Source organism: Cololabis saira, chromosome 18 (assembly GCF_033807715.1).
Source record: "Cololabis saira isolate AMF1-May2022 chromosome 18, fColSai1.1, whole genome shotgun sequence".
Lineage (NCBI taxonomy): Eukaryota > Metazoa > Chordata > Actinopteri > Beloniformes > Belonidae > Cololabis > Cololabis saira.
In genome coordinates this window covers 8,551,990-8,608,979 of record NC_084604.1, presented here as the reverse complement: position 1 = coordinate 8,608,979, position 56,990 = coordinate 8,551,990, and the positions used below count along the sequence as shown (strand labels likewise).

General features: G+C 44.5%; 1 protein-coding gene across 1 annotated transcript; it reads right to left on the bottom strand.

Annotated features, from left to right (window-relative positions):
• Positions 1-685: 685 nt before the first annotated feature.
• On the bottom strand, positions 686-32,569 carry LOC133418696 (C-1-tetrahydrofolate synthase, cytoplasmic-like). The gene is made up of 14 exons (XM_061707521.1): positions 32,511-32,569; positions 32,343-32,368; positions 30,393-30,551; positions 27,389-27,491; positions 25,571-25,655; positions 23,815-23,874; positions 19,885-19,938; positions 19,668-19,804; positions 19,057-19,157; positions 17,417-17,553; positions 15,178-15,289; positions 14,970-15,097; positions 4,111-4,181; positions 686-2,852 (listed from the first exon to the last, which is right to left on the bottom strand). Exons 1-13 carry the CDS (start codon positions 32,567-32,569, stop codon positions 4,128-4,130), a joined length of 1,215 nt encoding a protein of 404 aa, XP_061563505.1. The 3' UTR covers positions 686-2,852; positions 4,111-4,127.
• Positions 32,570-56,990: the final 24,421 nt, after the last annotated feature.

Below are 56,990 nucleotides of genomic sequence, written 5' to 3'. Positions count from 1 at the left end.
CCAACATCCATCATCCATCCATCCACCCCTCCAACATCCATCATCCATCCATCCATCCCTCCAACATCCATCATCCATCCATCCACCCCTCCAACATCCATCATTCATCCATCCACCCCTCCAACATCCATCATCCATCCATCCACCCCTCCAACATCCATCATCCATCCATCCACCCCTCCAACATCCATCATCCATCCACCCCTCCAACATCCATCATCCATCCATCCACCCCTCCAACATCCATCATCCATCCATCCCTCCAACATCCATCATTCATCCATCTGTCCCTCCATCCCTCCAAAATCCATCATTCATCCATCCATCCATCCATCCATCATTCATCCATCCATCCCTCCAACATCCATCATTCATCCATCCATCCATCCATCATCCATTCATCCATCCATCCATCCATCCATCATCCATCCATCCATCCATCCATCCACCCCTCCAACATCCATCATTCATCCATCCATCCATCCATCCATCCATCATCCATTCATCCATCCATCCATCCATCCATCATTCATCCATCCATCATCAATTTGATTTCTTTAAAACATCCCTGGAGAAATCTCCCTTTTCTTAGAAAAGTTCAGTTTCAAAGGTTTAAAAGTGACTTTGTAGGCAGAACCAGATGAGGAGTTTTGTTTTCAGGAACTTACACTTCGGAGCTTCTGCTTTGGTCCAAATAGACATCAAAACCATTTTTATTTGTTTCACATTTGATCAGGTTTTCAATCGATCATATCCAAGACTGAAAAATTGAAAATAAAGTGTTTTCAAAGTTGGAAACTTTCTCTGGGAGTTAATGGGAATAAACTGGAAAGTGTTAAAAGTCCAGGTTAGCTTATAAATGGAATTTAAATGATTGGTGGAACATTTGTTTGTTTGTTTTTTCTGTTTCAGAACTAAATTAGAAGTCGACTCTTCACTGCCCTCTGGTGTATGCAGACCTTTCCTGCTGTATGGAGGATAAATCCAGCTGAGGCTTGTGTAGATTTGAGATGGCAAAGCATCCCAGAATGCATTTCATGTCAACAAGAGAAAGTAATCCAAGTAATGCAAGTACGGACTTGTGTTCTAGGGAAGTCCATACTTGTAAGTACAAGTCGGGGGAAGGAACCTGTCAGTACGAGTCTGGGGAAGGGACTTGTAAGTACGACTAGGGACAAGGGATGTGTAAGTACGAGTCGGGGAACGGATTTGAGAGTACCAGTCGGGGGAACGTATGAATTGGGGGAAGGGATGTTTAAGTACAAAGGGGGGAAAGGATGTATAAGTACAAGTGGGTGGGAAGGGATTTGTCAGTTAATGTTGGGGGAAGGGACGTGTAAGTAAAAGTCGGGGGAAGGGGCTTTGCGGGACGGAGAACGCATGTTCCTGCTCAAGTCTTTATACAATATGGTTTTAATTGTTTCTACGCTTTTGTATACTAGCTGTACCATAAATAAAGTTCTGTAGAAGGGAAAAAAAAAACCTCTATATTTATAGCTTATGACCTATAACCACAAATATAAAGTTACATTAACTACCGTATTTTCCACACTATAAGGCGCACCGCATTATAAGGCGCACCTTCAATGAATGACGTATTTTAAAACTTTTTCCATATATAAGGCGCGTTGCATTATAAGGCGCACTAGATATATGGTAAGATACCGTACTATAGCGGCTGGGGTTGAGTTAAGTATCTACCTGATGGAGCTGCGCTACAGGAAATGCTACAAAATCCTAGAGCAAATGCAAAAAAAAAAAACAAGAAGAAAAGTAACTTTATTAACAAAATAAAAACCAGCTTTGCTCAGTCTCGTCAAAGTCGCCATTATGGGAGTCAGCGTTGCTGCTGTCGTCTTTAACGTATATGACGATTCCTGATGTTTTTAGCGCCATTACTTCGGCCACACCAACTACATTACCCACAATCCCCCTGACTACAGTAACAGAAATTACCGTAATGATCATATATAAGGCGCACTGCGTTATAAGGTGCACTGTCGGTTTTTGAGAAAATTAAAGGCTTTTAGGTGCGCCTTATAGTGCGGAAAATACGGTATATTCTTGCATTCTGGGATACTTTGCCATCTCAAGTCAACACAAATCCGCTTGATGCATTCTCGATAAAATGGGCAGAGCCATAACGCATCCGGGACTTCTTCCATCTCAGAAGAACACACAAGAACACAAGAACACACATGAACACACATGAACACACATGAACACACAAGAACACAAGAACACACATGAACACACAAGAACACACATGAACACAAGAACACACATGAACACAAGAACACACATGAACAGTGAAAGAATGTCCGACGTGGATGGACCTCGAGGTCCACAGAGGTTCTGAAGGGGTCGATCATCAAGTCCTGATGAACAGCTGGTGCATGATGCAGTAACAGATGTCAGGTGGCTCTGATCCGGACGTAAAAGCACCCGTGACCTACGATGTATGCAACGTCACGACATGTAAAAAAGAACTTCTTCCAGAAGTGAAACAACAAAGAAAATCTTAAACCTGAACCAGATTATTAATTTCAACCGAGGAAAATGTTTTTACAAAGTACTGAACCGGACAAGAACTTTGAGTTTAGATGAATGTCTTCTTATGAGCGAAGACAAACCTCCCGTAACCTCCTGTTAATACTGATGAGTTTCCACATTTCCCATCTAAACTTCCCACTGAAAGTTCCTGAAGTTCCCAGATTTCCCTGGAAACGTTCCAAGTCTTTGCAACAAGGATGAAGAAAGAAGCAGAAACCGCTAGTAGGTCCGGAGCGCCAAGCAGGAAGTGATCGTTCTGAAGACGCCGGCTGGTTGTTGAGCTGCGGACCGCCGACCGTCTGAAAAACAAGCATTTGGAGGAATTACAGACAAAAAAACATGCAAAAAAACAAATAATTCAATTCAATTCAATTCAATTAATAACCTTTCACACCTTGATAAAAAAAAAAGCTCAAAAGAGGTCACTTCATATATTCACTAATTTTGAAAAAAAAAAAACCCTCAGATTCTAATTTTAAAAACATAAATCTGTAAAGTCAAACAAAATTTGATGCACAAATATCTCTCGAAGTTTGTGGATGAAAATTCTGGATTTCCAACTCTGGAAGTCTTGACACAAGACAACTGAACATCCTTTTCATGGTTCTTGAAGATGTTTCTACCGCCATCTAGAAGCTTCCTCAGCTCACACTGACTCGCAGGGACTTCTAAACTGTTGACATGGACCTGAATCTGGACCTGAATCGGGACTTTAATCTGATCTCAACGATCATCTCATCTTGAACATGAAGACAAGGAGAGGATTGTGGATTTAAGGAGAGCCAGGACTAGCTTCGATGGTTCTTTCCCCACGAGAGAAGAAGTGGAGGAGTATAAATACCTCTGTGTTCACCTGGAGAACAGATATCTTCAGTTCCGCTGCAACACAGACTGTTACTGTAGATCTCTACAGGAGATCGACATGGTAAAACTGTATAAGTGAAACCGGGCAGCATGTTGGCTTAGTGGTTGGCTTAGTGGTTGGCTTAGTGGTTGCCTAAGAGAAGGTCCCCGGTTCAACTCCCAGGCCCGGCGGGGTCTTTCTGTGTGGAGTTTGCATGTTCTCCCCGACCCCGTGTTTGTGTGGGTTCCCTCCGACAGTCCAAAAACATGCAGGTTAGGTTAACTCAGTGTTTCTCAATCCTGGTCCTCGAGTACCACTGTCCTGCATGTTTTAGATGCTACCCTGCTTCAGCACACCGTGATAAAAGTACCTGTGTCATCAACAGAGCTGTGCAGACCTTGATGACAAGCTAGTGAGGACCTTTAATTAGAATCATGTGTGTTGGTGCAGGGAAACATCTAAAACATGCAGGACAGGGGCCCACGAGGACCAGGATTGAGAAGCACTGGGTTAACTGATGGTTCTAAATTGACCGTAGGTGTGAGTGAGTATGCCTAGTTGTCTGTCTGTATGTGTGGCCCTGTGATGGACTGGTGACCTGTCCAGGGTGAACCCCTGCCTCTCGCCTGAAAATAGCTGGGATAGACTCCAGCAGACCCCTGTGACCCTGCACAGGTATAGAAATGGATGGATGGATGGAGCTTCACACCTACCAGCTGGTGTCCTTTTTTCATCTGCATGACTGACTCCTCTGGAGGAAACGGTGAGCGCTCTGCACCGTGTTCTGAAACACACACCAAGTAAAATCATCAGAATTAGAGAAGAAATCAACCTGGCCTACCCTGTGGCGACTGTGGGCGTTTCTTCAGCTTTAGCGCCTCCCTTTGGCTCTGATTTGACTCTAGACTGTTTTGATCCTATAAACCTCCCTGAGCTGACTTCACTCGTCAATAGAGCTAAGTCAACCACATGTATGTTAGACCCCATCCGACTCCACTATTCAAACATGTTCTTTCTCTTATTGGCACGACAATACTGGACCAAATCAACCTATCCCTAAACTTAGGATATGTACCACAGGTTTTCAAAGTTGCAGTAATAAAACCTTTACATAAAAACCTTCTCTTGACCCAGACACCTTAGCTAATTATAGACCAATTCCAACCTTCCATTTGTATCTAAAATTCTGGAAAAGGTAGTTGCAAGTCAGTTATGTGACATTTGTATAGAAATGATCTGTTTGAAGTTTTTCAGTCAGGGTTCAGAATGCATCATAGCACAGAGACAGCACTGGTTCGAGTCACGAATGACCTCCTTATGGCCTCAGATAAGGGATTAGTGTCCATACTGGTTCTACTGGACCTCAGATAAGGGATTAGTGTCCATACTGGTTCTACTGGACCTCAGATAAGGGATTAGTGTCCATATTGGTTTTACTGGACCTCAGTGCTGCTTCTGACACTGTAGATCAGCATTTTACTGCACAGGTTAGAGCATGTTGTTGGGATTAAAGGGACAGCTCTACGTTGGTTTAAATCATATCTATCTGACAGGTTCCAGTTTGTTCATGTACATGAGGTTTCTTCAGAACAGTCGAGGGTCTGTTATGGTGTCCCGCAGGGTTCAGTGCTAGGGCCAATCTTGTTCAGTTTATACATGCAGTCATTGGGAAGTATAATCCAGAATCACGGCATACACTTTCATTGTTATGCTGATGATACGCAGCTCTATTTGTCTATGAAGACGAAACAGAACTGTTAGCTAAACTTCAGGCATGTCTTAGGGAAATCAAGGACTGGATGTCCACTCATTTTTTACTTTTAAATTCTGATAAAACAGAGGTTATTATTTGTGGTTCAGAGCCTCTCAGGAAGGGACTAGATGGTGTTGCGATGGCTTCCAGTGCAACTGTGAGAAGTCTCTGTTATTTTGATCAGGATTTGTTGTTTAAATTGTATATCAATCAGGTTTCTAAAACAGAGTTTTTCTATCTCTGTAATATCGCAAATATTAGGAACATCCTTTCCCATAGTGATGTGGAAAAACTAATTCGGGCATTTGTATCTTCTAGGCTAGATTACTGTAATTAATTATTAGCAGGATGTCCAAGTAATTCTCTGAATATCCTCCAGCTGATCCAAAATGCAGCAGCGCGAGTTCTGACTGGAATCAGCAGGAGAGACCACATCTCTCCAGTGTTAGCTTCGCTCCATTGGTCCCCGTAAAATTCAGAATCCAATTCAACATTTTATTTTTTTTTAACAATATTTTTTATTGAAGTTTAACAAGCATATCAGAACTTATGTCAAATTTACAAACTTTTTTTTCCACATATATATACACATATACCCCCTAAAAAGAAAAAAAAAAAAAAAAAAAAAAAAAAAAAAAAAAAAACTAATAAAGTGCTGTAAAATTAAAATTAAAAAGGCAGGATCGTACATTCACATCGCCAGTGTAAGTTTTGTTTTGTTATTCAGTGTTATCCATCTCGTTGGTCAAGAAAGACATAAATGAGTCCCAAACATCCATATATTCCTTCTGTTTACCCTTGACTATATAAGTCAACCTCTCCAGACCAAGACCCGTCATCAGCTCCTTCTTCCACAGTCCAAGTGATGGTGGTTCAACGTTTTTCCAGTGTAGTGCAATCACTCTCCTTGCATGGAGAAGTCCAAAGTCAGTCATTTTTGATTGCTTTGTTGTGTTGATCGTGTCTTTGGGGTATATCCCAAGTATGCAGACTTTTGGTATCAAAGGGATGTTACATTTGGTCATCAATGACAAGCAATTGACGACCTTTTTCCAGAATAGCAGAATCTTAGGGCATTCCCACAAGCAGTGCATCAAAGTTCCCTTTTCAGTGAGGCATTTAACACAAACATCCGGAATGTTAGGGGAAAAATGGTGAAGTTTAACAGGAGTTATGTAAACTCTCATTAACCATTTATATTGCAGTAATTTGAACCTTGTGTTTATTGAATTCTTTTGGGCCTTTAAACATGCCAATCCCCAATCTCTCTCACTTATCTCATCCTGTATGTCTGTTCTCCAGGCATTTAATCTGTCGGATGCTGATTCCAATGAGTGTTTTGCAAAAAGGTTATAAAATCTAGATATATGCTTCTTACCATCCAAATTATTAAGCACAGTCTCTTCAATAACTGACAGTGGGGGTGTGATCATAATTGTCTCATATTTTGATGCTATAAAACTTCTTATTTGTAAATATTTGAAAAAATGTTTTCGGGGAATTTGATACTTCTGACATAGTTGTATAAATGTGAGAAAGATACCTTCAAAATAAAGATCCGAGACCATTCCAATTCCCTTTTCGGCCCATAATTTAAATCCCCTATCCAATTTACCCGGTTTAAACTGTTCATTTCCCCATAAAGGAGTGAATTGTGACAAAGTTATTGTTTCATCAACATAATTATGTGTTGCATACCATACTGATATTGTGTTTTTCACAAAAGGGTTTTTTGTCTGCTTTTTCAGTGTCCTGATATCTGATGAATATAAGTACTGCTTCATGGGCAAATCTGACACTGACTTTTGTTCTATATCCACCCAAGTAGGTGGGGTAGATTCTGAAAAGTAGTACATAGCAGAACTTAGTTGAGCAGCCCAGTAATACCATTTAAGATTTGGGACCTGAAGTCCTCCCCTTTCATATGGTAAATATAATAACTGGAGCCGAAGCCTAGCCTTCCTGTTGTTCCAAATGAACTGGCTAAACACACTATCAATTTTATTAAGGAAGTTACTTGGTAGTGGGAGTGGGATTGCTTGAAAAAGATATATAAATTTAGGTAAAACAGACATTTTAATTAGGTTTATGCGTCCAATCATTGATATCGGCAATTTAGACCATCGATCCAACATTTCCGTGACTGTGTCCACCAGAGGGTCATAGTTTGTGGGAACAATGTCATCCAGTTTTGGGGTAATCATTACACCCAGGTATTTAAATCCATCCTGTGTCGTCAAAAATGGCGTATCTATTTTGGGGTTGAGTCTTTCCTCTTCACTTAGAAACAACAGCACTGACTTAGATTTATTAATTCTGTATCCGGAGAACTCGCCAAAGTTTTCAATTAAAGTGATCAGGTTTGGAATACTGTCCTTCAGGTTTGTTAAAAAGAAGATTATATCATCAGCATATAATGCTATATGGTGGTCTACACCCCGAATTCTAATGCCAGATATATTCTGATGTGTCCTTACTGCAATTGCGAGAGGCTCTAATGCCAGAGTAAAAAGCAGAGGAGACAGTGGGCAGCCTTGTCTGGTTGAGCGTTGTAAACTAAAGGATTTAGAGATTGTGCTATTAGTCAATATTTCTGCTGTTGGATTTGTATACAACAATGTAATCCATTTGAGGAATGTTTCGCCTAGTCCATATCTGGGAAGCAGATGAAAAAGGTATTGCCATTCTATCCTATCGAATGCTTGGCTAGCGTCAACTGACAACATTGCATTATCTTTTGCATTTCTTTTTTCAAACAGCACATTTAAAACTCTCCTAATGTTGTGAAAGCCTTGTCGATTTAATACAAAACCATTTTGATCATTACTGACCAGCTGAGGAAGATATTGTTCTAACCTTTTAGATAGAGCTTTGCACAAAATTTTCGTATCACATCCCATTAAACTGATGGGCCTATAAGATGAACAACTGGTTGGTGGTTTGTTAGGTTTTAAGATCACAGTTATCATAGCTAGTCTTAATGATGGTGGAAGACTTCCCGTTATGTATGATTCATTAAACATATCTAATAAAGGTTGTGCCAGTTTCTGTTTAAATTTTTTATAAAATTCTATAGGTATCCCATCAGTACCAGGTGCTTTCCCAGTGTTCATACTGTTCATAGCATCACAAAGATCTTCTACTGTTAGTGCACTATTCAGTACTTCCTTTTCATCTTCACACAGTTTCTGAAATTGTAATTGATCGAGAAATGCTTCTTGTTGTTGTGTGTCTCCTGCGTATTCCGACGTATACAATAATTCATAAAAGTTTCTGAAGGTTGCGTTAATTTCAATTGGATCTGTTGTTAAATCACCTGACGTTGTCGTTATACTGTTAATTGTTCTTTGGGCTTGCATTTTCTTAACCCGCCAGGCCAGTAATTTGCCTGGCTTTTCTCCCTGATCATAGTAGGTTTGCTTGGTCCACAAGCGGTTTTTAGCAATTTTATCAGTTGTTAGTTTATTGTATTTAGCTCTCAGTACCGTTATTTCCTCCTGTTTTTCCGTGCCGTTATTCTCATAAAGTTCTAATTCTAGTGTTTTAATCTGTTTTTCCAACGTTTGTATGTCCTTTTTGTATTTTTTAGTCTTGGAGCTTGTATACTTAATCATTTCTCCCCTTATGTAAGCTTTAAATGCTTCCCATCGTACACTGGCGGTTGTCTCGTCCGTGTTTAGTAGAAAGTAATTATCTATACAGTCTCCTATGAATTTAAGAAAGGATGGGTCTTGTAGCCAGTGCGCCTGAAACCTCCATCTTGGAGAATGTTGAGCAAACTGGCCAAGGCTAAATTCCATTGACACAGCTGCATGATCACTAATCACTATGCTGTCATACCAGCAATTTGAAACATTAGTCACCAATTCAACAGATATCAGGAAGTAATCAATTCGCGAGTATGTTTTATAAGTGGCGGAATGACAGGAGAATTCTTTTTTATTTGGATTTTGTTTCCTCCACACATCAACTAGCCTCAGATCCCTTATGAATTCTGTCAGTATTTTTCTCGTCCGTGTATGCGAGGTATCAACTCCAGTAAGTCGATCCATCACTGGGTCTAATGTACAATTAAAGTCCCCGCCACAGATATAGAGACCCTCTAAGGTGGACACAGTCAACAGCAATTTTTTAAAGAAAGAAGGTGTGTCCTCATTAGGACCATAAATATTAATAAGATTAACTTTACGTGATAGGATGTTTCCTTGTACAATTACATATCTGCCGGTTGGATCTTGAATAGATTTGATTATTTGGAACGGAACTGACTTGTGTATGAGGATGGCAACACCTCGGGCATAATTATTATGAGAGGCACAAATCACTTGACCTGGCCATCTTTTTTCTAAACTGATTATGTCAGAGGCCAACAGATGGGTTTCTTGTAGAAAAACAATTTTTGACTTGAGTTGTTTTAACCTGTTTATTATTTGTTTCAGTTTAGTTAGTTTCCTAAGCCCCCTAACATTCCAACAAGTAATCTTAATTTCAGAATTGTTCATTAACACAGTTTTCTACTTTGATGACATCTTTTGACATCTTGATAAGGGTATAAATGTGACTGACCCTGCCAAAACCATAAATATAATACACAATGGAGGGGAAAGGAGAAAAACAAACAAACAAACAAAAAAAAAACAAAAAAAAACACTAGAACAAAAAAAAATACCAATCTCACCCCCTAGCATTCCTGAACTGAAATGCTTTCCCACCCCCCTTGTTAAACCAACTTTGGAGGACGCTGATCCACTCACACTGAGGAGCAGCTAGTCTGCGTATCCCCGGCTCTGGCAGAACAGCCATGAGCCCACACAACCATAATATATCCTATTTTAATATAAACCCCTTTTTCTGTTCTCAGAAAAAAAACCCAAAAAAAACAACCTTATTCATAAAGTAAAAAAATAGAGAAAAATAAAGATTGCATTAATCATGCCGTACCACAAATAATGTTGGTTTGTATGTTGCACCACAAATAAGAATAAAATAAAATAGATTGTCTACCTGTTCTTAACTTTTATCGTGACTCTTTATCTTTTTAGTCCCTGGTTCCAACTCTAAATTCAAACAATTTGGCTCTTCAGTTAACAGTCTTCATCAGTTTCTGTACATCGCTTGTACCTGACGTGTTTGTTTACTTTCTTGATGCGTTCAAGTCCGTCGTAATTTCGAGTACTGTTTATAACGCAGCACAGTGGTCTGTACTCACTTCACGCAGGTCGTATGATGTCCCGGTGAAACTTTTCGGCTTCTTGTGGTGTTGAGAAGAGATGGATTTTGCCATTGTGGAGTACTCTCAATTTACAAGGATTATGTTGAAATCCTCGAAAGGCTCCCATGGACACGAACTGGTTCACCACCGGGGCAAATCCCCGCCGGATACGGACCGTCTCCGCAGACAAATCTTGGGAGAAAGACAGCTTGACTCCGTCATGCTTGATCTCCCGCTGTCTTGTTTCGCGGTACACAAATTCCTTATCCTGAAACTTCAGAAACCGAACCAGAACAACTCGGTTCTGGTTCGGTTTGGCCGGTGGTAGCGTGCGGTGCACTCGCTCCAGAGTGAAGCTTCTGTCTGGGCAGCCCAGCCATCGCGGCAGCATGTCGTTCACGAAGTCGAAGAGTGGTGTATTTCCTTCAGCTCGCTCTCGCAGACCCAGCAGCCGCAGATTCTTTCGCCTGCCTCGGTTTTCCAGGTCCTCCGTCTTCGATTCAAGAAAGGTAAGCCGTTTTGAAGCTGACGCCAGCAGATCCTGAGTGCGCCTCAGCTCATCTTCTGCTGTTGAAATGCGTGTTTCTGCCTCTCCGACACGAGTTGCGTTTGCAGACACGTCACGTTCCACTTCTGAAAGTTTGCCTTCCATTGTCACAATTGAGTTCACTACATCAGATAGACGGTGTTCAATGTTGTCCAGTTTTGACCCAAAGTCCGAGCGGAGAGACTTCAACTCGGCCAGTACGTCGGCTATGTTGGCCATGCTGCTGCTAGCTTCTGCAGCCGTCTCTGTCGGAGTCGTCGTCGTGGCTGAACTTGCCTTGCGTCTTCTAGTGAAAATTTCACACTGTTTTGTTGCAGGCGGGTTAGACATATCAAGAACCACCCGGTTTACTCAAAAGTTTTGGTGCGTTCGTGGGATTTTTACAAAGTTAGTGTTCGGTTGCGTGGAGGTCTAGGCTACGCTGCCATCCTGTCCAAGATCCCGCGAGACCCCCATTCAACATTTTATTACTTATAAACCCCAACGTATAAACCCCAAAACGTCCTAGCTCTGCGATATTTGCAAGACCTGATAGTTCCTTATGTTCCTAACAGAGCTGCAGGTGCAGAGTGCAGGTTTACTCATAGTTCCTAGAGTAAATGTAGATCTGGAGTAGGGCTGGGCGATTATACGATCTCGATTTGTGATCGCGATCAAATTAAGTTCGATCACGGTGATCAGCTGTGGGTCTACTTTCTCGATCACATGCAAAACATGCTGCAGCAAAGTGCATGACAACCAATCACAACCCACTTTCCTGGCACCGCGCTGTCTGCATTAATTGATCATGCGCATGACATGAGATGCCGCGGCAGTCGGTAAGGATCCAGACGGGAGACGTACGTAGCTCTGTGTTTTACGTTTATTCACCATTCCATGCATAATTCTGGTCCGTTCCTTAAAGCAGGGCTTTCCACAAGCGCCGGCCATATAGCCGACTACTCGATTAGGTCCAGCCGGCTACTTTAATGACGCTTATTTTTTTAGCCTATAAATATTATTTTTCGATTTTAATAAAATTAAATGTTTTTCTCATAGACTGACAATAATGTCAAACTGAACCGCACTCATTAAAGTTGTGATTCGCTCTGCTTGTACCACAAATTACTGATCACCTGGAGAAACTCCGCGGCCCCGACATGGGTGGGTGTGTGTGTGTGTGTGTGTGTGTGTGTGTGCGTGCATGTGTGTGTGTGTGTGCGTGTGTGTGTGCGCGCTCAGCGGAGTGAATGTGTCGGAGGCAACAAGCAGAGCTCAGCAGATAATAATAATAATAATAATAAACTTTATTTATATAGCACCTTTCCTGTCATAGAATGCAACTCAAAGTGCTTTACATGTCAAGAGAAGATAAGCAAGCAAGCAAAAATAAAAACAAAGCAGTTTTAAGACAGTGAAAAAAACAATATCGCAAACAGAATAAAACCAGCAATAAAAGCAATAGCAAAGAGCAAAAAGAGTAAAAGAGTAAAACAGGCACGGCAGTAAGCATAAATGGGGTCACACACAGGTAAGAACAAACCTTTAAAATTCAGCTAAAAGCAAGAGTAAAAAGGTGGGTCTTGAGCTGTGCTTTAAATATGTCAACTGAGGATGCCTGTCTAAGGTGTACTGGAAGTTTATTCCAGGCTGTCGGGCCGTAGAAGCAGAAAGCTGCCTCGCCATGTCTTTTAGTTGCCATCCTTTTAGGCACTTGGAGCAAGCCAGCGGTTGTGGACCTGAGATGGCGGCCTGGGACATATCTAGGTAGGCAGTCGAGGAGGTAGGAAGGTGCTAGTCCATTTAAGGCTTTATAAACCAGTAAGAGAATTTTAAAATCAATCCTAAAAACTACTGGAAGCCAATGTAGTGAGGCTAAAACAGGGGTAATGTGTTGTCTCATTTTGGTTCTGGTTAAAATTCTTGCTGCTGCATTCTGGACTATTTGAAGCCGGTCTGACGTTTTTTTTGGTAAGCCACAAAATAGTGCATTGCAGTAATCAATGCGGGAGAAAACAAATGCATGGACCAGTGTTTTTGCATCAACCAGAGACAGATATGATCTAATGCGTGCAATATTTCTAAGGTGAAAGAATGCGGTTTTGATAATGAAATTCATATGCGCATTGAAATTTAGGTCAGAGTCAATGATAACCCCCAGGTTCCTTACTGTATGGTTATTTGCTACAGTTAGGTTACCAAGTCTGTTTTTAATTAATTCTTTCTGCTCATTGGAGCCAACTATGAGAACTTCAGTTTTGTCCTCATTTAATTTGAGGAAATTTTCACTCATCCAGCATTTAATGGTAGAGAGACAGGTCAACAATGGATCAAGGGCAGAGGGGTCATCCGGAGCTACGGAGAGATATAGCTGAGTATCGTCAGCATAAAAATGAAAGTTCACTCCATGAGCACTAATAAGCTCTCCCAGGGGCAGTATATACAGAGAGAACAAAAGAGGGCCCAGAATTGAGCCCTGTGGAATACCAGAGCTAATTATGTGAGTGTCTGAGACAGAGTCAGCTAGATTGACAAAATGATGATTCTTTTGTCACCATAAAAACGGTACGTCCTTATTACTCAGGCTATCCACTACAGAATGTAATCAGTTTAATCAGTTTGTATAAAAAGAAAGCCTAACCGCGTTGCGACGCGCGCCGTACGGTGTGCGTCGCCGCGTACCCTACGCCGTTGGCTCTGCGTTGGTGCAACGCGGGACCATAAATCAGCCTTAAGTCCCTTTTAGGCTAATACTGTGAGAAATAACCTCTCATAATAGCGGTACTACAGTTAATAAATTTAATAAATGCTCCTACTGCAGTCCCCTAAGTGGCGAGTGAGTTTTAACTCCTTAATTACTAACCAGCGTCAGAGTCACGCACAGTACACAAACTGTGATGTTAAAGAGCCACCTTTTGGTCAATTTAAGCAACCGCATCGCCAGCTGCTTGACAGTGGCTCAACTCATGAGTTTACTGTTTTTGTTGTTAATAATGTCATTGCAATTTTATCTATGCAATTGTGAAAAAAAAGGCAAAATAAATGAAAAACTGTGAACAACCGCATTTTTTGGTTGGTTTACATTTTAAATGATCATGAAATTTTTTTTTGTCTGCTAAAACTACTTGAAACCTTTTTAAACTGCTTAAAACTACCTGTTTGTTGTGCCATTTTCTATATGGCTCTTGTTAAAACATGCTATTTGCTTTATTTGTTAATAGAAAAAAAAACAATCTCTGGTTTCTTTCTATTTTATTCCAGAAGGGAGGGGGGATCTTCTGATTTAAAAAATCGTGATTAAAAATCGAGATCGTTCAATATGGGAAAAAAAATCGTGATAACTTTTTTTGCCATATCGCCCAGCCCTAATCTGGAGGGCGGGTAGATTTCTCCGAAGATTTCTAAAACCATGGATCTGGTCAGCTGGTCTCTCAACGCAACTGACCAAATTTTCTCGACGAGAAGACAGAGCAAAGGGGAGCCCTCTTGATCCGACGGGACGTCTGCTGCTGGATACACAATGGACTCTTGGCAGACGTGGAGGATCGTGTGTCTGTCCATACTGCCAGTCGAGGATGTTGAAGATGCCTTTATCATTGGATTTCTGATAACAGGATTTCTGTTACCTGGCATATTCACAAATTCGGAAAACATCTACAGCTATTTTGGCCCTTTCAGAGCTGCCTGACGTGGCTGAAGAGATAAGCTGTGCAACAATCACTCTCACTGAAACAAGAGCAAAATCATGAGCAATTGACGCAATCGCATGATGCAATTCTTGAGCAGAATCGCAAGCTAGCTGCGGTTCTTGAACTCATTGGCAGGATGGAAAAGACCTTGGAGAAGTTGGAAGCTCGGCTTGGTCGGAATCGACCACAACTTCGACTGTTCGGAGTCGGCATGGAGATGAACCAGAGACTCAAGGCAGACGGAAAATTACTGGAGTTGGCTTGACCCAAGTACAATTGTTGATTCTACGATCTGACCTTGACAGAGTGGCTTGGCAAACAAACTGTTTTGGGAGGTTGGCTCAGTGAAAAATAAAGCTCTTATCTAATAATAATAATGATCATGATACAACCTCCATCAGCATGGCCACTGTCATCGGCCCCACCCCTCCTGGAACAGGTGTGATGAATCCTGCTCTCTGATTGGCTGAGGTGAAGTGAACATCTCCAACCACCCGTTTACCGCTTGGCTTTGTCTCGTCTGCAGGTCAGAAGTCAGAGATCAGAGGGATTGATGATGCAGACGTCTGATTTATCAATATATGTATTGATCAATTGAACCTGGGATGTGATTGATGCCACAGTCGATGACCACGGCCCCCTCCTTCACCCACTCTCCTCGCACCATCTCTGCTCTGCCTGCCCCCACCACCAGGATGTCCGCCCGGCCCACCTGCACACAGGAAATGGATTATCAATAGACAGGAAATTAATGATCACGGAAAAAAAATAATAATTTCAAAATAAACAGGTGTAATTATGCTTTTGCTTGTGTTCTACGACATTTAAACATGATTGCTTATGTGAAAAGATTGTCCTTTCGCTAAAGAATGCAGTCCCCGGGGGTCAGAGACCAGTGTGTTTTTGAGCAAACGTAAAACCTACACCAAACTAAACATGTGAAGACAAGACCAATGAACCCCATAGGGCATTGGTCGAGACATGTCCATCGACAAAGAGAAAAGAAGAATAGAGACTAGAACTGGAAACTGTCAGAGTTTGACACTTCCCCCAGTTTTTGAGTTTCAATTCTGTCCCTCCTGTTTCCCATCTGCCCTGATTGTCTGCACCTGTGTCTCGTTATCCCCTGTGTATATCTAGTCTTGACTTTCCCCTGCTCCCGGTCGGTCCGTACTGTTTGCTCCCTCCATGTCTCCTCTAGTTTTTTGGATTCCTGTTTTTGTTCAGCCTTTGATCCTGCTCTGCAGCGCTTTTGGTTTTTGTTTTGTTCAATAAATTCCTGCCTTTTTGCCGCCTCCTGCTCTCCTGCATTTGGGTCCTCAACAACCACACCTTGACAGAAACAGGGACTATGTATGTTGGGACTATGATAAAAAACTAGAGTTGGTTGATATGATGCAGAGGAGGAAGGTGGATGTTCTGCGTGTCTGCCCAGGAGACTGGGTGGACAGGTAGCGAGGCTAGAAGCTTAGGAGCAGGGTTCAAGCTGTTCTATCAGGGTGCTGATGGGAAGAGGAGTGGGGTAGGACTTATCTCGAAGGAAGGGCTTGTTAGGAATGTTATGGAGGTGCAAAGAGAGTCAGATAGAGCGATGAGCCTGAAGATAGAAACAGGTGTGATCTTCAATGGTGTTAATTGCTCCACAGGTGGGATGTGAGTTAAAAGAGAAGGATAAACCCTGGAGTGAGTTAGATGAAATGATGGAGAGCATCCTCAGAGATGAAAGAGTAGTGATTGGTGCAGACTTTAATTAGCATTTTGGAGAAGACAATGGAGGTGATGAAGAGGTGATGGACAGCTTTTTGTTGATGGAGAAGCACAGAGAAGGTCAGAAGGTGGGTGCCTTGCATCTTGTGGACCTAAGAAAGCATATGCCAGGGTGCCAGGAGAGGAAGACTGGAGTAGCAGAGAAGGGTGATGAGGGAAAGTCAGATAAACCTGAGATGGTTTGGACACGCCCAGAAGAGGTTAGTGAATAATTATGGTTGTAGTGGATGAGGACATGTAGTCAGTTGGTGAGAGAGAGGAGGATGCAGAGGATGGAGGTAGATGGAGGCAGATGATTGACTGTGGTGACACTTGAAGGAAACAGCTGAAAGGAAAAGAAGTTAAAAAAGTTATTAAAAAGTAGTTCATAAATATTCTCGTGGGACAGGGATTTATTGTAGTCAGCAGTAATGTAGGTGTGATTAAGAATGGGCACCCTGTGTTTTTCTCGTCTCAGACTAGCAGCGGATGTCACCCCTATTCCCAACCCCCCCTGACCCCCCCTCCCCTTCACATTTAAAAAAATAATAATATATTTATATATATATATGATATATTAAAATATATATGATATATTAAAATGCATGTGTATGCCTTAGGTTTTTATATTGAAGGCCCATGCAGGAGAAAAAATATTTGAGAAAGATTTTTTTTATTGCGCACTTCGAGAAAAAAGTCGAAATGTCTATATTAATGTTGAAATACAATTTCAAGAATAAAGTCGAAATTTCGTGAATAAAGTCGAAATTTCACCTTTTTGAGTTTTTTCTTGAAATTGTACCTCAACATTATTCTCAACATTTCGACTTTTTTCTCAACATTTCAGCTTTTTTCTCGAAATTGTACCTCAACATTAATCTCGAAATTTCGACTTTTTTCTCAACATTTCGACTTTTTTCTGAAAAAAAATCTTCCTCCTCTAAAATATTATTTTTATTTTTCTCCTGTCTGGCTCTAATACTCTTCTGTATTTTTACCAACTTGCTATTAACCATAAATATATATGCAGATAAAAAGAAAAAAAAAGAGAAAAAAATAAAGAAATAATAATGAAAAAAAAAAGAATGGGCACCTGTCCAGGTAGGTCAGCTGTCTTTGAGTGACAGGTGGTGACGGTGGCGTGGCTCCATAACAGCAAGTCATGCATCGGAGCTCCAACGATTTTACTGCGACCGATAACGACGGCATGTTTCCCCGCCACAGATACACCTGGACAGAAATGGTAAGTTCATATGTGTCAGCTCAGAGATGGAAGACATGTCAGCAGCTAAGAACTGGTTCTCAGTTCAGTAGCTCCAAAAATTATGGTTCCTACACTGGAGAAGTGCCAATCCTTTCGCTATGCGCAAACAACCCTGAAGGTTTTCTGTTCTGTCACACACAAACCAAAAAAATGAACACCAGAACATTTTAACATCTAAGACCCCAGAAAACGCACAATGTGATATAAAAAACCTTGTTGATGTCTTCGTTTTTTATAAAATTTGAAAATATAATTTAACTCGTAGGTCGCCATTGTTGTTTACATTCTGGGTAGTGACGTCAGACGGTGGCTCCTGCTAACCCCCGTCCACTGTTTTGACACCCAGAAACAGATGAAAACACAGCTAAACAGGTGACGGCGCACCAGAAACACAGATCAAAACACAGCTAAACATTAAGGTGACGGCGCACCTACAAAAAAGTAAAAAAAAAAAAAAAAAAGTACCGTACCATAAAGCATGAACTATAAAAACACCATAAAACTCAGACAGACTAACAGACCACACGTTTCAACTAGCAGATAGCCGATGCTACAATAAAAACCCCAGCCAGATCTGGCGTCATTAAATTAAATAAAGATGTTCTTGCCTATTTGACGCAAAGTCTGCACCTCCCGTTTCGTCAACTCCCGGGCCAGTCCCCTCAGCCTCTGGTCTGTCATCACCCAGCACCGAAGCCGGGTTTAGGGGGGGCCAGGGGTGGGCTATGCCCACCCAAACGTGCATCCTGCCCACCGGCGTCTCCATCCCGGCGGCGGCGAGAGCGGATGGCGGATGGCGGTGCAGGCTCATAGAGCTACGGCTACGCCGTCTACGGCGTAGCCTACGCCGTAGGCTACGCCGTAGGCTACGGCATCAACGGCGTAGGCAACGGCGTTGACGCCGTAGCCTAATGCACTGGTAAGATGCACACGACATTGATCATTTTTGCAGATCTCCCGTGCATCACAGAACTTTGATCCAGTTTGCCTGAACCGAGACGTCTTATGGGCTCCCTCGTCAGCCTCCACGGCCGGGAGAGTGCAGAATCTATGTTTTAGATACCTATCCCAGTTAAACTAACGCGGCTTATCTTCCCAGAGCCACCGGTCTACGTCATCGCCCCCAGAATGCATTGCGCAAGTAAAACATGGCGCCTCCCGCAGGTCAAAATATGTGATAAACATTGTAGATTTTTAAAGCAATTAGATTATTTTATGTGTTTCTAACAACATATTTTAGTATAAGAGAACAATTGTGGCTAATTAGGGACTACAAGTCTTAATAACCAGGGTTCCTTTTAACGTCAGAGGCGTCACAACACTCTAATGTCTATTTACTCTTGTTATGTTGACAGAAACGGTAAACATTGAACTTTGCTTTAAAAAGGTTTTTCTGGCGGATTTCAGGTGGATTTAACCACATTTAAAGCTGCATGTTCCCCGTGTTCCCAGCATTCCCGGTGCTTCACCTGTCTGTCTGATGAGCTCCATGCAGCCGTTCGGGGTGCAGGGGATGAAACAGTCGTGCAGATCTCCTCGAGAAAGTTTCCCTGCATTAATACAACTGAGACTGTACACACACACACACACACACACACACACACACACACACACACACACACACACACACACACACACACACACACACACACACACACACACACACACACACACACACACAGATACACAATCATTTTGGTACATCTGTGAGTGAAATTTAAACTGCTAAAAGAGATGATTCATTGTCTTTGTATGTTTATATTCCAGCTTCAGGTCAAGCAGGCTGTTCGACTGGAATTCTTCCTTTGTCCTAGTAGACGTGCATGTGAAACCGGACTCCCAGTATGCTTGTGCGTAACATCGGACTCAGTTATCAAGAAAAGTAAGGGTCCTGCCATGACAGGGGGCTCTGGAGCCCAGTTTAACCCTGTTAGGGCAGAGTGTTTCCAGGTGACCTTTGATACCAGCCTTCAAAACAACAGATAAACAGTTGAACTGGACAGAGTTTCAGGTTGTCAACTCTCAGTATCAACTAATTGAAAAGAATGTATCTTGTCAACGAGAAACAGGACACACTGACCCGTCCACGTCCTTGTCTGGCGACACGGCGTTGGTGATGAGTTCAGTGTTGATGCGGTTGACGGAGTCCAGAGGTAGCTGGACGATCAGGCCATGGATGGACGGGTTCTCGTTGACGGACAGGATGCTCTGCAGCACCTGTGGGATGACAGTAAACGGGAAGCGTCAGTCCTCCAGTGATGAACATCGGTCAAAGATGATGAAGTGTTTCCTCCCACCTCGTCCTGAGTCGCCGTATGCGGCAGCCGCACATGTTTGGCGTCTATGCCGATCTGCAGACAGGAAGTTGATATCAGTGAGGTTTTCTCTTCCAAGCTTGGTTTGTATTCGGCATCCTGTCCTGGTCCCTCATCATCCTCCTCCTTGTTCTCCAGTTACTGCTCAGTGTTTGTGTTGTTTCAGTTGGACCTCTGCTGTTTTGTCACCTGCTATTATTGACTTTGATCGATAATCAGCACTTTAGTTAAACTTATCTATTTGTTTTTAACATCTGACTCTTGTGTCCTTCAGTCCTTCAGCATTCTTTTATGCAGATAATTCTTCTACCGTTTTTTTGAGGTGCCTCATCTTTGTTTCTATTATTCAGTTTTAGACTGTTTGATTCAGGGTTTTCTTCTCTGTCCAGGGCCACCCATCAGGGTCGTGTGGAACTGAACAGCTGGAGGATCCAGCTGATGCCAGAGGTAGAAGCTGATGACCCAGAGACAGTCCAGCTGCTGTTCTGGCTTTTTCTGGTTAGCAGCCTTCAACCAGGGTGAGGATGGCTGCTCCAGCTTTGCTAAGCTTCAACTGTGAACCCTCCAGACCAACCCACAACCTTCCAGACCAACCCACAACCTCCCAGACCAACCCACAACCTTCCAGATCAACCCACAACCTTCCAGACCAACCCACAACCTTCCAGACCAACCCACAACCCTCCAGACCAACCCACAACCCTCCAGACCAACCCACAACCTCCCAGACCAACCCACAACCTCCCAGACCAACCCACAACCTCCCAGACCAACCCACAACCTTCCAGACCAACCCACAACCTCCCAGACCAACCCACAACCTTCCAGACCAACCCACAACCTCCCAGACCAACCCACAACCTTCCAGACCAACCCACAACCTTCCAGACCAACCCACAACCTTCCAGACCAACCAACAACCTTCCAGACCAACCCACAACCTTCCAGACCAACCCACAACCCTCCAGACCAACCCACAACCTTCCAGACCAACCCACAACCCTCCAGACCAACCCACAACCTCCCAGACCAACCCACAACCTTCCAGACCAACCCACAACCTCCCAGACCAACCCACAACCTTCCAGACCAACCCACAACCTTCCAAACCAACCCACAACCCTCCAGACCAACCCACAACCCTCCAGACCAACCCACAACCCTCCAGACCAACCCACAACCTTCCAGACCAACCCAGAATCCTCCAGACCAACGCACAATCTCCCAGACCAACCCACAACCTCCCAGACCAACCCAGAACCTCCCTGACCAACCCAGAACCGTGCAGACCAACCCAGAATCCTCCAGACCAACCCAGAACCGTGCAGACCAACCCACAACCTCCCAGACCAACCCACAACCCTCCAGACCAACCCACAACCTTGCAGACCAACCAATAACCTTCCAGACCAACCCAGAACCTTCCAGACCAACCCAGAACCTTCCAGACCAACCCACAACCTCCCAGACCAACCCACAACCCTCCAGACCAACCCACAACCTTGCAGACCAACCAATAACCTTCCAGACCAACCCAGAACCTTCCAGACCAACCCAGAACCTTCCAGACCAACCCAGAACCTTCCAGACCAACCCACAACCTCCCAGACCAACCCAGAACCTTCCAGACCAACCCAGAACCCTTCCGACCAGCCCAGAACCGTGCAGACCAACCCACAACCTCCCAGACCAACCCACAACCCTCCAGACCAACCCACAACCTTGCAGACCAACCAATAACCTTCCAGACCAACCCAGAACCTTCCAGACCAACCCAGAACCTTCCAGACCAACCCACAACCTCCCAGACCAACCCACAACCCTCCAGACCAACCCACAACCTTGCAGACCAACCAATAACCTTCCAGACCAACCCAGGACCTTCCAGACCAACCCAGAACCTTCCAGACCAACCCAGAACCCTCCCGACCAGCCCAGAACCGTGCAGACCAACCCACAACCTCCCAGACCAACCCACAACCTTCCAGACCAACCCACAACCTCCCAGACCAACCCAGAACCGTGCAGACCAACCCACAACCCTCCAGACCAACCCAGAATCCTCCAGACCAACCCAGAACCCTCCAGACCTACCCGCAACTTCCCAGACCAACCCAGAACTTTCCAGACCCACCAAGGGACTCTTCCCACTGCTATTGAAAAGTGCAAACCTGAGCACGTGCCTCTGAGCTGTAGTGCGCGAGCACGAGTAAATACTGTTACTAGGGAAATCTAATGAATCAGAGAACAATTACTTGAGAATAAATCATTAATGGATTAAACAGAAGTAAATATATACGTTTTATAAATAACCATCCTCATACAGCTGAACCACATCCAGTCTTCCTCAAGAGGTGCGTGAATGTTTCCTTGGAGGGTGGGGGCGGGGGCGGGGTCTGAAGCACATGAAGGACTGTGATTGACATTCTGTAATACACCTCTTGGCTCTGATTGGAGGATCTGCAACAGAAGCAGCAAGTGGACCCAGACCAGCAGATTTTTTTCTCAAATGACCTGGTTTATGTAAGATTATCTGAAAATAATGTCAATTTCAGCAAATACAACAAAAATACATGCAGAAACTACAACTTTGAGGTGACAACAGCTAGCCTTTGACTGCAGTCAGCCATCAACCAACAAAACATGCTCCTTTTTATACATAAATGTATTGCTTCCCATAATTTTACCCAATGCGCCAACTAAAAGCCCGTCCAGTTGACATGGATGTGAACTTTAACCATGGAGACCAAAACTGTTTTTGTACCGGACTGTAAATGACTATATATTGGCTGTTTCTACTTTTTGATTTTGTTGCACGGTACGGTCAATCACGCATCAGATGTCAAAGGTCGCGCTTGCGCATGAGAATGCGGACGGTGTGTAAATGAACAGGACACCTCACTGGACCTCAATCTCTCCAAAAAAGACCCTGGCTCTGTTGGTGCCAGATAGATCGCTTGGTTGACTTGTCCTTGTGCAGACAGTCTAGCGTCAAAGCCCAACATTCCTGTCAAGCTACTTTGAAATAAAGGCCACCAAATCTGATGAAGTCTTTGTAGTAAAAACCACCCCTGGTATAGTCTCCATGGCAACCAGGTAAATGGCACACAGACACAAGACTGAAGACCACTGGGCGAGACGGGGGAGTCGGTAATTCCCGACAACAGCTGATCATCCTGAAACCCCAGCCGTCCATTGGAACTGAGGACTTTTACAGGAGAACTGGAACGTCTTCAGGAACCAAGAGAGCGAGTCCATCTGATTTCAGTCTGAATGTTTAAAGACTGAGCGTTCTGGTGAAGAACGTTAACAGGATTGGATCACTGGTCTCATCCTTGGGGACGTGACTGAAGGGACGTATGAGACACCCTCTTCGGGGTGTCACGGTCGATGCTTCTCATTTATTTCAATATTTTCCTTTCATACATGAATGCAGATTAAGACATTTGAGCTGGGCCCAACTGTAGTTTTCAACAAACACATTCTCTGACATTCTCTAACAGGGATTAACTCAAGGGATCATGGGATCAAAGGGAAGGAACACGTTTCTGTGTTACAGAGACAAACCAGTCTTGTTTGAATCGTCCTGAAGGCAGATGCATGTCTCGAATGTTTGCAGTATTTCTACAGTCGTGATGAAGTGTTCTTCCTGTACTGACGCTAACCGTGACCCAGATGAAACCGTCGGACGTCCCGCTTCCTTCTGTGGACTCTGTTACTGTCAGGTTTGTGTGTTGTGTTCATGTTGTGTCAATTATTGAGTTAGAGCTGCAGTGATGACGGTGAATGCGGTTTAATCTGCTACAGTCGAGTAGTTTCTGGTTATTTTTTCTTATTTTCTAACGGGTTGCTGGTACTGCCGTGACCACCAGAGATGCATCGTGGTCTCAGCCATCACCAGATGGTGCTCACCTCAGCTGCAGCCTTCAGTTTGTGGCTGATGTACAGGTTGGAGTCGTCTCTGTCGCCCACCTGAAACACACACCACACACACACATCTCAGACCATCAGCATCAAACACACAGCAGTCCCTGTACCTGTACCAGTAATGATACGGTTGTCACCAGCAGGGGGAGCCGGCGGACCCTGCAGCAGGTTCATGATTGCTGGGAGCTGAACACACATGTGGCCTCGGCAGGAACCTGGCTCTGATGGGTGAACCAGACTGGTGCTTGACCCTGTGCAGGTTGATCCCCCCGGACCAAGTCTGATCCGTCCTGCTTTAGAGGTTGAATGTTTCCAGGTCCTGATAAGATGATGGGCTGCAGTAAGCACAGCCGGCTCAGACCGGTTCACCATCGCAGCAGAAGATAGTCAGCTTCAGCTCGTCCCCAGTTAAAACAGTCATGATCTACAAATCCAACTATAGAGTTTCACTTTTGCCTTCAGAACTGCCTTAATCCTTCGTGACATAGATTCAACAAGGTTCTGGAAACATTCCTCAGAGTTTGGTCCATATTGACATGATAGCATCACACAGTTGCTGCAGATTTGTCGGCTGCACATCCATGATGTGAATCTCCCGTTCCACCACATCCCAAATGAGCTCTATAGGATACAGATCTGGTGACTGTGGAGGCCTTTGAGGACTGTGGAGGCCTTTGAGTAGTGAACTTATTGTCATGTTCAGGAAACCAGTCTGAGATGATTCTTTATGACATGTTTTCCTGCTGGAAGCAGCATCAGAAGATGGTCCACTGAGGTCATAAAGGGATGGACATGGTCAGCAACAATACTCAGGTTGGCTGTGGCGTTGAGATGATGCTCAGCTGGTACTAATGGACCCAAAATGTGCCAGGAAAATATCCCCCACACCATTACACCCCCACCAGCCTGAACCGTTGATACAAGGCAGGATGGATCCATGCTTTCATGTGTTGATGCCAAATTCTGACCCTACCATCGAATGTGGCAGCAGAAATGGAGCCACTGAACTGCTGTTCACTGGATATTTTCTCTTTTTCAGACCATTCTCTGTAAACCCTAGAGATGTTTGTGGGTTAAAATCTCAGTAGATCAGCAGAACTACTTAGACCAGCCTGTCTGGCACCAACAACCATGTCACGTTCAAAGTCACTTAAATCACCTTTCTTCCCCATTCTGATGCTGGTTTGAACTGCAGCAGATCGTTTTGACCATGTCTACATGCCTAAATGGACTTGCTGCCATGTGATTGGCTGAAATTTGCGTTAACCAGCAGTTGGACGGGTGTACCTAATAAAGTGGCTGGTGAGTGTATATTTTTCACAAAATAAATTGAACGTAATTAAAAAGTGAATCAGTATCAGCTGAAGGAGGGGGTGGTAGTGGCTGCAGAGGTGGGCTTCAAGCCCCGAATGGCAAACAAGATCAACCACCTTGGGCCCCTGAGTAAGGCCATTAACCGTAATTGCTCCCCGGGCGAAATGGTGTTTTTTTTCTCTCAGATGTAAGTAGCTTTGGATAAAAGCGTCTGCTAAATGACAGTAGAAGTAGTAGTGATGAAATCCAACTGTAAAAGTCTTTCAACAGGCATTAAAACATACAATTATCGTAACAGTGGTCAACAGTTTCTGGTCTGGAGGACCAGAAAGAGCCTGGGTCAGGATCACGCTCCAGCCTGGGGAGGTTGTTGGTTCATCCAGCAGGTTTTGCCAGAGTCTCGCCTTCTCAGGTGTGTCTGACTCACCTGTAATACCACCAGGCTGGGTCTGAAGCCAGAGAACTGGTTCTTCATGGCCTCCACATCCTTTTTCAGCCTCTCCCTCACCAACCTGCACACATCAAGAGGACAGTGAGGCCACTCGGACCACACACAGTGGGAACAATCTGGAGTAACCAGGAGGGACTATAACAGGGGTCGGCAACCCAAAATGTTGAAAGAGCCATATTGGACCAAAAATACAAAAAATGTCTGGAGCCGCAAAAATGATACGTCTCGTTTAAGCCTTAGAATGAAGGCAAATGGCGAAAGCCGAAATGTCATGAAAAAAGTCGAAATGTCGAGAAAAAATTCAAAATGTTGGGAAAAAAGTCAAAATTTCAAGGAAAAAGTCGAAATGTTGAGAAAAAAGTCAAAATTTCGAGAAAAAAGTCGAAATGTCGAGATTAATGTTGAAGTACAATTCCGAGAAAAAAGTCGAAATTTCGAGAAAAAAGTGGAAATGTCGAGAAAAAAGTCGAAATGTCGAGATTAATGTTGAAGTACAATCTCGAGAAAAAAGTTGAAATGTTGAGAAAAAAGTCGAAATGTCGAGAAAAAAAGTCAAAAAGTTGAGAAAAAAGTCAAAATTTTGAGAAAAAAGTCAAAATTTCGAGAAAAAAGTCAAAATGTTGAGATTAATGTTGAAGTACAATTTCGAGAAAAAAGTCGAAAGTGTCGAGAAAAAATTTGAAATGTCGAGATTAAAAAGGAAAGGAAAAAGGAAGAAAAAAAGAAAAAAAAAGAAGAAAAGAAAAAAGAAAAAAAATCTAACATTTTTGAAAAAGCTCCAGGAGCCACTAGGGCGGCGCTAAAGAGCCACATGCGGCTCTGAAGCCACGGGTTGCCGACCCCTGGACTATAAGGACCTCAGCGAAACCAGGAGGAACTGGGAGGAACTTTGGGGAACAAGGGGGAGCTGGGAGGACGTCAAAGAAACTATAAGCAGCTTGAAGGGACTGGAAAAAAACAGGAAAAACCTGGCGAGACTCAAAAATCAGAGGAACTGGAGATAATCAGATAATCTTGGAGGAGCCGGGAGGAGCTTTGGGGAACAAGGAGCCTTAGAGGAACTTTTAGGGACTTGGATGGGCATAGAGGGACTGCAGATGAAAAAGAAAGGATCTTGGAGGGACTCTGAAAGCCTGTGAGTGAATAGGTGTCATGGGATGACTCACTTGCACAGCATTTCTAGTGATGTGGATTCTGCATCTGTCTGTAGTGGTGAACAGGGACTTTTGTGGTTTACTAGTCAGTCTTTGTTTCCACCCTCACCTATGGCCACAAGCTGTGGGTAGTGACCAAAAGCACAATATCATGGATACAAGCAGCTTAAATAAGTTTCCCCTGCAGGGTGTCTGGATTCTCTCTTAGAGACAGGTGGACAGGTTCAGTCACTGCACTGCTTTTCCACATCCAGATGATCCAGATGAGGTGGTTCGGACATCTGGTCAGGATGCCTTCAGGATGCCACAGAGTTTTCTGGAGACTTCTAACTGTGAGGAGACCCTGGGGAAGACCCTGGACATTCTTTGAGGGATCACACTCAGCTGGCCTGGGAAAACCTTGGGATACCGCCAGAAAACCTGGATGAAGTGGCTGCAAAGGGGGAAGTCTGGGCTCCTGTGTAGGCTACTGCCTAAGTGGATGGAAAGAATGACTCAGAAGGACTGGGAGGGGCTTGAAGTGCCTACCGGAGAGTAGAAAGCACTGGGGGTCTTAGAATGACTTGAAAGGGCGAGGGAAAGGTTTAAATAGACTGAGATGAGACACAGAAAGGACTAACTGACTGGGGTGATGAACTACCTGGAGGTCTTGTTGCCAGAGATGGCTGTTGCTAGGAGGCGTCTGCTTCCATGGTAACCAGTGGCTCCAAGACGAAGGGAGGAGGCTGCCAAGGACAACATCACTGTGAATGAGAGAAAGAAACATGGCTTTTGAACTACCTGCCATACTGCAATCACCTGAGAAAAACACAGTCACACCTGGAACCTTTACAGTGCTGCTGCTTTTTAACATTTTGATTGATGTACATATAGTCCTCAACTTGTGAAATTATGATTCCTGAACTTTTATACATACAAATTGATTCATAAACCTAAATAATTTCACTAATTCAAAGGTCAACCTGGTGGTGGTAGCCACTACCCATGATGCAGTTCTCTGAAAACCCATGAAGAAAGTTCATGATGTCAGAAGACATCAGGTGCATTTAGGTCATCTTCTAATGAAAATACCCAAATGACATGGTTTACCTTGTAAACAGATGTCTAAAAATGACAGAAGTGAGGTTGTTAATGAAACCAGGACTAGTAGAACTGGAACCAGGACTAGTACAATTGAAAGAAGGACTAGTAGAGCTGGAACTATGACCAGTAGAGCTGAGTCCAGGACTACCAGAACTGAAACCAGGACTAGTAGAATTGAAATGACTAGTAGAACTGAAACCAGGACTAGTAGAATTGAAAGAAGGACTAGTAGAAGTGGAACCAGGACTAGTAGAGCTGAAACCAGGACTAGGACACCTGCTTGGCATCCGTGAGCCCTTTATCTGCTGCTTGTGCTGTTAGACTGTGTTGTGGGTCTCACAGACGGCCGCTGCAAGAATCCTCCTGCTAGTGCTGTCGGGGGACCGGTAGAACCTGTGACCTTTTGAAACAGCACTTTTTGTTTCAAATGTCATTTTAGTGACCAAATCAGTAATAATCACTGTTTTTAACAACTTCTTAGTCAGCACAAGCTTTCTGATTTTAACTTTACTTCATCAGAATCTTCCAGACAAACCCACAACCAGTGTTGCTATACTATACTATACTATACTATACTATACTATACTATACTATACTATACTATACTATACTATACTATACTATACTATACTATACTATACTATACTATACTACTGTCATTTAGCAGACGCTTTTATCCAAAGCTGGTCAGACTGCTGAGAGTCCAGTTGGACACAGGTGCTGTTTTTTTTTTTTTGCTTTTTTTTTTTGCTGGTTTGCTAGTAACATTAGCACCTCTGTACAACCAGCTGTGTCTGACAGCAGCTCATTCAGCCAGCAGAATATTCCATTCCATTTTTATATATTTATATGTATATATATATATGTATATATTTGTATTGTTTAATCTATATTTATTTTCATTGTCTGTTCCGTTTTATGCTGCTGTGATACTGGAAACTGGTTCACCTCAGTTGTTCTGACATTGAGGAGTGTGCCAAGAGGGAAAGACATCAGCAATGGTCCTAGAGAAGCAGGAAAAGTTTATAAACCATTTTCAAACTATCCAGAGTTCAGAGTGCAACAGTGAAAAAGATTAGTCACAATTTCCAAGGTAAGCTTGTCTTCCTGTTTACCCATGAAGTTGCACGCATATTACACACTAGTCCCATATCTGGTAAACATAGTAAAGATGCTCCTATGAGGTGAGCATCTTCAGGGGGGGGGGGATGCCCCCCCCCCCCCCCCCCCCCCCCCCCCCTGACCTCCATACATGTGGACTTTCATTCAGTTCATAAAGTCCTCCGACTCAGCAAATAAAACAACTTCCTCCTCTTCCAGACTGTGTATACTGGACCTCCACAGTTCTCCACTCTGGACCAGAACCATGTGCCATCCAGCCCGTGGAACACCTCTCCCAGACACATAACTATAGGCTCAAATTAAAGCCATAAATATTTTGTATCTGTAAATAAACTTTGTACTTGTAGAAATATGTTGTGCATGTGCAAAAAATATTGCACATGTACTAAATATTTCTACAAGTACAAATATTTTTTGCACATGCACAAAATATTTCTACAAGTACAAAGTTTATTTACAGATACAAAATATTTCTACAAGTACAAAGTTTATTTACAGATACAAAATATTTCTACAAGTACAAAGTTTATTTACAGATACAAAATATTTCTACAAGTACAAAGTTTATTTACAGATACAAAATATTTCTACAAGTACAAAGTTTATTTACAGATACATTTACAGATAGTCAGTCCTGTTCTCATTGAAAATACCGGACGGGTATTTGGCCATCAGATGGTTCCCTTGTGGGTACCATCTGATGGCATTTGGATTTTCTGATTTATTTATCTTGACCCAACCTTATTTTAGGTTCAATTATTCTAGTCTATGTTATTTTAATCAGTCTGTTTTTTGTACTTGCACTAGCTGCTTTAAATGTTAACCTTTTGTTGTGGTTTCAGGACATTGTACAGTAGTCTGTTTCTTGTATTTGCATTTGAATACTGTCATTGTAAACCCTAATGTGTAGTATTTATGTTTGTCAAGGACTACAGATGGAAATTAGCTTGTGGCTAACTTTGGTGCAGCCCTCTTTTTATTGTACCTGCACATTGTCCTTTAAATAAATAAATAAATAAATAAATAAATACATAAAAATACAAAATATTTATGGCTTTAATTTGAGCCCACACATAACCCGGGCATGAGTGGAGGTGTGTGGTGTTCCAAACTCGTCATTGCCCCCTGCTGGACGTGTTGCTTAGCAACCACACTGACACCATTGACCCACAGAGGTGGGTCAATGGTGTCAATGGTGCACGGACTAGAGCACGGACTAGGCCTTACCGGCCCACTGATGGCCCTGGACTCCTGTAGTCCTCAGTCCACTGCTGCTCTGTGAAAACCTGGAAATCCTGGACAACCAGGTACATAAGAGACTGGGAATGATTTTTGGGGTACATCTACGCCTTTACTGATTTAAAAACTGAAAGAGATCCTGGACGTCCACCACCAGTACCATCCAGGAGAAAGCCTGGGTTAGTCACGGAAACAAATACGGTTGAGCTTTGTCAGCGTCAGCTGGAACCAGTGAGCCTGGACCGGTCCAGTCAGGCTGGAAGCAGATGGTCCAGATCTGCTGCGTTTCTCATGTTTATTCTGAACCAGGTGGGAAGTTCCCAGCTTTAAAAAGCTGAGCAGGTGCAGCTGCTTCGTACCTGAGAGGTCACAGTGAACACGTCTGCAATCAGTCAATCGACCTGGGCATCTGCAAACAGGGCCAGCAGGTCGTCCGGAGCACTTTAACCTCCTTTGCATCAGCTAAAAATCAACCCCACAACACTAAAACTGTCCAACTCTGAGGCAAAACGCTGAGCCAGAAGTCAGACACGGAGATAAAACGCTAATCTGGGGGGTCAGATCAATGCAGACTGCAGTAACAGTAAGGGAGGTCAGCCGCTGTGAGGTTTGTTTTCAGCTTCTGAAATCACACGAGACAAAAGAAACCAGCAGAAACCAGCGTCTGACCCTGAAACACAACAAAACAGCCACAAAGCTACAGAGAGCAGCTGGCCGTGGTTCAAGGAACATTTCAGAGCAACAAGGGACTCAAACTGAGCAGAGAACTGCCCCGACCTGAACTTTAGACTCTCCTCAGAGACACAGACGCTTTAAACTCAGGCATCTCGGAGGTCCCTGACCAGAGTCTGAAACCCTGGCGTCCTGCAGCGGCGCCTCCTCGCCACGTTGACCAGCACAAAGTTTCCCACAATACACTAGCACAGCTGCAGACGAGCTGCACAGACAGAGACGGACGACGCGGCTTACCTGACGACTCAGCAGATCAGGAGTCCAGCTGCTGCAGATGTTTGCAGAAGGACTAACAGCACTTTGGTGGGAGGTCCTGTGGTGTATGGCAGCTCAGCAGCGCCAAAACTGAAGTGGAATGAACCTGCACAGATAAGCAGCAGCACCAGCACCGGACACCACGCGGTGCTGGTGAATCACCAGTCAGGCTTTAGTCTTAGCATTTTAAACCAAAATGTCTAAATGCTAAATGTCTGGATGTTTTTTAAATTCTAACAAGCATCTCCAGCTATAAGACCCCCATGACCAGAGGTGTCAAGTAACGAAGTACAAATACTTTGTTACCTTACTTTAGTAGAAATTTTGGTTATCTATACTTCACCGGAGTAATTATTTTTCAGACGACTTTTTACTTTTACTCCTTATATTTTCACGCAATTATCTTTACTTTACATTTTAAAAACAGCCTCGTTACTCTATTTCATTTCGACCTTTAAAAAAAACTATCCAGTTAAATTGCTCCATCCGGATAGAGTGAATTTGGTTGTGGTTGTTTCAGATGTTCTTGTCCAGTTTTGTTCTTACATCCGTTCCCTCAGATTCCTGCAACTAAACTTGGATGTACATTCCAATAAAGGTTAGGATAAATGATAACATGCCTCTGAAGTTTGACTTTTTGCACCATTACAATACTTATAGGCAACTAGTCATCATATCTCCTGCTCTCTGAAACACATGTTAATGCTCAATAGTACACATATATGGTTCTTTAATATATTTGCATTATACTAAGATGCATTCATTTTCAATGGCTTTTGTCCTTAATGGCTTTTTCCCCCTTACATTACTTTTACTTTTATACTTTAAGTAGTTTTGAAACCAGTACTTTTATATTGTTACTTGAGTCAAAAACTTGAGTTGATACTTCAACTTCTACAGGAGTATTTTTAAACTTTAGTATCTATACTTCTACCTGAGTAATGAATGTGAATACTGAAGACACCTCTGCCCATGAACCAACATGTAAACACCTGCAGCTCTTCATCACTGATCCTGTCTCTGAGATTCATCATCAACTATAAGGTGTATTTGAATAAATCTGTTTTCTGAATAAAGGAAACGGGAAACTCCAACAGAAGTTAGGCAGCCTATAAATACATTTTAACCTAAATGCTCTAAATATCCATCCCAGAACCTCTCACCGTCTCCTGGATCAGGACCGATGTTCCTGATGAGGAACAGAGAGCTTTCAGAGGTTTTTGAAGGCGAAGGTTTAGATGGACTTTTGTTACATGTAGTCGTAACTGTGTAATTGAGGGTTATAAATCTGTTGATATAAAATTCCCTAAATGTGTTATTTCCTTTCTAACTGAACAGTTATGGGTTTGTTGGTATCAGTGACGTCTTGGGGAGGTTCTCGCGCCTCCATGTGGACCAGCTGCTGAGCTGTGGGTGTTTGTACGAGGACGTATCTCAGGAACGATCTGGGTGATTGACAGCTCTGTGGAATCTACACAGCTAATGGGATCAATGACCCGTTCACAAATCCACATCAGTATTTATCCGACCAGAATGAGGAAAAGGCTGTATGTTTCCTCAGCGTCAGTCTTTTCCTTCTTCTGCATGTTACCAACATTAGCAGAAGGATTGAAAGAGATCAATGACGATTCAGAATCATCTCAGTCATGTGGTTCCCTGAATTGAGAGGAGGTTTCCCCAGGAGTCTGGTTTCTGACAGTGGAACACCAAAATGAGACTGAATCCAGAGCTGGACTGAAGGAAGTGGACTTGTTATTTTTTGGTCGTGAGTTTTTGGGTCCGAGTGGTCATCTTTTCGTCATTACAATCTATGAAGTCTCAGCAATAAAACACTAACAGAATGGTTAACAGCTGGTTAATATAGTGATGGTTTTCTGGGACATCTGTGCTGGAATTTAGTTTATTTATACAATTAAAGCTGAGATTTTTCCTGTTGTGTTTTCAGGACCCTGACTGGAAGATCACATGTTAGCTTTGTATTCGGCCGACTTTCTAAAAGAAGTCTAGATTAAATCTGTGAACGGAAACTCAACCCCTTCAACGCAGAACAACATTAGAAGCTGGAGTTCTCTAGTTTAGACACTCATGTGCTTCCATACGGCTGTGTGTGTGTGTGTGTGTGTGTGTGTGTGTGTGTGTGTGTGTGTGTGTGTGTGTGTGTGTGTGTGTGTGTGTGTGTGTGTGTGTGTGTGTGTGTGTGTGTGTGTTTTACGTCAGGTTATCGGCGTGTTGTCTCTCTTTCCAAGGTGTTCCTGCTCTGAACTGAATCGAGCCAGAAAACCAGGCTGGAACTGGGAGGGAGGGGGGGGTCAAAGGTCCAACGGGACCAAACTAGAGAGGGAGGGCTCAGCCCCCGCCACTCTCAGCCAATAGGATTCCAGAGAGTCCGGGAGAGAGTCGGGGAGGCCACAGAGGACAAGCAGCAGGAGGAGGAGGAAGAACGACTTTCTTTCTCCACATGTCATTCTCTTCAGCTGAGAAACTTGTTTTCGACTTCTGTGGTTCCGAGAGTCATGCCAAGGTGCATTCTGGGACTTGTAGGAAAGTAGATGTTGACGTTAAGACTGTACTTCATGAACATGCCAGATGTGGCAAAAGTATTCATAATCTATACTTCAGTACAAGTACAGACTCAACTTCTCAACTTCTGTACTCTAATTACAAGGTCTGAGATGTACTTATGAGAGAAAGGCAAAGGAAAAGGGATGTTTAGCCGTCAGTGATAGACATCTTTTGAAATAGTTAGGGTAAAAAAATGAAACTTTTCATGCCATCCATTTTCTTTGGTTTGTTTTTTTATTGATCAGTAGTTTTTATAATTCATGGCAAATTCTATATTCATGTGTGAATGTAATTCCTCATCATTCTGGACTTGTTAGTGTTCCTGCCATCTTAATTTTGTATCACAAATGTAGCCTGTAATATTATATCTTCAGACGTCTGTGCAGCTAGAGGGATGTCTAGGCTCCAAGTATGGGTTTACCAATCTAGACAACTACATAAGAGGAAGAGTTGTTATCTCATTTCCTGTCTGTGCTGCTGAAAGTAAAGAGCCACAAAAATATCTTGGACCTGTGTCGTTTATTTGCACTTATTGGGTCAAAATGCTATATAGCCAATAAGTTTTCTCTAGTGACAGGTAAGATTTGACACTCGAATAATCTTTCCTAAAAAAATGGTGTCAAAAGTAAGAGAAACCAACAATTTAAGTAAACTAATACTAAAACGTTTAACATTCACATTACGCACACCCCTAAACAGCTTTACACCTGACACCAACAAGGCAGCCTTTGCTTCCTCATCTTCCAACCGCTGATCTTCATAGAGCAGCAGAGGCATCTGAAGGGGGTTGGAGAGATACCTGGAGATAGCAGTAATGATGAGACGGTTGAGCGGGGTTTTCAAATAGGGGACCAGACAACATCCACAACATCAATGATTCCACTGAAGGTAGCTGGGTCCTAATTCTATGAAAACCCTTGGTAACTGAAGAGGTGTTAGTGGGAATAAATGTGCAGAAAGAAGCTCTAAAAGTGACAAAAACCCCTTCTTGTTCTGCTAATATCATATCCAAAGCCATAAGGTTTTGAAGTGCCACTAGAAATGTTTTCTCGGTCGTTCAGAGAGGCCCGCTATTGTATTCTCTCTGTTATGGGGTCTGCTAGCTAATACTGGCCGGGAATGCCTCTGCTAACTCCAATCCCATCAAAGTATGTGGGGACTTCAGCATTATTAATATTTAATACGGACTAAACAAGTGTAATTATACTGAGGTGGAGGGAATACTGGTGGCTTGGTGGTAACTGTAGCCAGTGGGAAAAGGTTGCTGAGGGCAGGGTTAGGGTTGTTGGGACTAGTTCCCATGTGGAGTGCCAGCCAGCTCCTCCTGGTGCAACAGAGGGACAGGACTGGTGGTCAGAGTTGGCCGTGCTGTGGAACAGACAAGACGGTCAGATATATTCAATGAGTGTGCAGTGAAATGGACACATCAAACCGTATTGTATATTTATGACGACTGTTAGATTTGCAGATGAGTGAGATTTCACATATATATATATTTCTGGGAGGTGGTACTGGACCCGCAATTACACAATGCAACTGTTGTGCCACAAAGGGGGTGCTGGTTCAGTTATTAAAGAGTTATTAATAATCGTCTTTTGATAATTATTAATAATGAATAAAGACGATTTCTTATCAAAATGAATTAATCAAAACGGGGCACCACCTGACTTATCAGGAAAATATTAATGTCAGGTTCAAACAACCTAGAACATCCAAAACATAATACAAAAGAGAGAAGTTAAATTTCTACTTGCAAAGAGAACGGACAGAGATGCGTTCAGTTACAATCTCCTACCGCTCTGAAGCGCACTCTGCCGACCCCTGTATTTTAATTTCCTTAGAATGGTCCCTAGTTACAATGGCCGGGTTTCCCAGATCCAACCTCTCTTAAGGATTTAAGAGAGGTTCAAAGAAGGTTTGAACTAAGAGAGAATCCTAAGATACGGGTGTTTCCCAGATGACTTCTTAACACCGTCCTTTAGTTTCGCTCTTTCAGACGCTCTTTGGAGCAGCTGTACGGTTCTGAAACCAAATGAATCGATGCCAGGCAAATCGATCACCGATCACTATCAGCGCATTTTCACACGCAGCACTGCTGCCTAACGCACTAATTCACTGCTGCCTGTGCGTTATAATAAAAAATTAAGATGATAAATATAATTCAATGACCCTTTTTCATCCAAACGGTGTGTTACTCCGTTATTTCTGGCTACAGTGAGGCTTTTTTTCCCCACACACGGAGACCGGGAGTAAACGGGGTGGGCGTGTGTGTGCGTTCAAAAACATGAGCCAAGAGAAGGCGAGTTTCGCAAATCGCAACGTGGAATTACAGCAAACCCTGGTTTTTCGCAGGGGTTATGTTCCAAAAAGAACCCGTGATAAGTGAAATTCTTTTTACAATTATAGAGGGCTTCAGATTGCAGAGATCATCCCCGCCTCGCACGTATTCCTCCTCTTCTTAATAATGCTGCATCCCGACTCGCGCTGTATACAGCGCGAGTCGGCAGGTGGGGTTTTTCAAGAGAAGAAAATAGTTATGGGTCGTTGTCTTCGCTCTTTTTTCTTCTGGGCAAAAAGATTCTTTAATATAAACCGACACCATTGATTATATTTGAGACTGTATGAACGATTCATCAAAGGATCTCGTTCTTCAGCTGCTGCTTCCCTGTCATCACATAGGGGTTCGGGCTCGGGCACGGCGCAGGAGGATCGGTGTCCCGGCTGCCTGGACAGCCCGGTCCGACAGCACGTCCAGGGGACTGAAGTGCTGACGCACGAATGCGTTCATATAAACAGTTCTGCTTCGCGCACGGTGACGCAGTTGATTTGCAGCGAGAACATGCTGTATAGCAGCCAAATTATCAAATAAATGATATTCATGATGATCGTTTTATTTGTGCGCATAAGGAACACACTTGTTATTCCTTATTTTTCTTTTTTTCCCCCTTTGCTGTCACCAATAAATGCTAAACAATATAAATCTAAAGTATAAAATAAATCAAAATTTGTGCGGGGTGCATTGTTTTAATATCTCATTACTTGGTGTGATATTGATTTGCCTGACGCGGCTGGATCTGTGAGTCTTTGTTCACTAAGATGGTTGGAAAGACTGGGTCAGCAGCATCTTTCATTTCCTTCTTAATGAAAGAGATACTTAAAGCGACACTACGTAACTTTTCCACCTTAATATCATATTTCCAGAGTCATTGTGATGGTACATCAACTTCCAACAGGTTTAATGACACCTCTGTCATGGTCTGAGGGAGTCTGTATCACCTTCACTGGCACTATGTAACTTTGAGGAGCATGGTAGGAACCCTGCCACACTAAAAAACTACAAATCGTTACGACTTTGACTGCTTTACGGCATACGTCACTTCCCCCTCCTTCCCGATTCGCAGTCGAGACGAAAATGGGCGGGGCTTGGAGCTCAGAGCTCCGCAGAAGCTGTTGCTGTGTTGTGGCTGCAGCAGCTCCACACAACAGACGTGGGGAAAAGACCCTAATGGTTTAACTTTTCAACGGTTTCCTGCTCGGAGGCAGAACCCCGGAGGCCAAGTATCTGATATAACAAAGTAAAAGAGTGAAAGAGCCGTCGGCTCGCTTTGGATCGCGGCTGTAACGACCAAACACACAGTAAAGCATGATTTATGGTTCTGCGTTAAATCGACGCAGACCCACGGCATAGGGTACGTGGCGACGCGCAACGTACGGTGCGTGTCGCCGCGTACACTACGCCGTAGGCTCTGCGTCGATTTAACGCAGACCATAAACAGCCTTAAACCACAAACACTCACACAGACGGGCGTCGGATCAAAACACGGGTTTTATTCCACCACTCTCCAGCTAAACGCAGTTGCTGGCCAGCTCTCTGCGGAGCAATTAACCCCAATCTTCAGATAAAAAAACTAGTTTGTTGAGGAAAAAATATTAACTCTATTTGTAGCTGCAGAGGAAAAAAATAATCTCACGAGAAAAACAAAAATATTGCTCACGCTTCGGAGCCTCTTCCACATAATATAGCAGTCAAAAAAAAGAAAAGAGACGTAAGAGGGATACAAAACATGTAGTGTATGTTGTACTATTATACAAATTTATTGAAACACATGGCTCTTAAGGGATTCAGGGATCTCTTAGGGATTTCATATGGATCCAGACCGTTAATAATCATTATTTTCTGCATATACCGCTCCCTGGCTTCCTTGTTTAAGGTATCCAAGTAAATTCCACTTCCTTTCCAGCAGTTTAACATCTTTTTTTTTGCGTTCTGTCTGTTCACTTGGTGAAACAGAAAAGCATCCCGTCTCCTCTCATCAAAACAAATGCAGCGACGGGACAGGAGTTTTCCGGCTGTACGCGCTAGTGCTCATGGGAAACGTAGTGTTCTTTCTGGTAAAACACTACCGATTTTGTCCACAAGATGCCGCCAAACTCAGAAAAGCTGAAAGTTACGTTGTGCTGCTTTAAGCTAAGAGCAACTCTGGGAAACGCGATTTTCTTTCACAGGCTCCTTAAGAAGGTTTGAAAGAAGTCTTTCGCTGTTAAGAACTACTTAACTGATCTGGGAAACCCGGCCAATATGAGTTACAGCTCTAAAGGAGAGGAAAAACACACCTGCAACTCTTCACGTTTACATAACTCCTTATATTCAACTTGATACATGTTGCTCCTCCTTGACCTTGAAACAGCATGGTGTATCTTCATCCGGGGGAGCAGTTCTTCTTTTGCAGAGATACAGTAGCTCTTTGATGACTTCATCCGCAGTCACACTTTCTGACTTCTCCTATCTGCATAACAAACTCTGCAAATTTGAGTTGTACATACACACCAAACAAGCTTAGTTTATATGTAAAGGCAATTGGAGTAAATATAAGATTACTCTATGTTCAAATATTCTAACATTTCCCTCCCTGTTTATCACATATTTGCTCAAATTTTCATATCATTTTTAGTCAGCTACAGTACTTCTTGTTCGATTTTCAACTGTAACATCATTTTTATGAGCACAAATACATTTACACTCAGAAGTTTCTTAATACTTGTCAGAATCAGGATACAGTTCCTGCAAATCAAAAAGACTTTTCTTGTTGTCATCATTGCTTTCATCATCGCTTTGGGGATCGCTGCCAAGCAAAGGATACATTTGCTCCATTTTGTTCTCCATGGGTGAAATAGCTGTAGTGATGAGACTGTTAAGCAAAGCACGCAGAAAGGGAACACAACAGCATCCACACAGGGTTAAAATTGCAGCAAACACTGCTATGGAGACTAGGACAGAGGACAACAAATATACTTCCCAAAAGCATCCATCTAGGAGTCCCACATAGTGGTATCGACTCCAGAGTGTTCTTTCATCTTACCGTTGACAGTACGGAGCCCTACTATGGCCTTAGTGAGACTGCCATCAGCAGCAGTGTTGTTGGGGATGAAAGTGCAGCACCGTTCACCGAACATTGCACATACCCCTCCTTTGTCTGCCAATTGCATGTCCAGGGCTATTCAGTTTTGGAATGCCATGAAGGAAGTTTCAGCTAATTCATCGTGAACTGCTTTGAAACCACTTTGTGTCCAATTTCCTAGTTTTTGCACGTTGTAGTGGATGTAATTGATTCCGTCTATGTTTTTGTTAGCCGTACAACACAAACAGAATTCAGATTCAAACCCTGCAGATATTTGGTTTGCTAATTTAAATTCATCTGGAACTCCACGCGGAACTCCTTTAGCATCTATGTATGTCGTCAGGTCTCCTATACTTTGCCAAGTCAGGGAGTTTTTCCTGTGTTGCAACTGTTTGGGCATCACACTAGCGGCCAATTCCACAGCAGAGATAGGATGGACGAATACTGTTAATAGCAAGGATACGAGAGCACAGTATCTCACATTTGTAGGCAGTTTTTTCAAATAATCTATCATCTCCACACCACCACCACATGTCGCTTTGTGACACAGGTTGAAATTGTTCAGCTACTGGCACAATTTTTTGACACCATTCTTTTGAGAAATTACGTAGTCGTTCGCGTCGTTTCACCTCAAAGCCAGTTTTCTCTCCTCTTCCACATTTAGGAGGCTCTAAAGTTGAGGTTCTTATATTTCGATTTAGTCTAGGTGCTTCCCATAGGTACCACGTGAACAGGACAATTATTATTTAGACAGATAGATGCCACCCAGCAACGGATGGCAACTCCTAACCATCTTTGGGTCATTTTGGCTAAATTTATCTCCTCTACTTGTGTCTTATAAATGCTTCACTGACTTTTGGGTCTATCCAGCCTCTAAACGTCTGGATCCACCCTATTATCAAATTTTGGCTCACCTCCCCTAGTCTTCAACCGAAATGACCCTTTTGCAGTGTGTTAAATTGATCCACGTTGATCCCATTGATTTTTAAAATAAGGTAGTCTATATGGTCTTCTAAACCACGTTTCATAAGGCGTCAATCCAGAAATACAAATAATATGATTTTACTAAATCTAAACATTGCGTCCATGGTCTTCCTATTTCTTCAATGCACTGTATAAGTCTGTTTTTAATAGTTCCCGTTCATTCTTTCTACCTGGCCAGCACTTTGCAGGTGGTAAGCACAATGATTCTTCAGATCAATATGGAACATTATCCCAATCTTTGTTACTATCTGATTCACAAAATGAGTTCCATTATCACTATAGAGTTTCCAGCCCCGCCCCTTCCTATACGCAGACTACGCACATTGCGTAAGGCCCCCGACGGCCAGGGGCCCCCAATTGCCTGAGCGAATTTGCGGAGTTTAGGCAAAGAACGTACTATAGGATCCTCCCACTATCTGAGTACTAAAAAACAGACCCCTCGCCACAGCTGCTGCTACGGTATTTGCGCAGTGGTGCGTTGTGAATCCAAAAACGTAACTTGACGTTCAATCTCATGCGTGCACGGTGCAGCAGCCAGGAGCTGTTTGTTTACATTTATGAGCCGGCGACCGAGCCGGCGACCTAAAAATAAAACCTAGTTCAGAGTTACAGTAGTAATAGTAAGACTGCAAAATGAAAAGGATATATCCTTCAGGGAGCGAAAAAAAAAAAAAGAAGAAACGGAATGATGAGCTGCGTCAACAACAGTCAGGTAACCAGCCAACGTGACTTTCATGCAACTTGCAGTGTTGCAGACTAGTAACGTCAATGTCGTGTTTTTGTTTTTAAAGAGGAATTCCACCATTTTTTTAAATATTTTACTATGTCATCATGTAATTAAGATACGGTAGATATTGGCTTAGAGAATGATGTTGTGTGGTGGTGTGGAACTTTGGAAGTTGAATTGTGGAAATAATAATAAAACAGTGACATACCTCCAATCTGTGGGGGGACACCATGGAGCTATGAATGAAAATGGGTGGAATTCCCCATTGTTGTGGTGAACTTGCCACAGTGTTGTACACAAGAAAATCATGCACAATCTACAGCATGATTTTTTGTCGTTTTGCTGTAACTTTGTTAGTTGTATCTGTATGACTATGACCAGAGCCTTGGGGTACCTATCCTAGTGGGCCATATACAGTTTTTATCCTAGGCGGATATTTTTATACTTGGATTAACCTAGCTAATATATAATAATTTAATATATATATATAATAATATTATATATTATAATATATTATATTATAAATTTCAAATTTGCATAAAATTAGCTTGCATTCTGTTACTATGCCAAGTGTGTGTGTGTGTGTGTGTGTGTGTGTGTGTGTGTGTGTGTGTGTGTGTGTGTGTGTGTGTGTGTGTGTGTGTGTGGGGTGGGCCCGGGGCAGAGGGGGTGGGAGTAGTGGATTTATAACAGTTCAGTTATCTTATTGTTTGTTTGTCGCTCTCTTTTTGTATCTATAATTTCCAGGAGCTATGCTTAAGTTTGTGACTAAAGCCACAAAACAGCCACAGCCAGATACAAGTGAGTCAGATGTGAGTGATGGTGAGGCAGAGCACGTGAGTGAAGAAGAGGCACAGTCTGTACAGCATGCATCAGATGACAGCAGTCCTGACTCTGAGTCAGATATTAGTGTTGCAGAGACAGAGGGAGGCACAGACCCTGATCTGAGAGAGGATGTAGAGCCTGTGAGTGAAGAGGCAGAGTCTATACAGTATGCATCACATGACAGCAGTCCTGACTCTGAGTCAGATATTAGTGTTGCAGAAGAGGCAGAGGGAAATGCCACAGAGACATCCACGGCCACTGCCTCAGATCCAGTTGTCACGCCATCAACTGACCCAGCAGATTGGCCCCCAGTCTTAACAGACGCTATTAGGACTGAATTAGTGCGCAGAGCTCCATTCAATCCAGGACCAGATTTTACTTACCCCAGAGACCAAAAAGAGCCAAAAAGAGCATTTCATACAGGCTTATTAAAGCGACGACTGGCAAATGGGGAACAAGTGACTCGTGTTGGCTTTCATACTCCACTAAAAACAATGCAGTGTATTGCTTTTGCTGTAAGCTCTTTTCTACAAAAGACTACAACATAATAAATCGGGGTGTGAATGACTGGTCAAACATAAATTCTGTTCTACAAAGCCATGAGGGAAGTTCTGAGCACACAAATAACATGATCAAGTGGAGAGAACTTGATACACGCCTACGTCAGGGAAAGACACTTGACCATATTCAAATAACACTTCTGGAGGCTGAAAGAAAGAGATGGCGAGATGTCCTTAAAAGGTTACTACTTATCACCCAGTCTCTGGCCCAAAGAAACATTGCATTCAGGGGTTCATCACAACAATTATACCAGCCAGATAATGGAAACTTTTTGAAAGAGGTTGAGTTGAATGGCAGCAGTTGACCCTGTTCTACAAACCCATCTGGGCAAAATTAAAGATGGAAAGACGCACAATTATTACCTTGGGTGCAGAATACAAAATGAGCTCATCCAGATTGTGAATGGGAAAATACTGGAGACAATTGTGGCTCAAATAAGACAATCAAAATATTTCTCCATTATCTTGGACTGTACACCAGACATTAGCCACCAGGAGCAGATGTCTATTATTCTGAGAATTGTCAGCATTCCTGAAAAAAAGGAAAAAGAGGAAAAGACAGACATGAAGCCACAGATCAAGGAGCACTTCCTCGGCTTTGTGAATGTGGTGGAAACCACAGGCTTGAATCTCTCTAATGTCATCCTAAACAGACTGGAGGAGCTGAAGATTCCTTTTGCAGATGTCAGAGGCCAGTCATATGACAATGGAGCTAACATGAAGGGCAGGCACCAAGGAGTACAAGCCAGACTGCTCCGAATCAACCCCAGAGCTGTATTTGTGCCTTGTGGAGCACATACACTAAACCTTGTAATTGCAGATGCTGCCAAATCTTCAGAAGATGCAAATGGTTTCTTTGGGTACCTGCAAAAGATCTTCACCTTCTTTGCAGCTGGCACACAAAGATGGAGTGTTTTGAAGAAACATGTGAAGATAACTGTGAAGTCTTGGAGTGACACCAGGTGGGAGAGTAGGATCAAAAGTGTGGAGGCAGTCAGGTATCAGGCTTCTGAGGTCCGGGAGGCGTTACTGGAAGCCAGAGAGACCACCAGTGATTCTGCAGCCAAGATCGAGGCACAAGCCCTTGCAGAAGAAGTTGGGTCCTACCGTTTCTTGATTTGCTGTGTCGTATGGTATGACATACTGTTCATGACACACACTCTGAACAAGCATCTCCAGAAAGCCTCGATGCAGCTCGATGTGGCAATGAGTTCAATTTCAAAAGCAAAGGCTTCCCTCTCTGCATACCGGCAAAACGGATTCACTGGCGCCCAGACGACAGCCAAAGATCTTTGTGAAGAAATGAATGTTGCCGCTGTGCTGAAAGCGAAGCGACTAAAAAGCACCAAGAGGCATTTCAGCTATGAGGCTCCTGATGAACCATTCACTGATGCACTGAAAAAACTGGAAGTCAACTTCTTCAACAAGGTGGTCGACTCTGCTGTGACATCCATGGGTGAGAGATTTGAAACACTCAACCAGGTGAGAGACAAATATGGGGTGCTGCTGAACTTCACAGCTGCCTCTGAGATGTCCAGTGAATCTTTAAAGGCCCACTGCATGGAACTTGAAAAGTCCCTAAGCTTTCAAGATGACTGTGACATCAGTGGACGGGACCTCGCACAAGAGATTCAGGATCTACCAGATCTGCCATCAAAAGACATGACTGCCTTTCAGCTACTTTCATTTCTCAGTGAGAAAAACCTGGATGATATTTATCCTAACCTTTGGATAGCCCTAAGAATTGCAGTCACCCTACCAGTAACCGTAGCATCAGCAGAGAGGAGCTTCTCAAAATTAAAGCTAATCAAAACCTACCTGAGATCCACCATGTCACAGGAACGTTTGAGTGGTCTGGCCATCATGAGCATAAATCATGAAGTGGGAAACGGTCTGTCCTATGATGACCTCATTGATGATTTTGCCTCCAGAAAGTGCAGAAGAGCAACATTTTGAGGTGGGTTTTTGACTCAAACATCCAAATGTTTTTCACACTTTAATTAATAACAGATTAAGACAATTAGGATTGTATATATAAATGTGTGTGCATTTGCTTAACTGTGACATTTTTCACAATTTATTCCAGGCATTCCAGATAGACTGGTGTCCGAACTATCCACACTGAAGAAAAGTCTTTCCACTGTAAACGTTGTACACCTTTCCACTGTACACATTGTTAATTTCATGTTTCGGAGCTGTGTTATTTTATTTGTATCTGTTTACTGTTACTACTTTAAGTTTGCTGAGAAAGTTTTGGTGTAATATTCAATAAATGTTTCTACCTCATTCTGATGTGTTTGTCTACCTACTCTGAATATGGATTTTAACTGTTTTGCAAAAACACTGGCCAAAATCAGTCCAAATCGGCCCAAATCGTGCCCAAATTGGCCCAAATCGCCGCGGCCGCCGGCAAAGCGGCCGCAAGCTGGGCAGCCGGCTTTGCCGGCTGCCACAATTCCTGCTTAGGGCCCCCTGGGAGCCAGGATCGGCACTGAGAGTTTCTCAAGTATCCCATACCTACTGTAGGGATGATGTCTTTACAGAGTCCTTTTTCAGTCCGCAAGCCGCAAGACTGACCAAAAGAAACCAAATAAAAAGTCAAGAACGGAGTTGCCGCTCAGATCAGCCCGCAAGACGCCAAGCTGACCAAAGGAGACAACAAACACCCAACACCCGCTCACCAAAGGAGGGGCTGGCTGCAACATTCAGACGGTAAAATCGTGAAAACGTGGACTGAGATGACCATGTGGCTGCTGCACAGATGGTAGCAGGAGAGGCCCCTCGCCACAAGGCCCATGAGATGGCCACGCCAAGTGTTGAGTGCGCCCGAACCCCGGACGGGACAGGCACACCTGAGAGCACATAAGTCTTCTGAATAGTGTCCACAATCCAGTGGAACAGTCGAGACTTCGATAAGGGTCTGCCTAAATAGCTCGAGTTGAAGCAAACAAAAAGCTGATCGGTCTTCCTGATGGCCTGCGTGCGCCGTATGTACTCCGTCAAGGCCCTGACAGGGCACAGCATGGGCAGGAGCTGCTCAGTTGTCTGTCCCACCTCAGAAGAGGACAGTGACAGCAGCTCGACCGTCTGGGACAGATGGAACTCAGACAGAACCGTAGGCAGGAATGCTGGGTTGGGGCGAAGGAAAACCCCCGAGCCATCCGGCAGGAACCTGCAGCAGTCACTGTGAACGGACAGTGCATGGAGCTCGCTCACCCTCCTGGCAGAAGTCACCGCCAGCAGAAACGCGGTTTTAAATGAAAGCCATTGCAAATCAGCAACCCCAAGGCGCTCAAAGGGGGAATGCTGAAGTGCACCAAGGACGATATTCCCAAGGAGGGACTGAAGGTCCAGTCCTACGAACCGCAAGCCTCCGGGCACCCTTAAGGAACCGGGAAATCAGGGAGCAGTCATCGGCAGACAATGCATGCTCACCGACACGAACTGCCTTGACAGCTGCCATCATACCTCGCAGGGTGGCAGCAGACTTCCCAGCCTCCAATTATGAATGCAAAAATGACAGGATGCCCCCGGCGGTGGCTGAATAGGGATCCATCTGGTGCACCCCACACCAAGTGGTAAATACCCCCCATTGTTATGAGTAAGCAGCCCTGGTGTAAGGTGCCCGGGCCGCTTGCACAGTCTTCACCACAGACTCCGGCAAGCCTAAAGCCAGGAGCCCGTCCCTCTCAGGGGCCAGGCCACCAGTCTGAGCCCCGCGGGGAAGGGTGGAACAGGGATCCGCCCGCCTGGGATAGCAGGTCTCGCCGAAGCGGGAGAACCCATGGTGTGCCGTCCAGGAGAGGTGGAATTGCAGAAAACCACAGCATGTGAGGCCAAAGAGGAGCCACCAGAATCAGCCTCACCCCTTCCACCTGAATCCTGTGAAAGAGAGGCTGGAGAAGAGTGAACGGAGGGAAGGCATAGAGAAGACCCCGAGGCCACGGGTGCGCCAGCGCATCCCACCCCAGGGGAGGATCGTCGTTCTTCAGGGAAAAGAACAGGCGACAATGCGTCAACTCCCTGGAAGCAAACAGGTCGATTTCCGCCCTGCCGAAGTGACGCCAGATCTCCTCGACCACCTGAGGTTGGAGTCTCCACTCCCCCGGTGTCGGCCCTCCTCTCAACATGAGATCTGCTGCCGTGTTCAACGGTCCCGGTACATGCACAGCCGTACATGCAAAGCGTACAGAAGAGGGGGTGAGCCCATTGCCACAGTGTGGTTGCCAGCTTGCATAGGACGGGGAAGCCCAGACCCCCCTGTCTGTTGATGTAGGCCGCTGCTACTGTGCTGTCGGTCCTGACGATGACATGGTGACCTCTTATTCTTGGCAGGAACTGTCGGAGTGCCAAGAGGACAGCTGTCAGCTCCAAGACGTTTATGTGCTGGGACATCCAGCGACCGCTCCAGCGGCTGTTGACCTCACAGCCTTCCTGGACAGCGCCCCAGCCTATTTGGGATGCGTCTGTAAATACCAGTTGGCGATACACCACCGGTCCCAGGGCACTCCCTTTCGCCAGATTGGCCAGATCCCTCCACCAGGAGAGGGCCTTGTGGAGCCTCCGAGAAACCACAACTGTGATCTGGCGGGACATCTGTGGACACAGGCCCAAGCCCAGCAGGCACCGTTGGACAGGTTGCATATACAGGAGGGCAAGAGGGACAACCTGCACCATGGCTGCCATCAGGCCCATGAGACGAAGGCAAAGCCCCCAGCTGACCCGAGAGTGCAGCTGAAAGTGGCTGAAGCAGGCCGTGAAGGCCTGCTGCCTCTCCCGAGTCAGCATGATAACCGCCCTCCTGGAGTCCAGAAACATACCCAGGAAGGTTGTCACCTGAGAAGGCTGGAGCTTGCTCTTCTTGTAATTCAAGCGTAGACCCAGGGTTTGAATGTGCTCCAGAAGCAGGGCCACGTGGTGGCGGCAGAGCTCCTCCGAGACTGCACAGACCAGCCAATTGTCGAGATAATTGAGGATGCGGAGCCCCTGCAGCCTCATGGGTGCGAGGACCGCACCCATACATCGGGTAAATGTCTGGGGAGCCAAGGATATGCCGAAAGGCAGGACCCGAATGAGTATCTGGAAGTATGCATCTTTGAGGTCCACAGTGGCAAACCAGTCCCCCGTGGTAATGGCTTGCCGCACCCTGGGAATCGTCAACATCCTGCACCTCAGGGGCCGCAGATATTTGTTGAGCCCCCTGAGGCCCAGAATCGGGCAAAGTCCCCCGTCCCACTTGGGGACCAAGAAGTAGCGGGAGAAAAACCCATCCTGGTGATCCCTGCACTCCACCTCCCTTATGGCGTGTTTCTCCAGAAGGGAGGACAACTCCTCCCGCAGAACCTCTGCATTTTGAGGGTTGGTCACAGTAGTGAAAGTGGCCAACCTCGTCAGAGGGGGTCTGTGTGAAAACTGTAAGCGGTAGCCATGAGTCATGGTGGAAACCACCCATGGGTCTGCCCCCAAAGCCGACCACGTGTCCCTGTAACGGCTCGTCGACAGGGGCTGCTGGCAGGCCGGGGTCTGGGAATAGTCAGGAGGGGGGTGGGTGCTTGGAGGACCCCTGAGCCGGTCCCCCTCTCCTCCCTCGATGGCGGGAGTTACGCCGACGAAAAGCCTCCAGCTGGGGCCTGAGGTCCCCTGTTCCCCATGTTGGGGCCTCTAGTGGACGGCCGGCTGTTCTTGCCCGCCTGAAGCCCCTGGGGCGCCTGGAGAAGCCCAACACCTCTTGTGCGGTGCGGCGATTGTCCCGTGCCTGCTGCAACAGCTGAGCTGCATTTGAACGAAACATGGCTGAAGGTTCCACCGGCAACTTAACCAAACAGTCCCGATCACTTTGCTGGAGCTGAGACTGGGACAGCCATAAGTGGCGTCAAGCAACTGAAAAGGATGCTAAGGCTCTGCCTGTAGCCACCTCCTGCTCCTTCATAATTGAAGAGAGGACTGAGGAAGCAGTCCGAAGCTCACCCGCAATATTGGAACCTCTAGGACCCTCCTGCACCTCCTTGGACAGGTCACGAAGGTAGAGGGTCATAATAGCCCCTGTATTCACCAAGACGGGTCTGAGTAGCCATGGCTCTGTGCAGCTTAGCAAGCAGGCCATCCATGACTCTACAATTCTTGCTGGGACAGGTGGCTTAGCCAAGAATGGAGTCGGAGGGAGAAACGAGAGGAGAGAGAGCCGGATCCATCTGAGGGAGCGGCCAACAGGCAACACGCTCCCTGTCATTCATTTTCAAAAACCTGCGACATGATGCAGACCACTTGTGCGCGGCTGCTGGTGAAGTAAACTGTCTGCACACCAGTTCTTCGAAATCAGGTAGGAGGGGCACCCGTACCGGTACGGGGCAGACCTCCCCGACCTCCTCAAACCGAGAGGTGGGCGCCGTAAGGTCGTCAGGGGGGGCCACACCCAGAGCCCTGGCTGCCCTGCCAATAACCTCATCGAAATGTGGGGCCAAAGAGCTTCAATCTCCTGCGCCGACCCCACTTTGCCCACAAGACAAGTCATCGTCGTCAGAGAAGACGGTCTCCACATCGACCTCACCTTCCTGAGGGGGGGGGGGGGGGGGGGGGGGGGGGGCTAACACAAGGCCAGCCTACGCATAGGGGGGAGGCAGAGTGCCCTGCCAGGGTCTCGAACACTCCCCCTTCCCTTGTGTGGCTTCAGCCCTCGACTTCCCAACTTTCCTTTTGGGCGGCTCAGAAAGAGGGGAACCTGCCCGCTTCCCGGAGAAATATCTACAGCGGGCCTCTCTGGTACGTGCAGACAAAATAAAACAATTCATGCACGACTGTGGGCTTTCTCTGGCCAAAAATGCGTGCTGAGGTCCCAAACACTCAATACACTCATCGTGGCCATCCTCCAGAGGCATGGAAACCTCACAACCCATGCAAGAGCTTTGTCCCTGCTGGGCCGCCATGATTGCGCAATCCTCAGTACAATCACTCCGCTCCTTCGCAGGGGGCAGGGACCGACAGCAACCTGGAGCGTCACTGATTGTTTACACTGGCTCAGGTACTCACGACTAGCCTGGCCAATATGCAAGGCTTTGTGATAGCCTAGTTCGTTTGTTTGTCTTTTGTTTGTACTTATAACAAAAAGGGAGAGACGTCCGCTGTCAGCCGACCCAGACTCGGCCGGCGCTTAACACGGACTATCACTCTGAGGACGCACCGGCGTCTAACGACCTCAAGTTGTTACCGGAGGCAGAGGGATGCCGGCTCGACTGGAGAGCCACGTCTTCCCACCCGCTGTCAGCCGACTTAAACAGTCTGCACACCACGCGGGCTCCACCGAGCGCGTCAACTCACGGAACCATGAGCAATACATTGGTATGGGGAATCACAGCCGTGATTGGAAGACTGCACCCAGCACGGATCCAACCGAGCGCGTTAACTCACGAAACCGCAAGCAATACGCTGGACTAGGATCCGGTTCTGCGTGTTTCTGGAGAAGAAGAAGGGAAACAGCAATCCAGGGAGGCTGCCTGGAGACAAACGCCCAACCACAACTACGGTAACCACAGGTAGGTAAGTGGATTGACGCTGCACCCACACACACACACACACACACACACTTCTCTGTAACACAGATCGTCTCACGCTGCACCTTGACTCAGGTGGAGATCAAACAATCACTGATTACACGCCAGCACAGGTGCTTTTTAGGAAAACCTGAGGGCGTGACCGGGCAAGCCGGTGTGTGTAAAGAAATATCCACGTACCTTGACAGCTGGGGGGGTCATCCCCGTACATATGAAATATGTAACAGAGTGGAGAGATAGTCTCGATACGATAGAGAACCTTGTTTATGCTTGCTTTATGACCTTCTTTAGCTAAATATTTTAGGAGTGCTAATGTGTCTTTTTTACATGTCTCCATGTCAGGAGAAGCTATTAGAATAGAATCTACATACAGCAGCACTTGGCTCCCCCCCTGCAGGTTGGAATTTAGCCATACTTGCACTCATCACTTGAGAGTAAATAGTTGGACTCTCACAATAGCCTCGGGGCAGTCTGGTATATGTGTATCTTTTTTTCTCCAAAGGTGAATGCGAACCAGAACTGACTATTTTTGTCTACTGGCACCGAAAAGAATACGTTACTGATGTCTACTACAGTGAACACTTTTGCATCTGGTCTTAAAGAATTTAGCAACATATGGGCATCAGGAACACACAGAGCTCTTTGAACTACTAGGTGTGTATCATTTAATTATTGCTCCTGCAGCAATTGAATCCTCAATTAAAGATTTTATTCCCTTTCATGCATCCAGTTTTAAATTGATATTTTCTCACACATGGTTTGCACTCAGTTTTAGGTATTATTTTCACTGGTAATGCTACTTTTACTAATCCCACATCAGTTGGTCTTTTAGACTATAATTTATCTGGAACACTTTTTAGCAGTTCTTCCTCATCTTCGTTAACATAATGTTTCACTGAGCTCTTTGCTCCAGATGAATACATCCCTGCGCTTGGACCGACCATGACAATGCTTTTCTGGTCAGACCTGTATTTGAGCTGTACCACATGTTCACTGATGTACAGTAGCAACCCAGTCGGGGGCATTCTCCCCCATTTGCACTATTTTACCCAGATCTTTCCATTGTTGATTTTTGCTTTTATACAGGGAAATGTGAGGTGGGGTCCGCATCCGATACAGCGTGGAGGTTTCATCAGACAAAGTTACACCCGATACTGCTGTACTTTCTGTATCTCCATACAAACAAGTTACAGTGATTCTAGCAGGAATGGCTTTCTCTAGCTTAGCTTTGTATTCTCTATCTGGTCCAGGTGTGGATTTGTACCAGAGAGTAACGTGTAAACCAATTTCTGTCATTTGGTCTTGTGGTTTTGGAAATGTATTCCTGCCTTCAGCCATCAAGGCGGATGCTGTTTGATGGGGATGTTTGTTAGGCACATCAAGGGTGTAATAGTAGTGCGGCTGTCCTGTCCCTTACAGAACAAAGAAGTCTCCATTCTTTAGTTCTGCTTTTCTTTTTACCACAATCAGTCCCTCAGGTGTAGGTATTAGTGCTAGTCCTAACAACAACAAGCCATCCTCTCCTCTACGGTTTTGACCACACCCTGTGAAACCTCCTTTAATTATTTTCATTATTACTATTAGGTTTTACTTTATTTGATTTCAGTGGGGCTTCTTCTTTTTACAAAAAGTCCTCTCTGAAGCTCATGTACAAAAACGTCAATAGAGAGGCTCATAAGATATTTAACATTTAACTTATGGATATTGTGTCTTAAAATGACAAACTATATCTATTCTCAGTGCTTCACTAAGCCTCCCACTTATGCAGCTTCTTGTGAACGCGCAACCAGACAGGCAACTTTGAAGCTTTCACACTCGTTGGCTGCAGCCGCTACACACACACACACACACGCACGCGCACACGCACGCGCACACACACACACGCACGCACACACACACTCACACACACACACGCACGCACACACACACACACACACGCACGCACACGCACACGCGCACACGCACACGCACACGCACACGCACGCACACACACACACACACACACACACACACACACACACACACACACACTCTCTTTTTGTATGCCACCTCAATCCTTCTTGTTTCATCTTTTTTGGATTCAAATTCAGATTTGTACTTTTTTATCCATTCATTGAGATGTTTAATTTGATCAGGATCCTATTTTTCTACAAACTTCCAATCTTTACCTAATAGTTCGTATTTTGGTTCGATTTTGCTTCCCCCTTTTCCCATTTTAAAAATTTTGGTCCAGTCCTGTTAACACCTAGGGTGTTCTAAAAATTGGTTTTAATCAGTAGGGTAGCGATTAAACTACCTTTTGTGGTAACTCTCTCTTCAACTCTTTCGAGTGGAGAATTCTTGCCTTTGCATCCACAATAAGTCTGCTACTTGTACTCTCAATGTTTTGCATGAGGTAAAATACCTAGTGGTATTTTGATCTCCAATCACACTTTCAATCACACTTTCATTCGCACATTTTTACCGGTTTTACTTCTGAACCTTTACGACGTCATTTATCGGACTCCACTTGTCCTTTTACACAGAGCTTTCGGATCTCTGTCTACCGTCACCGGACCCTGCCGTCCTTTATAAATGATTTTGGACCTCTTGCCCCCCAATGAAGGGGTTATTCCTTATCACTGAAGGGCTGTAAATGCAAATCCTGCTCAGGCTTTGAGTCATTATGGAGGTTCCTTTGTTTCAAACCATGTGGTCAGCTGTGAGGAATCAAGCCTATTCTCAGAGTGAGGCCTCAGAGCTGGGCCTTAAAATTGAAATTAAGGCTTCTCATGTTCACATAGGACTGTGGCCCGACGCAACTTTACGAAAATCCAGTGTGACCATCATGTCTACCCCTTCTGACATCATGAGTCCTGGACTTCCTCACCAACAGACCACAGTTTGTGAGGACAAGAGGCTGTGTGTCTGACACGGTGGTCTGCAGCACAGGAGCTCCACAGGGGACCGTCCTGGCCCCCCTCCTCTTCACCGTCTACACGGCAGACTTCACCCACCACACAACAAACTGCCACCTACAGAAATTCTTGGATGACTCTGCCATTGTCGGTCTCATTAACAACGGAGACGAGAGGGAGTACCGAGAACTGAATCACAGATTTGTGGACTGGTGCCAGCGGAACGGCCTCCACATTAATGCTGGGAAAACGAAAGAGCTGGTAGCGGACTTCCGCCAGCGCAAACGGACATAGAGATAGTGGACTCTTACAAGTACCTGGGTGTTCACTGAGCTCTTTGCTCCAGATGAATACATCCCTGCGCTTGGACCGACCATGACAATGCTTTTCTGGTCAGACCTGTATTTGAGCTGTACCACATGTTCACTGATGTACAGTAGCAACCCAGTCGGGGGCATTCTCCCCCATTTGCACTATTTTACCCAGATCTTTCCATTGTTGATTTTTGCTTTTATACAGGGAAATGTGAGGTGGGGTCCGCATCCGATACAGCGTGGAGGTTTCATCAGACAAAGTTACACCCGATACTGCTGTACTTTCTGTATCTCCATACAAACAAGTTACAGTGATTCTAGCAGGAATGGCTTTCTCTAGCTTAGCTTTGTATTCTCTATCTGGTCCAGGTGTGGATTTGTACCAGAGAGTAACGTGTAAACCAATTTCTGTCATTTGGTCTTGTGGTTTTGGAAATGTATTCCTGCCTTCAGCCATCAAGGCGGATGCTGTTTGATGGGGATGTTTGTTAGGCACATCAAGGGTGTAATAGTAGTGCGGCTGTCCTGTCCCTTACAGAACAAAGAAGTCTCCATTCTTTAGTTCTGCTTTTCTTTTTACCACAATCAGTCCCTCAGGTGTAGGTATTAGTGCTAGTCCTAACAACAACAAGCCATCCTCTCCTCTACGGTTTTGACCACACCCTGTGAAACCTCCTTTAATTATTTTCATTATTACTATTAGGTTTTACTTTATTTGATTTCAGTGGGGCTTCTTCTTTTTACAAAAAGTCCTCTCTGAAGCTCATGTACAAAAACGTCAATAGAGAGGCTCATAAGATATTTAACATTTAACTTATGGATATTGTGTCTTAAAATGACAAACTATATCTATTCTCAGTGCTTCACTAAGCCTCCCACTTATGCAGCTTCTTGTGAACGCGCAACCAGACAGGCAACTTTGAAGCTTTCACACTCGTTGGCTGCAGCCGCTACACACACACACACACACGCACGCGCACACGCACGCGCACACACACACACGCACGCACACACACACTCACACACACACACGCACGCACACACACACACACACACACACACGCACGCACACGCACACGCGCACACGCACACGCACACGCACACGCACGCACACACACACACACACACACACACACACACACACACACACACACACACACACACACACACACACACACACACACACTCTCTTTTTGTATGCCACCTCAATCCTTCTTGTTTCATCTTTTTTGGATTCAAATTCAGATTTGTACTTTTTTATCCATTCATTGAGATGTTTAATTTGATCAGGATCCTATTTTTCTACAAACTTCCAATCTTTACCTAATAGTTCGTATTTTGGTTCGATTTTGCTTCCCCCTTTTCCCATTTTAAAAATTTTGGTCCAGTCCTGTTAACACCTAGGGTGTTCTAAAAATTGGTTTTAATCAGTAGGGTAGCGATTAAACTACCTTTTGTGGTAACTCTCTCTTCAACTCTTTCGAGTGGAGAATTCTTGCCTTTGCATCCACAATAAGTCTGCTACTTGTACTCTCAATGTTTTGCATGAGGTAAAATACCTAGTGGTATTTTGATCTCCAATCACACTTTCAATCACACTTTCATTCGCACATTTTTACCGGTTTTACTTCTGAACCTTTACGACGTCATTTATCGGACTCCACTTGTCCTTTTACACAGAGCTTTCGGATCTCTGTCTACCGTCACCGGACCCTGCCGTCCTTTATAAATGATTTTGGACCTCTTGCCCCCCAATGAAGGGGTTATTCCTTATCACTGAAGGGCTGTAAATGCAAATCCTGCTCAGGCTTTGAGTCATTATGGAGGTTCCTTTGTTTCAAACCATGTGGTCAGCTGTGAGGAATCAAGCCTATTCTCAGAGTGAGGCCTCAGAGCTGGGCCTTAAAATTGAAATTAAGGCTTCTCATGTTCACATAGGACTGTGGCCCGACGCAACTTTACGAAAATCCAGTGTGACCATCATGTCTACCCCTTCTGACATCATGAGTCCTGGACTTCCTCACCAACAGACCACAGTTTGTGAGGACAAGAGGCTGTGTGTCTGACACGGTGGTCTGCAGCACAGGAGCTCCACAGGGGACCGTCCTGGCCCCCCTCCTCTTCACCGTCTACACGGCAGACTTCACCCACCACACAACAAACTGCCACCTACAGAAATTCTTGGATGACTCTGCCATTGTCGGTCTCATTAACAACGGAGACGAGAGGGAGTACCGAGAACTGAATCACAGATTTGTGGACTGGTGCCAGCGGAACGGCCTCCACATTAATGCTGGGAAAACGAAAGAGCTGGTAGCGGACTTCCGCCAGCGCAAACGGACATAGAGATAGTGGACTCTTACAAGTACCTGGGTGTTCACCTGAACAAAAAACTGGACTGGACCATAAACACTCAGGCACTGTACAAGAAAGGCCAAAGCAGACTCCACCAGACTGAGGTCCTTTGGAGTGAGGGACGGCCTCCTGAGGACCCTCTATGACTCTGTCGTGGCGTCGGCCATCTTTTATGGGGTGGTCTGCTGGAGCAGCAGCATCACATCAGAGGAAGAGGCTGGAGGAAAGCCGGCTCTGTCCTGGGCTGCAGTCTGGACCGGATGGAGGTGGTGGGGGAGAGGAGGATGGTGGCTAAGCGGTCATCCATCATGGACAATGTCTCCCACCCCCTTCATGAGACTGTCAGAACCCTGGAGAGCTCCATCAGCGACCGGCCTCATCACCCGCGATGCGTCACTGAGAGGCATCGCAGGTCCTTCCTCCCTGCTGCCATCAGACTGTACAACCAGGCCTGCTACAGTAGCAACGGACAGTAACAACTAGATGTGCAATATCTGTCTACCTCATAAACATCCTACCTGCTTTTTTTTGCACTGTTTTTCTTTCTTTCTCGTACTGCACTACTTTTTATTTTTAATTCCAATGTATACTGTTTATATTTGTAATTATATACTTTTTACTTTTTTTACCCTTTCCCTGCATGTGTGTGTTGTGTGTGCTGCTGCTGCACAAAGTGAATTTCCCCATTTAGGGAGAAATAAAGGACAACCTAATCTAATCGAATCTAATCTAATCAAATCTGCCCTGAGACACTTCACTGTGTCAGTGCCATGAAGTGATTCAGTGACTCAGATTTGTCTACTGATTACTGGGGGGCCAAATTTGCATCAAATGTTCCCACTGCACACATATCTGTTTAAACACAAGCCCACTTCACCGCGTTTGGATTTCACACAAAGAGCGCAATTTAGTAAAAATGAGGAAGGAGGAAGCCGAGGAAGGAGGAAGCTGAGGAAGGAAGAAGCAGATCATTTGCAGGACCAAAAGAGGACATGGCAGAGATGAACAGTCTCTGTGAAAGATGTTGCTGCGGGAGCTGGAAAACACTCGAAGTCGATCGTCAAAACACAAGGTTCTCATGGAGAAGTCAGCGAGCAGCTTTCCTGCTGCAGATGAGGAAGTTTCTGTTCCTATCACATTTATGGCTCGTCAATACAGCTTTTCCTGAAGCATGGGCCAATGTGAAGAAGGGTAACACTTTCACAATAAGGGCTAGAGAATAGCTGCAGGAGGGTTAATGGGCAGAAATGTAGGGGGTAACAGCGTTGCTGTTCTGTAAAGGGACCACAATGACAATTGAATTAAGAAATTCAAACGAAAGTTGAATTCAAACGAGTCTATTGAGTGCTATGGTCGAAAAATGACATTTGTCAAAATGATCAAAAAATCCAAAGTGAACTTAAGAAAAAATCACAACTTTGATTAGTAGGAAAACAAATGAATACTGGAATACTGAATGATAAAGAAAACATATAATCCATCAAAAAATAAAGCTACTCAAATGAAATAAAGTAGACAAAAGTATATGTAATTACATTAATTGATTTCATTATTGTGTGTGTGGGTATTGGACTAGAAAGTTGTTCTACCAGCATGTTGTTACAAAAAGGTTTGACAACCAGGGTGTGGCCAGGTTTTATT

Bases quoted from the DNA above. Each gene is read 5' to 3' on its own strand.
- LOC133418696 (XM_061707521.1), bottom strand. From the start codon at position 32,569: ATGGAGGCGCGAGAACCTCCCCAAGACGTCACTGATACCAACAAACCC. The intron at 25,656-27,388 runs GTAGTTCATCAC...TGATGTGTGCAG, and splicing joins TCTGGCAACAAGACCTCCAG to GTTGGTGAGGGAGAGGCTGA. The intron at 4,182-14,969 runs GTTGTATCATGA...TGTGTGTTTCAG, and splicing joins CAGTGGCCATGCTGATGGAG to AACACGGTGCAGAGCGCTCA.